The sequence below is a fragment of the Amborella trichopoda genome, chromosome 5, assembly GCF_054954075.1.
Source record: "Amborella trichopoda isolate Santa Cruz 75 chromosome 5, AtrichopodaSantaCruz75HAP2 v2.0, whole genome shotgun sequence".
Lineage (NCBI taxonomy): Eukaryota > Viridiplantae > Streptophyta > Magnoliopsida > Amborellales > Amborellaceae > Amborella > Amborella trichopoda.
This window is the reverse complement of record NC_142340.1, coordinates 5,038,981-5,105,000: the sequence shown is the minus strand read 5'-3', so window position 1 is coordinate 5,105,000 and position 66,020 is coordinate 5,038,981. Positions and strand designations below refer to the sequence as shown.

General features: G+C 34.6%; 3 protein-coding genes across 21 annotated transcripts; all 3 read left to right on the top strand.

The window, feature by feature from the left end:
• The first annotated feature begins 5,646 nt into the window (after nucleotides 1–5,646).
• LOC18443476 (inositol-tetrakisphosphate 1-kinase 3) lies at nucleotides 5,647–21,697 on the top strand. Of its 6 annotated transcripts, none has more exons than XM_088867054.1 (10): nucleotides 5,804–6,369; nucleotides 9,838–9,919; nucleotides 10,154–10,186; nucleotides 11,273–11,355; nucleotides 14,961–15,081; nucleotides 16,484–16,576; nucleotides 17,005–17,124; nucleotides 17,218–17,447; nucleotides 18,424–18,508; nucleotides 21,258–21,697. In XM_088867054.1, exons 4-10 carry the CDS (start codon nucleotides 11,284–11,286, stop codon nucleotides 21,398–21,400), a joined length of 864 nt encoding a protein of 287 aa, XP_088723180.1. In that variant the 5' UTR covers nucleotides 5,804–6,369; nucleotides 9,838–9,919; nucleotides 10,154–10,186; nucleotides 11,273–11,283; the 3' UTR covers nucleotides 21,401–21,697. The 6 variants fall into 6 exon arrangements, 4 of the variants coding, with proteins under 4 accessions (XP_006853727.3, XP_020528789.1, XP_088723180.1 ...); XM_088867055.1 differs by having other exon boundaries at nucleotides 21,241–21,697; XR_016055726.1 differs by lacking the exon at nucleotides 11,273–11,355 and having other exon boundaries at nucleotides 5,647–6,369; nucleotides 17,005–17,132.
• Nucleotides 21,698–24,457: 2,760 nt separating this feature from the next.
• On the top strand, nucleotides 24,458–28,487 carry LOC18443475 (uncharacterized). 2 transcript variants are annotated; one of them, XM_020672989.2, is made up of 3 exons: nucleotides 24,458–24,880; nucleotides 25,086–27,301; nucleotides 28,132–28,487. In XM_020672989.2, exons 1-3 carry the CDS (start codon nucleotides 24,793–24,795, stop codon nucleotides 28,219–28,221), a joined length of 2,394 nt encoding a protein of 797 aa, XP_020528648.2. In that variant the 5' UTR covers nucleotides 24,458–24,792; the 3' UTR covers nucleotides 28,222–28,487. The 2 variants fall into 2 exon arrangements, with proteins under 2 accessions (XP_020528648.2, XP_088723178.1); XM_088867052.1 differs by having other exon boundaries at nucleotides 28,129–28,487.
• A 9,455-nt stretch (nucleotides 28,488–37,942) lies between these two features.
• LOC18443474 (putative glutamate carboxypeptidase LAMP1) lies at nucleotides 37,943–56,532 on the top strand. Of its 13 annotated transcripts, none has more exons than XR_016055723.1 (13): nucleotides 37,943–39,129; nucleotides 42,744–42,811; nucleotides 46,444–46,525; nucleotides 47,471–47,553; nucleotides 47,844–47,996; nucleotides 49,697–49,765; nucleotides 51,151–51,238; nucleotides 51,998–52,081; nucleotides 53,174–53,262; nucleotides 54,424–54,540; nucleotides 54,888–55,002; nucleotides 55,149–55,292; nucleotides 56,238–56,532. XR_016055723.1 is itself a non-coding variant. In XM_006853663.4 (12 exons), the coding sequence occupies exons 1-12, from the start codon at nucleotides 38,185–38,187 to the stop codon at nucleotides 56,418–56,420; spliced, it is 2,115 nt and encodes a 704-aa protein (XP_006853725.1). In that variant the 5' UTR covers nucleotides 37,943–38,184; the 3' UTR covers nucleotides 56,421–56,532. The 13 variants fall into 13 exon arrangements, 4 of the variants coding, with proteins under 4 accessions (XP_006853725.1, XP_020528753.1, XP_088723176.1 ...); XR_966958.3 differs by having other exon boundaries at nucleotides 47,471–47,563; XR_016055724.1 differs by lacking the exon at nucleotides 53,174–53,262.
• The last annotated feature ends 9,488 nt before the right edge of the window (nucleotides 56,533–66,020 follow it).

Below are 66,020 nucleotides of genomic sequence, written 5' to 3'. Positions count from 1 at the left end.
AGAGCCTTCATTGGCTTATGGCACGTAGTAGTTCCAATCACAAAAGTTACAACCTGTATTGACTTGTGACATAAAGGAGCATTTTGGTTCGTTATTTTCATTTTTTACCTAATGCATGATTTGAGAACATAAATAACAAAAAGGCCACCATCAATGTCATGTTCTGTCGGTGGTTTTGTGACTTTTGTGGAGCATAACATAACTGTTCCAAATGACCAACACATTGGCTTCAATTTCAGTATGCAAAAGAGAAATATTCCAACAAATTGTTATTACCCCATGGAAATCCTTTCATACTCTTGCCTAACCAATCTGCATCTCCATCTGCATCTCTTCGAGTAGTTGACGTTAATTAAATACTAAATTATGGAAAATAATAACAAGAAAATATTTCACTAGGGATGGCAACGGGTCGGGTTACCGGACATGGACATGGACATGGACCCGAAAAATGTTATGGGACCCGGACCCGAGTTCACCAGACCCAAACCCACCCAAAAATATAGTGTGGGACCATGACTCAGACCCATGCAAAAATATAGTGTGGGACCCAGACCCAAACCCAAATAGTATTCGGATCCAAAATTTGGACCCAAATCCGACTTGTTGGGTCTAATTTTTAAACCATACTCAGATCTGGATCGGGTCTACTCCTCGGGTCCCGGGTCGGGTCTTGTCCATTGCCGCCCCTATTCTTGCCTAAGCAATTTGCATCGTCATCTCTACACGCAAACGTAAGGAATTTTTGGGGCTTTGATAGCTGCCGAAATTTCTGGAAAACAACCGCTTTACACTATATGCTAAAAGAGAGAAAAATATTACATGCTCATTGTACAATGAATTCATTATTCATTGCGCATTTTCTCTCATATTAATACGACAAGTTCTCTCTTCATTAGTTACACTCATTCTCTCTCTGTCTCTTCCTAATACATAACGGACACGGTTTCTACGAGTCTTTGTAGAAATGAGTTACCTCATAAAAATTTAATTTTTTAGATGGAATTTTTTAGTTAATTTTTAAGGAGAGATTATGAATATGAAAACATAAATTTTTTTTTTTAAATTAAAAATAATAATTTTATTAAAAAAACATTATATTTGAATGGCTAGTTTGAATTATTTTTAGATGAACCACTTATTTACATCTATCATTAAGATGGATGGTCTATACTTCGGGGACAACAAATGTAGAAATGCAGTCCCGGCCGCATGAAACAATTTTCCATACATAAGAGACCCACCATCTTCTTTCTTACTCTACACTCCCACACTTCACTACACACTCTCTTCCTACCTATTTTATTCTCACACCTCACACCACTTGATGCTCATTTCACTTGATCCCTACTCGATCCTACTTCACTTGAAGTCTATGCTCCACAACTTAAAAACTCCTTATTTATAGCCTTCATGCACAACCACATTTGTCCTTCTTCCATATCCCACCATCTAAATGAGATTAGTGAAGGGGTGTTTTACAAGATTAGTGAAGACATGAGGTCAATAATACCCTAAATGGGAAGCACTATCTGAATAAGAAACTCTCAGGTTGTGGAAGATTGATGAATAGCAACCAGTAAAGAGCACTGATTTCATGCAACCGTTGTATAGTCATACGATATAATAACTTTAAAAAACCATCTTATGGCTATCTTTTTTATCCAAAATTTGAAATATACACTCTTTTCATTCTAGTGAACGATCACAAAAAAAGAAAAAATTGAAAACACTACCTAGAAAGTATTTTTTTGGCCCAATTAACATAGGCCGTTCATTTTGGTGAGATGCTTAGATCTAAGCCTTAGAAGGATTTTTTCATTTCCAATTTTTTTGGATGGCTTTATTGTCATTAGATAAACAATATCAACAAAGAAAAAAATGATTTTGAGTTTATAAATACTAAGATATTGAAATTCACAAAATGAATGGTTTAGATTCGTTTTTGGAGGGGACTCATTTGATCATATCTACGGTTCAAATTGAATTTTTTTTTTTTTTTTTTTTGGGATTGATTATTGAGATGCAGAGAGTGAATGTGCAAAATTTGAGGTTATACAAATACTACAAACATGGTTTTCTAGATATATAATAAACAATTTTCCATACATAATAAATATAAATTAAGAAAATATCAGAAGGTTCAACATGAATAAAACAAATCCTATTGATTCCCCACTTGTGATCATTTCAAGCTAAGTACCCAACAAATCCCTTCAAATATGAAGGATAAAAAATAAATGGAGAAAAATTCAGTATGCATTGATCATAAAAAAACATAATACATCCATGTTGTGTATGAGATTGGAAATTATATATGTAGTTTGGTGTAGTTAAGGCATTTGAGTTTCATAGGTGGTAAACTTATGGTAGAAGGATATAGAGATGCAGGCATGATAGGAGATGTCAACTCCAAGAAGTCCACAAGAGGATACTTGTTTACTTTTGCAAGGGAATTTTGTTCATGGCAATCCAATGTCTACTATAGAGGCAAACTATATTTCAGTCACTAAAGATAGTAAGGGGGATGAAAATGTTCCTCTTAAGAATTAGGCTTGAAGCATAATAAGTAAGTTGTCCATTGTGATAATCAAAGCACCATTCACTTGAACAAGAATGCAAGTTTTCAGTCATGGAAAAAACACATTGATGTACAATACCATTTGATTCGGGATGTCCTAGAAAATCGGTAGTTCAACTGAATGCAATCGACAAGAATACATTGGATATAATGACCAATACTTTATCCAAAGACCAAAAAAAGGAGCTTTCTAAAAGCATGATAGGATTGTGAGCCATATGAACACCAAGCTATTTTGGGAGCCCTTCTCATAAGTTGGAGGGGTAGATTGGTGGGTTTCATGTTTCATGAGGTGGAATGCTAATATTGGGGATGTTATGAGCATCTCCAAAAGTACATAAATATTAAGCCCAGAATAAAAGGGTTTTGGGTGGCAAAATGTTGTTCTCCTTTCACTAGAAAAGGGGGTTTTCCTCTTAAAAAGAGAGAATGTTTTTGAAGAAAAGAACATGGATTTTTAAGTATGGCTTTTTAGAGAGACAAAGAGATGAAGAAGGAGATTGTGATTTATAGTATGAACTTGTGTTTGCCACTGGTGATACTGAAATAGTATTAGTATTTGTGCACCCCCTCAAACTTTGACACAACTAGCCTATTTATGCATGGATATGGTTTATACAAGGTCTCGACCTTAAATCATCAAAGTAAGGTGCACCTCCACCCTGATGGATGATGCAATTCTGGTGCTGAAAATCATTGTGATGACCTAAAAATCTATTTCTATCCATATTAAAATTCAAGGCTCCAAAACTGGTGCAGATTGATCAAATTTATAAAACACTTAAAATTTTTGATAATGGACGGTCTAGATAAACCATTACTAGATATACTATTTTAAGGACTTGAACTCTTTTTCTTTTTCATATTCCTACCTCTCGAAATTAAGATGATCAGGGGCTTTTATCGGAAAAACCTTTTGCCATGAGTTTTTATACTTTTTATACATTTTTCTTACTCTTTAGTGCACTTAGAATGACCTATATTTCTCCTGGGGTTAAAGTTATGGAGCATAAGATAAATCTTTTGCAGGTTGGGGACAAGGCAAAAGTATAATAATAATATAAAAAAATAAAAAATTGAAGTTTGACCCTATGATCACATAGCACCTCTTTCTCGTTTGTTTCTCTCCACGAACCTTGAAACTTCAATCCAAGGCGCCAATGATCCAGCACCAAGAATCTTTTTTAAAAAATACTCCATTGATTCCAATAGCACAAATACTCTATTGACTCTTGCCAAAATATGTTATACTCTGGTGGGGAGTAGAATGTTCATTTACTCCTTCATGTAAAACTCCATAATTTTTTTTTTTTTTTAGTAAGTGAAAGAAGAACTAATTTTACAACCTCAAATTTTGGGGTGGTAACCTCTTTAACCCATAGATTAACCTCAATAAAAGAATTTTCTTATTGTAACCTCTATGCACTTGAAAAAATAATGTCCGATATCGAATAGAGACCATCCAATTTTAAAAAACTGAGATCTAAGTATTCGAAAATTCAAAATTCAATTTTTTTTTTAGAATAATCATCTAATAATTATTAAATAGTTCCAAAATATCACAATGAAAAATCCTCCCAAATAAATCCTCTTACCAAGGGATTGAAGTAAACTATGCTCCCAAAAAAACATAGTCTACGTGACCTTGACTCTTTTGCCTTAGATTCAAATTTTAAAATAAAAAAAGAAATTGTGGCCATATAAAATTACCTACAAAGACAATACAAAATCTTTAAGCAATAATAAATGGGTGCGATTTGTATAGAGCCTAGGCTCTAAACAATCAAATTAGAGCCAACCTTCAAATAGTGTCTAGAAATGTAGTTTTATCATTGAAAGTTTGAAACTATTTGTGATAGCCTTAAAATAAATTTTCATATTTATTTATAAAATTTAAAGCTTCAAAAATAGTGTAGATCGGCATATCTGTGAAAATTTGAAAATCTTGAAAATTGACTGTCAAAACATGCGTTACAAAATATACTATTTTCAAAACTTGCAATCATTTTTTTTTTTCAGGTCCATACATCTTGATGTAGAGATGATCGATTTGAAGATATGTGGGCATCAAAACTACCTCTTCAAGTGAAATTTTCGACGTAGGCTCAAATTTGATTGTTTAGAGCCTCGGCTATACGTAAACTTTTCCATAATAAGTGACCTGGGGTTCAGCCCCTTGACTCGGTTGGTGGTTATGGTGTGACCGCCACGAGGTCAACACTAGGCTTCAAAGTCCCAATCCTAGATCACTAACCCCAAAAAATTAGCATAACAAAAGAGACTCAAACAATTAAATATTACTTGAGAAGAACCCTAAAAAATAAACCAAACGACCTCAAAAATAAAAAAATAATGGTGTGGTTTGTATAGAGGCGCACTAAACGATCAAAGTAAAACACACATTCAAATAATGTCGATAAATATGGTTTTAATATTGAAAATTTTTGTGATAGCTTTAAAATATATTTTCATATCTAATTATAAACTTTCAAACTTAAAAAATAGTGTAGATTAAACACATCTATGAAAATTTGAAAATCATGAAAATTGATGATACAAAAATATATTACAAGAGGAACTATTTTCAAAACTTGAAATCTATTTTTTTCTTGTGTCCATGCATATTAATGTCGAGATGATCAATTTGAGGATATATGAACATCAAAACAACCTCTTCTAATGAAATTTTTGAGGTGCGTTCTAATTTGATGGTTAAAGCCTCGACTCTATATAAACCTCTTATTTCAAAAAGAATATTTTAACCCCAAAAAAATAAACAACACCCCAAAATAAAATAAAATTTGAGAAGATTGCAATTTGCAAGCCCCCAAATGTAGCTAATCAAGGTATCAGTTAATGTTTAAATTTTAAAATAATAAAGGATATTATATTAGTTTTTGTTGGGTTGGTAATACTACACAGATAATGTGTATAGATATAAACCATACACAGGGGAGTATCTACCGTCTGTCTTTGTAAATGGATGGTTGAGAAGAACAGTTGGTTCTATGAAGAACAATGTCAGAGTGAGAGCTGACTGACATTTTATATACACCGTAGTGGATGGGCCTCAGTGTATGTGCATCAGATGGAGGGCCGAGTTTGACATTTAACGAAAACTTTAGGGGTCTTATAGTAATTTAAATTAAGTAGGGCCATACACCATATTATTCTTTTGATTGAGGGCATTTTTATAAGTTATCTCAACGACAATAGAAATCTGTAACACGAACTCCCGAGAATGTTTTTTCCATGAAAAAGCCTTAATATTTTTTTTAATTCTTTCGGTTCCCTCTTTCTCTCTCCCCTCTCTCTCTCTCTCTCTCTCTCTCTCTCTCTCTCTAAAGGCTCATCCTCCTGTGAAGGCCTCTCACTCTTCTTTGGTTTTCAGGCCTTTGCGCTTTCTCTCTCTCTCTAAAAAGTTCATCCTCCTGTAAGGTCTCGCACGTTTGTATGGTTTTCAGGCCTTTTTTTTTTCAGGGCATGAGGCTTGAGTCAGAGCCCCTTAAAAACTCACCGAGAGCTCCATTGCCCTCTGGTTGTGTGCAAAATCCTCTGAAACCCCACCAAAACCTTGAACTCGAAAACGAGAGAGAAAAGGAAGGGGAAGAGAAGGACTCAATTCAAGAAGACCCTTTAAGGGAGAGAAATGAGCATTTGGTCACTGAAAACCCAAGTTCCATTAACATGTCTTCTGGTTCACCTGGACATAAAATCGTTGTTGGGTATGCCTTAACTTCGAAGAAGATTAAGAGTTTTCTACAGCCCCATTTCGAAGGCATAGCCAGGTTTTCTTTCTTTCTTTCTGTATTTTACATATGGTTTTTATTGTTTTCTTTCAAGGATTGATTTTTGTGGTTTTTTATTGTTTTCTTACAAGGATTGATGTTTGTGGTTTTTATTGGTTTCTTTCAAGGATTGATGTTTGTGTTTCTGGTTTCTCTTTGAATTCATGTCTTGGGTTGTAGATGGTTGTTGGCTTTGATGGAGAAAGATATTTTGTTGTATAAGAATGTCTTTTCCTCTTTCATTTCGGATTTTTTTATAATAAGGGTGACTTTTGCATTAATCGAAAAAAGAAAATTCATTTCGGATTTGAAATCATGTGTTTGAGTCTCAAATGTATTTTGTTGATTGATGGAGACGTGGTTTTCTCGCATTATTAATGTTTTGTATGGTTCAGGATGTTTCTTGCATGGAGGAGTCTCTCTCTCTCTCTCTCTTTCTCTCTTTCTCGCTCTTTCTTTCTCGCTCTTTCTTTCTTTCTCTCTTTTTCTTTCTTTCTTTCTCTCTCTCTCTCTCTCTCTCTCTCTCTCTCTCTCTATAGTTGAAAGAACGGTAGGGGGGGGGGGTGGGTGTGGAATTAAGAAGCATGTAGCAAATGAATGTGGTTTGGTGAAAGTGAAGGTTTTATTGTGTTGCTAAGTAGAATAGTCATTAGCATTCTTGGATTATGGGTGAAACTTGGAATTACGGATTGTTGCTCTATCTGTTTTGATCTGGTCCAAGATTTAACGGGATCATGGAAAGGAACTTTTTTGAATTAGAGTGCTTCTTAATGTTGTTTTGGCGTTTGATAATTACCATTTGATTTTTATGGAACTGAAATTTGATTCGGATATATGATCTATAATATGCTTGCAACTTGTTCATTTTTTTTCTTTTATTTTCTTTTTATTTTTTATTTTTTTAGTTTTCTATTTTCGATTTTTGGAGTACTCAAATTATGCGGTTTGTCTTAATCCTGATTGTTATTTCCCTTCTGCTATTATTGAAATTTGGGTCTGAAAATTTGATTGGCTCCTCTTCTTTTGCTTGAGATTGATGGAAGATATTGAACCCGTACGGACTTTAGAACATTTGGATTACATATATCTTTCATATCATTCTTCAGACTTTAGGATATGCAAAATTTCATACCCAACAGATAATTGAAATGCCACTTCTGTGTATTCTACGAACGTGTGCCCTCTCTATCACCGTTCTTTTTGCTTTATATCCCTGACCCCTTATTGGACCTGATTGCAACAGTTCCTCATGATGCTTTACGGTAGCTCTCTTCATATGTCAATTGATGTATGATGGATTTAGTGTAGAATTTCTTTGAGAACCAGGGAAGAATCTGCAGGACATTCACCATTCTTTCCATTATGAGAATTATTCTTTCCATGTTCTGAACTAAGGCATTCACCAACAGCATGAGTTATCGCATGATATTCTTTCTCTCTCCTTGTTTTGATGGATAACAATAATGATAGGAAGTATTTTTGGGGTTGTGTTAAGTGTAGACTAACAGAAGAATTACTTCTTTTGGTGGTTCTTTGGTGTGTGGTGAGTTTGCTCAGTAGTTGTTTGTCATGATCGAAAGTCTTCTCATTGTTGAGATCAGACGCCGATATCTGCTACAACTGATATCCAAAAAGACGGGGAATAGTTTAGGAGTGTTAGATAAGCCTGCGAGGACTAGATAAACCACCAAACTCACTTGTATCTCATTTTATGAGCTCCAAGTGGAATAGGTGTTTCTTATAGAAATATGTGATTTTCAAAACCATATGACTTAAAAAAGTCTTCTTAATTCTTAGGGTTTGTGGAACTTGAAATTGGAGGTTCCAAGACCATGTTGATTATTCAATTTATGAATTTGTGAGTTTTCTTTATTTTTATTTTTTTTTAAATTTTATTTGCTATTTGAAATTTATTGTAAAAATTTGATGGTTAGATTTGGAATTGAGATAGATGCAACAATGTCAGTGATTACCTTTTGCGAAATGCACTGTAGTACTGAAATATGCCAACACCCTATCAGTTCCTTCACTTTCGATGGAATTTTTGTCAAGTTGAGCTTTATAGTCCATTCTAGGAAGGGTTTGATTGAGATCAATGCATATTTCTTGGACTTCTATTGCTTCTTTCTTTTCTCCATTCTCATGCTAGATTTATTTCCTTGATCCCACTTCTCAAAAGCAAGGGCCAATAAGACTAAAGCGATCCTTGTTGTGAAACCAAATTGCTTGTATAGAACCCCATGATATATCAATCCTCTTCTTCCAAACACCATGGAAGATGGATAGAGGATTCTTCTTCCAGAATAAAACCGCTTCTTTGGAGGAAATGAAGTGACCATTAACTGATGGAGGTGGCTATCAACCTTGGCATTGCTCAGAGGCCAGAGCATGACTAAAGGGTTGAGAAAAGCTCCATCTCATCCTGTAGAAAGGTCGATGCAAGGATAGATGGTCCACTGTCTCCTCAGGGTTCAAACCTATGTTAACATCCAACATATGTTTGGGATTAGGAGTGGCATTGGAGATGATATTCCTTGAGGACCTTGTTGATTGCTTTTAATAGTCCTAAAGTTAGCACGCTAGGTACTGCTATGGTATCTAATTAGACATGTTAATGATCTCCTACCCAACATTCCCACACTCTCGAGCACTCGAACTTGATTTAGAGAACCTATGAACAATGTCCTATTTTTTAAACAATCTTATTGATACCAGATGAAGGGAAGAACATGGCATCTAAACTTCCCTATATTGGCCCAACTTGATTGTCTCTTCTTCCACATGGATCCCCATGGGAATTTTTATAGTTGTCATTACTTTAACCACGCGGGAATATTGCTCTTAATTAGAACATGGAGCACCATATGACTCAATTATTTGCTGTAGAAGTGGGCCAAGAGTAACGTTATCTTAATATGATTCACACAAATGTTCTACAGAAAAAAATATGATTTACATATATGCATTTTTATTAGTTTTGTGGAACAAAGTGCCTAGAGATATGTCGAGTACAATATGGCACTATGCCTGAGGTAGGAGTATGAAAACCATGATCTTCCTATGGAGCTCTATGCTTGCTAACAAGTAACTTGTGATTTGCCATGTGACAAGTATTTGCAGTGAAGAGTGAGCAAACAATCTGAAGTTTGTGAACACTGTTGTTGTGCTCTTAGGAACCAAGCATTTTTCTCTAAGACATGTTCTGAAGAATTGTCGTATATCAATTGGAGTGGGATGCTTCTTGGGCACTGAATAAAAAAAGTTTTTGTTTCCACCCAGGTGGAGTCAACTATTTAAACTGGGGTGCATGTAGTAACATTTGATAATCAACAGCTAAAATTTAATTGTTGGTTGTATTTTGCATGTTGTAGTTTTGTTGCATTTTAATTTGTACTAGCTAGTAAGTTGGGGTAGTCTGTTCTACTTGTTTTTCCTTCAATAATAGTACACTTCCTTAAATGGTTGCAGGAAGAAAGGGATTTTATTTGTTGCTATCGATCGAAATAGATCTCTAGAGGAGCAAGGGCCTTTTGATGTGGTTTTGCATAAGGTTCGTGTACTCTTTTATAGCATACGTTTTTTTTCTTCCACAGAATATTATGAAATTAATTCTTTTCACTCCTTTGAAATTTTTAGGACTTGATTTATGGTCAGAATATTTTTTTCCATTTTATGTCTTTATTTATGCTCAGGAACAATCAACTCTTTTCTCATCACAATACTGTTTTATGGGGAATGCAGTGCATGAACTTACTGAACAAAGTTTTCCTTTTTTTTTTCCCAGTTGTCCGGAAAGGATTGGCGCCAGATTCTTGAGGTTTGTCTTAGTGTAAAGTTTTTGATATTAGTGCTTTTTTTTTTTTGTTTGAAAGTGTTTTATGAAATTAGTGCTTTTTGTTATTTGATTTGTGGAAGTTTCTTTGTTAAATTAGTGCTTTCACTTAATATGCATATATAGGCTATTGCTTGTGACTTTCTTATTGTTTCTTACTTAGATAGTGTGTTCCTTAATTTCATTTATATATCTTGGTCATTTGATGACCAAACTATAATGACACAAGGGCAATACTCTATACAACATTCCTGTGTGGATAGAAAGGAGAAAAAGGAAACTCCAGTCTTCCATGTTCTGAAAAGAAAAGAAGAAGGGAGACATGCAAAGAAGGCACACAACTCTAGTTTGCCAGACATTTGTGATATGGATATTGCTCTTGATCGTTTTTGGTATTTCATTGTATATGATGTGGTGCACCACAGGGGAATTCACTGCCCATTATATTTGATGCTGTATGGCAGATACTTATTGTAATTTCCAGTGATGGATATTACCCCTGTAAGGTTAATTTCCATATTTAGGCATGCCATTGGAATCAACGGTAGAATCCCTTGTGCTGTACCATATACCATACACCAATGGTCTGTGGTATATTCATATACTTCTCCATGAAGTCATTGTTTCAAATTCATATTTCCTCTTTACTGTGTTGACGCTCAGTCATGTTATCCCTTATGGGAGACCCTCGTCTAAGATGACAACATACTACTTTCTTAAGTCATGTTTTTACTCTTGGTTTGTTGTTATGAGGATTCATTTTGGTTGGACTTGCTTACTACAGTTTCTTTACATTTTTGATAGAACTTCGCATTATTAACATACTACTTTTTTTAAGTTATGTTTTTACTCTTAGTTTGTTGTTATGAGGATTCAGTGTGGTCGGACTTGCTTACTACTTTTTCTTTACGTTGTTGATAGCACTTCATACTATTAAATTGATTCGTTGGCTAGTCTTTAGACTGCATCATTTCTTGCTCGTTCTTCTGAAGAAAATTATGACATAAATAATTGCTTAATCTTTAACTGTTGTTATTGGTGTGCCCCCTGATTGCATTTCTGCCTGTGTAGGGTTGGCTTCAATGTGCACGGTGGTTCGTAAGCATTTCAATGGCTTTTGTGTTCTCATAGATGAAAACCCCTTGCTTCCATTGGTGTGTGGTTACAGATTATTTGGGTGTATATTTAATTTATTTATTGTTTTGGGGAAATTTTCTCACTTCTTTAAATGCATGTCTTTGGACTTTGGATGTATGCATGCATACTCATGCATGTACAAGTGCACCTGCAAATGGAGAATGAATTTGATGGTTAAATATCATTCCAGATTGCAATTAGGATATGAGTGATCCATGTTCGTTGTTAGGGGTGCAATGGACTTGGACCCGATTCGGGTCTGGGCATGGGTCCAAAAAATTGGACCCTGTGGGTCGGGTTTGGGTCTATGCAGTCTTGACCTGAATAGTGTTAATATTTAAATAATATTTAACATATAATATTTTAATAATATTTAAATGGATATAACTATATATTTTTAGTTATAATATTTAAAATAATACATGTATATATTTAACATTATATTTAAATGTATTTGAATATATTTTTTGATTTTTTGGTCAGGTCCGGGTCTAGTCGGGTCCAGGTCTGGGTCCGATAACTTTGGGTCCAGTAAGGTCTGGGTCCCATAAAAGTTTTCTGGTCGGAGACTGGGCCTGACCTGTTGCCACCCCTATTTTCCATTTCTGACTATTTAAAGTAATCATGACATTCCCCCTCAAGCTGATGTTGATACTTTACACATTTCTGTCATGCTATGGGCAAATCATTTTTGTCATGCTCGTGTTTTGTAGAGTATCTAAGGTTTAAAAACATGGTTTGAAGACTCGGATCGCCCCTTCAGAAAACCGATAGGATCGGTGATCCGGCCTAGTGAACTGGTGAATAAAAAATTAGGGAACAAAAATATTGAAAAAAATTTAGAAAAGAGCTGGCAGATATTTAGTAGAACCAGACTGCCCCTGACGATTCCTGATCCGAACCGACTGGTTCTAGATTGGTTTGCCGATTTTAAAAACTTGAGAGTATCTATAACTTTGTGTTCTATAGAAACATATATTATCCGGAAATTTCAAGAGGAGTATAATGCTTAATTTGTTTGGGTTAGTGCATTAGACCAACATTGCCTTCGTCTCTTGTCAATCAGGGACGATGTTAGCTTTTTGATTTGGGATTTTTTTGTCTCCATTAGTTCCCAAAACTTAATTGCCCAGTACACTTGCTCTAGTTGACCCGTGGAAGAATCCTTGTATGTCTACTAAGAAATACCTCAATAGTGCTGGGTTCTCCATAAATATTGATGCTGATGGTCATTCTTGCTCACTAGTTCATTGCTTGTGTATCATTCAAATACACAAGAAGAGGAAGGGCAACCATATTTTAAATTTGAAACACTGGTCTTCTCATCATCATGTGAGCCTGATCCCAACTATTTGGTGTTGGCTACACGAATTCTGTTCTGCCATTTCGCTCAAAAATAAATTTTATGCTTTCCTTTCTGAGTATTCTGCTAAATCACGAACCTTGCACATTACATAGACACATTATCCTAGATTGCTTTGTTAAGACCTATATAAGAAACTGTGTTATAGCCACTTATATACATTCATGGGACTCTTTCGATACGTGTATACATCAAAAAATGCCTAGGGCTCTTTGGATTGTGTATAAGTTCCCAATACAGCGGCTATATATGTGAAGGCTCTATTCTTTGGCATTTGGTGCGAGGCCAATTGCTAAGGCAAATTAGCTCTGCATATACGTAGAATGGGTAACGCATTAAATATTCTTCTTTCCCCCATTCCCAATAGCAGCAGTTAGTGTGGCAACTTATACAGTGCATCCAAACTGGCCCTAAAGTAGCATTTATTTGACATAATAGAAGCTCTGTTATATCCATCTCTTCACAATTCATTGTTCTCTACATAAGCATCCAGCCCCATCTTAGCCAAGTCCTTCCGGAAGCAAGCTGGACCTCCCACCCAACCTGAGCAGACTGAAGGCATTTTAACCATCCTTGGATGTCCTTTTCGACCAAGCATAAATGGTCTTAGTCATCTTATAGAGGAATGTTTAAAGCACTAATAGAATGCCCATTATTATGGCTAGCAGATTCTCCGTTATGGCCATTTTTATGCATTCGATGTACATAGCCAAAAGAAAAGTATTCTAAATGGTAGAGAAATACCAAAAGTTGAATAGTAAAACACGAAATTGGAAAATTTTGTTGTATAATTTTCATTTTTAAATTCTTTTGATCACATAGAGTTAGGACAGCTTGCTTACACATACTTCATGAACTAGATTTTTCTTTTTAGGGTAAATAACCCATGAAGCAGTTCTTGATGTCATTTGCCTGATGTTTACCCATGGAGGTGTTGGAAAACCTATATCAATCAAATTTGAGTGAAGAAGAAGCCTTTTAGGGACTTCTAGTATCTAAAAGCCTCATCTCTATGCATATATATTGAATGATACAGGATACCACTTCATCCTCTTTGAATCATCTTCAAAGATATGGATTCTAGTTGAGTGTTGATGTCAGTCTTAGTGGAAGCTCTCGTGTCCTTTTTGGTTGTTTGCCTCAAGTCTTTGCTCCTTCTGTGAGGATGAATTTTAAAATATATGCCCTTTCTTGATTTTCTGGAGTACATGGAAATCGATGAGCAGTGGATTTCTATAGAGGCATAGATACAAGCAGTGAGGTGGCCGAACAAAATATGGATTCCATGGTTTATGGATCTTATTAAAGAGCTCCCTGGATTAAGGGTGGGTGACCTGATTGTTAGTGGATTGTGGTGAGCTGCTGATACTTGAGCTTAAAGCAAAGTTTGTGCAAAGGCAGTTCCATTGAGAATCCATGTCCGTCAGGTGTAGGTGGCATTTTCGGGGACAGTGATGGCATGGTTTTGAAGTTCTATGCTCTGGTAGAATGTGAAGTGAGATGGTAGAACGACTTGTTTTATTTTGATATGTGACTTGGAGTGCAGAATATTGTCAGTGTCCTCAGAATTGCTTATGATGCTGCCAAATCTCTTAATTGTTTAGTTTATGTATAACAAGACCTTACATGGAGTGTGGTTGTACAGTTTGGAATTATTACTGATTGTGTGATATTTCGGAAGTTGGAGAGAAATAATTGAGGTTAAAGAGGTTCACTGTCAGGGAAAGAATTTATGCAAAGGTGCATTGAGGTGGGCATAGCGACAGTATAGGACCTATTCAGGGAATAATTTTCAAAAGTTGGCAGTGAAGCTCCCTACTAGGGTGTACCGCAGGGCAGATATGGTGTAGTGGTGCCCTCTCATACGGGTTTATCTCGATGTGTGTGTGAATGCGTGCGCGCATGCGTTTGTGTAAGGAATCTTTCCCACCACTGAGGACTTTGTGTCTCGTCTTAATACCACACATACTTCATTTATACTATGATATTGTGTGGTTATCTTCTAAAAAAAAAAAATTGGATATTGTGTGCTTCAATCTAGAACTTGTTCAATTGGGAATTTTATCCTAAAAAGTTTTTGATTTGATTCTATATACATTGTCATGCCCACTTTTGATTTACTTCATCATTTGTACACACATTTCTTTCCCTTCTCTTCAATAGTATGAGACCATAATTATTTTTTTAATGTGTATGGTACCATAGCTTCATTCTCTTAAAAACTCTTTATAAACCCTCTAAATGAAACTTCTGTTTCAGGATTATTGGCAAATGCACCCTGAGGTAACCATCCTTGATCCTCCAGATGCTATTCAGCATTTATACAATCGCCAGTCCATGCTCCAGTATGTTGCCGATTTAAATATGTCTGATGCTGAAGGTAAATTACTTTGAATAGTCGTTAAAAAATAAATATACCAATTACACATTTGCTTGCTGTATTTGCTAGTTAGAGAATGAGGTTACCCCTAAAATTTATTGTGTCTTGATATTGCCTTGGTCTTCGAAAGAATGAATTTATGATTGGTGTTATTGATATGGTGCAAATCTTAACATTTTTGGGTTTTGGATTCGTTTTGGTCCACAGCCAATATATTAAACTATTGCCAAATATAATTTTAGAAACATTACTTTTTCAAATTGAATAAAGGAAAAACCAACGAAATTTAAATGTCAAACCATAGTTACCATAATGTCTCACCGAAGGTCACGATTCCGATTCAAAACTTCGATTTAGTGATTCTGACTAGGAATCTTCCCCGAACCCGTTTCTGTGTAGTCTGGAATCTTGATTCCTTATTTTAGGAATCTCCAATTCTAACACTTAAGAATCTTGTTTCCAATATTTATTAATTCTCGATTCTGTTGTTGGTGAATTTTGATTCTACACTTATTGAAACTGGTTTCCTCATTTACTAGAATTCTACAACTTCCCCCTCTCTTCCCCCTCCCCCCTCCTTTTATTTTTTCTTTTTGCTTTATTTTGAGAAGTGATTTTTAGCAGTTTTCAGGGCATCAAACTACATGAGCTAGACACATAATCTCAAGTTACAAGTTATAACCATCTTTTTTGGCATGGAATGACCAATATAAACCAAAGTGGTGGTCCACGTTCTCTACTTAATTCTTTAAGTATGCATTGTATTGATCCAGTGGAGAGATTGCGACAACAAGATGTTAGAAATAATGTGATACAAGTAATGTAAACGTGCATGTATGACATGTTTGTCAATGAATAGCATTGAGATATGTATTGTTCCTCCCTCAGTTCCCTCTCGATTCCAAAAATTTGAGAATCTCAATTCCATAAATGAAGCTATCTTGATTGGATATTGGTCGATTCCAAGTAGGTTAGAAACTCGATCCCAAAGAGTTAGGAATCTCCATTCCATCTATGTAGGGATATTGATATTTTGGTCGAATCTCGACTCCTAAAAATAGGTATTTTGTCCCCCCACATTTCCTCTTGTTCGGGCGTTGATTCTGAAAACAGGAATCTTCGAGCTAGAGGCGATTCTGCTCATCCGATTCCTAGATCGATTTGATTTCCGAATTGCTTTTGATAACTATGTGTTAAACCCAACTGAATCGAATATGCAATATTTAGAAAAAATGATGTCAAAGATATATTTAAGAATTGTGTTCCTAATTTTGACTGGTATGTGACATAAATCTGGTCCAAATTGTTTCTGATTTTAGGGCCAAAACAGAAAATATTACCCATATCTTGGTTGATGTTCATCATCAATTTAACCTTTGAATGATGCTGGTTGTGGTGACAGGTAAAATTGGTGTGCCCAAGCAGCTAGTTGTTACCAAAGACCCGTCAAGCATTCCTGCTGCTGTTACTGGAACTGGATTGAATCTGCCTTTAGGTAACTACTTGTTATTCTTTCTATTTTTTCCTTAATAAGTTGCCTTTGGATAACTATCTAGGTATTTTCTTGGGGAAAGAGTGCCATAATCCATTGGACTATGGAACATCATACTCCATGGGGTCGTCATTTTCCATTCATATTGACAGTGATGAGAGAGTGGGGTCCACTAGAACAGTGACAGTATCCCAATGTTACATCTCACTTTCTCGATCATTGTTTATCGTTGGTTGGATGGTGATGACCCCCAATGGACAATGGTTGTCCATACTTCATGTGATCCTTATACTATTAATATTTGTCTTTGACTGGGTTCTCACTCCCCATCTCATGCCTCTTTGATGCGTTCCAATTAGAGAATAATTATAGAAAAAGATATCTTACTCACACTTGATTAACTTGTGCAATATTTTCTTCCCAATTATTAGTTGTGAAGCCTCTTGTTGTGGATGGGACTGCCAAGTCGCACGAGCTATCTCTCGCTTATGATGAGTTATCCCTTTCACAACTCGAACCGCCCTTGGTGCTCCAAGAATTTGTTAACCATGGTATACAAGTATGGTGGTCACTCTTTAGCTTATTGTACTGCTGCTCTATTGAGCTTCGGTTAACTTGTCTCTTTTTGTACCTGGATTTCACAGGTGGCGTATTGTTCAAGGTATATATCGTGGGTCCCACTGTTACTGTGGTTCGGCGGTTTTCATTACCGGATGTTGACAAGAGGAACTGTAAAGGGCATGGGGTCATCCCATTTCCTAGGGTTTCGAGTGCCGCAGCTTCAGCTGACAATGCAGATCTTGACCCATGTGTGGCTGAGCTCCCTCCTCAACCTTTGCTAGAGAGGCTTGCCAAAGAACTTCAGCATAGGCTGGTATAGCATTTGTACAACCTTCTATTAATTTTGATGAAGTACACTATAATCCATAAGTGCCACCTGTGTTCTAAAAATGCTGATATGGATCGCAAATCACCGATCCAGATTGGTCAGAATTAGTGGTTCAACACGACAAGCTATATAGTTTATGGCTTTTATGTCATAAAATTGGGTTGATTTAGTTGGCTCGGCCACATGGGTATCTGAATGACGTTCGAAGGTTCAATTCCTCCGAGCTTCCTTTCTCTATGCTTGTAAACTAGCTCCAATTTCCTTTTTCTTTTATTTATGAGTTTAGGTAGTTCCTACTTTTAATGTTAACTTAAAAATAAGTACGTCTAGAGGGAGGAATTGAACCTCCTCTTGGTTAGGAAAGGACCCAACATTTAGCCGTGCGGCATTGCTATAATAGCTGTATGAGTAATATTTATTTCATATTGTAATCCCTTTTTTTTTTTGCTGGATCACTGATCCAACCGATTCAGATCGGGATTGGTGGGTGAACGATCCAACCCACTTGTCCATTTCTTAAAACATTGGGTGCCACCATCATGTAATCAAATGATGAACAATGAGGTTGAGAGAGTAAAATCTACTCAACCAGAGCCGGGATATGATCCCAAATTCCCAATTGGCAGTTACTGGGTTTTGCTCTATGTCCACTACTGTCCATTTCACCAGATGCTGGGTAATCCCAATGACCTATGGTTTTGTGTGTGCCATTGGATTAATGTACACTTCTTTTTAAGTACATAACATCCTAGGCTCCATTCCCACTGTTAACACTTAAAAAAAAAATGTACACTTCTTTTTAATTGTTATCGGATTAATATATATCTCCCTTTGATGAGATATATGAAGATTCTTTTCCCAGGTAAATTAAAGGGTAAGGAAACTTAAGTTTGTTTTGGTCATATTGAAGTAGGAATATTATATTGTAATTGTTTTTCCTTTTTCTTTTGTGGGCATGCAGGGTTTAAGATTGTTCAATATTGACATCATCCGACAACAAGGGATTCGCGATCGCTACTATGTCATTGACATCAACTACTTCCCTGGTATGATCCTAGCATCTGACTCGTGTATTTCTTGATAGTTGGCCTTTGACAAGATAAATACTCCAGTAATATGCTGAAGGGGGGATGACCCCAAAATAAATGCACATGTAATATACCAAATGCGAATTTTTGAAAGGATTGCGAAGGCCAGCTTTGGCATTTAAAGAGATAGAGTGGCACTCTTTTAAAGAGAGAGAGTGGCACAGCTTTGGAGATGATAGCCAAACTACCCTAATGCCATGTAGAAGACTGAAGTACCCCTATTTCTTTGTGCATGTGTGAGTGTCTTTGTGCATGCATGTCTCTGTGTATGTGTGTATGCATGTGCAAGTGGCGATATTGCATCTCTTTTTTTGGGTATGTCAACATAGGAATTGATCCTGGGATGTAGTGTTGCAAACTTAACAACTTAACCAATCAAGCCAGTGCCCAAATCACTGTATGTTTGCTAGTTTGGTAAAAGGATAAGGTCTTGATGGATTCCTACTTGGTGAAGCAGGGCATAGGAGACTGGCAAACCTCATCCATCATTTCATGTAACGAAGTGTGGCATAAGTTCACGTGGAGTGAGATATGTGCAAAAAAATGTAAATACTATTTAATTTTCTGTTTGTGGGGGCATATGAATAATCGAATATGTATAGTTATACATATTCAATTTAGTCATATGCACCCAAAAACATAAAATTACAACCTTCGTTATAAACGTATAGTATTTAAATATGGTTATTCTGACTAAAGCACACTAATGATGAATTTAGAATTTCCTACTCTGAAATTTTTGACAATGGAATGCCCCTACCAATATAAAAAGTTCATTAATAATAGCTTGTTTGAAAATTTTGAAAAGGGCATAATTATAATTTTAAATGGCTTTTAAAATTCAATCATCATGCAAACAGGTCTTTTTAATTTTTAAATTGAGTTTTGGAGGGTTTTTGAAAAGACAAAAATGCCCTTCTTAAAATACATGGATTCTTTAAGTCATATTTGGACTTGTAAAGGAATTTTGCAGGCAAAGGTTTTTGAGTAGTTAATTCTAAGTTTACTATTAGTGTGGTGTGTTCTAGAATAACCCTTTAAATATGTATAACATCGATTATAAAATTGCATGTGACCTTTGTTTTATTTACTATATACGACATTGGCAATATAAATACTGTCAGTCAATAAGTATGATGGTTTACTTTTGCGTGAAATAGATCAGTGTTATTAGGAGTAAGATCATATCAGCTGGTTGGAACAGTTTGGATTGGAATTGTGGATCTTCCAACCTCAGTTGAGAGACTCGGAGAATGGGCTGAACCCCAAGAACCAGTCAAACCAGTTCGATTGTCCTCACCTTTTTTTAATATTTCTGAAGGCTTTCTTATTCTTTGATTTGTACTCTCCCGGGTAAGCTACATGTTTCATGGAATGAGAGATCGGTCCTTCTAACCCTACGGAGTCTGTTAGAAAGTGATAGGGAACCATTTTCTTTCCTTTTTTTTTTTGGGTTGGGGGTGGGCAGTTGGTTTGAGTGTCTAAAAGTAGTTTATGAATTAGGAGAATACTGATATCTAGAAGGACAAGTGAAAAATGGTGTTGAGTTGTTGGGTTGATGTATTGACCATACTTCTAAAACTTCAAAATATGACAATGTACTCTTCTAGGTTGACATGGTTTAACCAAGTAAAATAAGTTTATCAGGTTTTCTACGAAACTTGACTTTGTCATTGACTTGATCAAGTGAAGGACAAGCGACTTGATTTTTCTACAGAATTGCAAATCTAGAAGAAATGTTACAGAAGGGAAAAGTTTGTATGAGGTGTCAACCTTATTATGTAGAAATATGTCGTATCTCAAAAGTCCACCCTAAAAGGTTGTTTTGATATTGAAAAAAACCCTACAATTGATCATCTTGACTTTGAAATATATGGATGTGAAAAGAAAAGGATTTCAAGTCTTAAAAATAGTACATTTTGTAACACATTGTCCAGACCATCCATTTTCAAAACATTGAAGTGCTTACATATCTACTCAATCTACATTTTTCAAGCATTAAATTTTATTATTTGGTCTAGAAATGGATTTTCTGGCCATTGTTAGGGTTTCCAATAATCCATCACCAAAATTGCATCTTTTACCAAGATTTAGAGGTGCACCTTACTTTGATTGTTTAAGGTTGACATCTTATACAAAACTACACCCTTCATAGAAACCTATTTTGTGTTGCCTTTTAAGGCCACTTAAATTTTACAATCTCTGGAAAAGAAATTTACCACTTTTTAAATTGAAATTTAACAAGATTTTGCAAACAAAAATTGGACTGAACGTTAAGCATGGAGGGAAATTCTATTTTTCTTTATTTTCATTGATATATCACATGAGTGGCTATTTATGATTTTTTCTTTCAATAATATGTGATTGTCTAATTATCAAGACGAACGTAACACATGCACACACAGAAACAAATGCATATGTCATATCTTTTATTATGTGTAATTTTGTCTATTCAATTGCTTTTTGGAATTTGCCATATTTTTATTTTATGAACATTTGTGAATTCATACTCTACATATGTTGTTCATTCTCCATGTCTCCATGCTTGCATATCAAACTCTTAAAACTCTTTGTATGTTGGTCTTGAGTTTTCAATGGCATTTCTGGTTCTGTAAATTTGCATTTCAATTTTGCAATTTGCTGATGCTATAGAATTACATCATCGCATTATGTTTGATTTGTTTTGATAGATCTTGTTTTCGGGCAGGGTATGGAAAAATGCCTGGATATGAGCAGGTATTTACGGATTTCTTGTTGAGCCTGAGGCGTACAACCACCAAGGATCACACAAGAAGCAAACATAGTCGAGACAGTGGAATACAAGACAAAGCTTATCAGATCTCATCATAAATGAGTGAAGGGTCTATCTCTGCCCCGTCTCTCTAAGGCAGGCACAGCAGAATGCCAAGAAATGTTATATTGATTTTCTCCGACTAGCTGCTCACTCAAGCATGTCACAAGCAAAACACTCTTGTGGGGGGAGCTTAGTCTCTCTCTCTCTCTACAAGTGGATGCCACAGTCTCTCTGCAAATGGGTTTTTTCATATGCGGATACTCCCTGATCTTTTTGACTGTAAATAAGTTCATGTGCTTTCCTTGAAGCTTCAAATAAAGCTAGCCTACAATAACTTAGAGAATGAGCTCAAATCTGGAAAAAAATGGCTCTCCCACATTAATCCTATCTTAAAAATCTGTGTCCTTGGCTATGAAAAATTGTTGAATTTCTTCCTGCCTTTTCTTGATATAAAAAGTTTAAAATCCAAATGGAGTTCAGCTCTAATCAATTGCTAGCTTCTTACGTATAAAGTTCAGCTCTAATCAATTGACTAAAAGAAGTTGTCTAGATGTCCAAAAACCCTCAAATCAATCATCTCGACATATATAGGATATATGGGTATAAGAAAAAATAGAGTTTTTAAGTTTTGGAAATAGTGCATCTTGTAATGCATTTTTGGACCGTTGATTTTCAAGATTTATAAGTGTTCATAGATATGTTCGATCTATAATATTTTTGAAACTTCAAATTTTATAATTAGATATGAAAAAATTTTAAGCCATCACAAAGATTTTCGGTATTAAAACATCTTTCAACACTATTTAAAAGTGTGCCATATTTTGATCGTTTAGGGCTTCAGCTTTATACAAATTACATCCATTTATTTTTGGTGCAAGAGGTCATAATCACTTTTAGGCATTGGATGTAAAATGCTACAAATTAAAGTGTACCGTAATATTTGAAAATATTATTTTGGACATTGTGCATAGTTAATGACATATCTTTAACCATCTAATTTTACATCTAACGGTCAATAATAATTGTGACCTTGTACTAAAACAAAATGATCTCATTTTATACATTTTCATTAAAAAATTCAGAATCAAAATTCCCAATCATCGAAATAAGATAAATGATTGTAAAACAACAATTTTTGCAATCATCCAAACCTTTGAACGTTTTTAAAAGTTGCAAAAAGTTTTTTTTAGTTTCAAATGATTTACAATATATTTACTAGCTTTAAACATATTCAAATATCTATTTTTTAACTGAAAAAAAGGAAGTAAATTAGTGATTTAAAAACAAATTTCGGTTTCAATATTTTTTGCTTTTTTTTTTTATTATTATTTTTTTACTTTTTGTATTTTTTGTTTTTGTTTTTTCTGGGGGATTGCCCTGTATGATCTGGATAAAAATAGCCAATTTGATAGTCTAGTAAGCGTTCAATTTAGATCCCACTTCTGAGTTTTAAGACCATCATTTTCTCTTGGGAAATTCATAGAAAAATCTTGTTTTATTTTTAGAACGAAAAAATAGTCTTATATGTTTCATATTTTTACATTCAACTACTCAAGTAGAAGCATAAAATGTATCTGATTAGGAAAATTGTTTCATGCGATTGCGGACCGTATTTTTATATTTGTGGTCTCTGAGGTATAAAGCATTCATTTTAAAAATCGATGCAAATAGATGGTCCATCTAAAAACAATTGAAACTAACAACCCAAATGTTTTCTTAATAAAATTATTATTTTTAATTTTTAAAATTTATTTATTTATTCATATACGTGATCTCCACGTTAGAGATTACATGTCCTTAAAAATTAGGTAAAAAAGTCCATATAAAAATAGATTTTTAAAAGTGGTGACTCATTTTTATATGGGACTCATAGAAACCGTTTCCATCCAATTAAGCTCTAATTTGGTAGGTACATACTAATCACCATCACAAACTTATAAAAAATAATTTAAAATAAATGAAATCACCAAAAAACACCATGAGTATTGTAGGGATATTTTTGGTTATTTATTATTTTTAATTTTTTTTATAGGTTCTTGATAGTGAGAAGTATTGACATAGCAAATTTGAGCATAATCTGATATATAGAGAAAGATATAAAATTAGCATTTTTATGTTATCAAAAAATCCCTTGAGTAGAGAGAAAAATATAAGGCACAACCCGAAAATAAACCAGAGCTCTATTTAAAATTTCCTTTTATCTTAGTCTAAGATTAAACTTTTAAAACGAAAAGAAATTAACTCGAGAAGTGTCCCAAAATCATCATAATTCAAACACACGATAAACATTATAGTTTTGGTGGTCACACATATCTCCTAGCTAGGTGTAATAGCCGCATGACCAAATGCACATTCTGGTACCTGGGAACCACCTTGTAAGTCGCCTCATCTTTGAACTTTGAAGAGGTTGTTTAAAGCCGGGGAAAATCGCTCAAATTTAGCTGCCAAACGCATGTTTAAAGCCGGGGAAAATCGCTCAAATTTAGCTGCCAAACGCATAAAACAATGCCTATTTGGTGAGCCGTTACACAATTTAAAAACCTCTCTCTCTACACAATTCCAAATCTCTTCTCTCTCTATACACAATTCTAAAATATCTTCTCTCTCCTTAAAGGGAAAGCCCTTCATTTTTTATCAAGAGAGCCACTCATCGTGTGATCTTAGATCTGATATCTAAAAATATTTTATTTTTAATTTTTTTAATACAATTATTTTAAATATGAAATTTGGTACTGCCATCTTTTTATTGGGGTTGGGGTGCATCTATAAAAAATATTAATAATAATTTTTTGATAAAATATAATGATTAAAATATCCTTTGGAATTTTCACAATTATTTTGGTCATTTTATTTTATTAAAAATATTTTTTTTTTATATTTTTCGTTAGTGGAGTTTAATATAGGAATGGACGTTCAAAATTTGGTGTCAAAAGAGTTTATAGAAAGAAAATAAAAAATAAAACACTTAATATTGTGATTGGAGCAATCTTAACCCTCCAATAAAAAATAGATGGTTGGATAAGACTACCATAAAACTTGTATGTTGTATGTTGTAGGGGGCATAGAAAACTTTCCCTTCTCTAAACAATTCCAAATCTCTTCTCTCTCTCTATAAACAATTCCAAATTCTCTTCTCTCTCTCTAAACAATTCCAAATCTATTTTTTCTCTCTCCAGCGGCGATGTTATCCGATGGCCCAATCAGGCGGTTAAGCAACTGACGCCTCAACGGTCGATTTTTTTGAATACGTTCACAACGGTCACCACTCACCACTAAGCATTCCCATCTGTCGATCCAAAACCGCTCTCTCTCTCTCTCCTGTTGAGCTAAAAGAAAACTGCTCTCTCTCTCATTTACAGTGTTTTTTTTTTTTGACGTTTAGTGTTTCTCATTTTATCTGGCTATTCACAACTCATAAAGCCATTACAGAATCGTTGTGGACCCTTCCATGGAAAAGCCTTCAGCAAATGCTGCTTCCAATTCCCCTGACAGCTCTAAAAGCTTTGCTCCTCTTCACTCAGCTAATGCCCCTGCAGGTCTCTCTTTCTCCAGTGTATATAATTTCATGTTCATTTTTATGTAATTGATTTTCTGATTGTACTCTCTCTCTCTCTCTCTCTCTCTCTCTCTCTCTCTCCATTTTTGACTATTGTGGTTTCTTCTCTATTCTTGCCTTCAATGTGTTCTCTTTCCAAGTTCTTGCACTGGATTTCAACCATCACCTCATTTCTTGGACCACAGATTTTTCGCAAAGGTCTTCGACCTCTAAAGAAGCAACTCCAGATGAGATCGATGAAAATAATCTCCATATACCCATCCCTAATGTGAATGCAGTGAAGGGAAAACACCTCCCTGCTAAAAAAGGAGAAAAGAATTTCATGGCACCCACCTTTTCTGCAACATCCAAGGCCAACGTTTCAAGAAAGAAGATTTTAGGAGAAAGAAACACCTCCACCACCATTAATGGGAAACCAGGTACCAATTTCACCGAATCTGCAAAACCCACTGAAATTTTGGGCTCAAAGACTCATCGAAAAGTATTGGAAGAAGAGGCGGCTGGTTCAAATGGAGCGAGCCCAAAGAGTTTTGACTCTGAAGGGGCAGTTTCAGAAACAGGTGGGAACTTCAGAGTCAGACCTTGCACAAATGCTTCTCTCTCTTCGCCTACTTTTCGTTCTTCTACCCCGAAGATGAATTCTGATAAGAATGTCGGCAACACCCCTGATTCTTCTTCTCTCCCTTATGATCCTCTCACGAATTATTTGTCTCCGAGGCCTCAGTTTCTTCGTTACAAGCCTAACAGGAGGCTTGAGGTTTTCTTGCGCCGGGAAAAAGCTCAAAGAAAAAGTCAAGAATTTGACCCATGTTTTTCTTCTGGTTCAGAGACTGAAGAGAGAGGAGAAAGAGAGACAAAATCTTTTGAGGAAGAGAATTTTGATGGGGTTTCGGGAGAAGAGTTAACCCAAGAAGAGGAAAAGAGAGATGAAGAAGCAGAGCTAGAAGAAGAAGAAGAAGAAGAAAAAGAAGAAGAAAAGGAGGAAGAAAAAAAAGAAGAAATGGATGAAGAAGAAGAGGGCTTTCGGAATTCTTGTTGCGGTCATCGTTATTTGCCGATATTTGTTGCTTTAATCATAGTTTCTTTCTCTCTATACTGTCCTTCTCTGTTTCCATCACTCAACAAGCATGGATCTCCAGTGATGAATGCTTTCCAAAGCATGGGAATTCAGTCCTTGAACTCTGATGTGAATGATTTTACAGTAAGTGGTCAGTATAATCTAAAACTCAGAGAATCTCTCTCTAGAATTGATCGTATTACCCCTGAATGGTTTAGTGAGAAGTTTCTTTCTAATTCTGAAAAGAAAGATTCTCTCATTGAGGAAACAGGGTCCCCTGTTCCAAATTTCCAGCACCAAATTGAGAATACGAACGGTGATATGATTTTTTCAAACCTTACGAAGGGGTCTGAGACTACAGAAACGAAAAATGAAGAGAGAGAAACGCATGAGGATGTTGAACGAATAATGGAAGATGGAGAAGGAGCTGCTATGTCAAATGATAACCATGGAACTCTAGAATTTGAGGCAGAAGAAGAAACCAATGGAGCCAGTGCTTTCCATGCAAGTTCTGAGGATGGAAATTTTGTGGTGAGTGAAATGCGAAATTCTCTCGAAGAATCGGTGGAAGAAGAAAGGGCTGAACATGAAATTTGGGATAATGAATCAGAAGAAACTTATGAAATGGATAATTCTAGCTTAGAGGATTCTCATTCAGAGATACCAAATTCTCCAAAAACTGAAGAAAATTTAGCTTTAGAAAACGAATCAGAATCTCTTGTCACTGAAAATTCACTGGTTTCTGAAACCAAATTTGAATCAAATGAAATAAGCTCAAATTTGGAAAGAGAAGAAATTCTTTTGGAGAATGCCACGGGGATACGAAGATGGGTGAGAGAGAAAATGTCTCAGGTGAAAACAAGAGCTGGATTATTCGTTATATCAATTCTTTTAGCTTCCATTTTGGCTCCTCTTTGCTTCTTTAAGCAAGCAAAGCAACCTACAAAGGAGCTTCCACTGAAACTTTCTATGGAAGATGCGGAAAACCGAAACGAGGAGATTAGGAAGTCGAATTCTTTGGTGGCTAATGGAGTCAGGATTTCTGAGAAGAACTCTTCTCTTTCTCAATTCCATGAGAGCTCACATTATCAGGCTCAAGAGACAGAGGTAGGGTTCCTTGGAGAACATGTATCAAGAGAAATGAGTGAATCAGGAAAGAGTTTGAGCCTTCTTTCGAAAACAAAGGGAGCAGAGAGGGAGAGTGAGGAGAAAATTTCAGGAAGAGGTTTGAGAAGAAAGAGTGTTTCCTCTGCAATGACGAAAATTGAATACTCGGAGCATTCGTCAGCTGGTTCTTCGTCTTATGGGAGCTTTACCACTCAAGAGAAGATTTTGAGGCGAAAGGTAAGGTTGAATTCCTCCATGATTTTCAGTGAATTTTGCTTTTTCGTTGTGAGTTTTAGAATTCAAGGGCAATTGAGCTCTCTCGCTCTGTCTCTCCCACTCTCTCATATTTTCTCAATTCTATGGAAATAGAAAAGCAACATGTTATTCATTTTAGGAATGAAGTCCAAAACGGTTTTCGGTTTTCATTTTTAAACCCAATTTACAGAAACTCACATCAACCAGGGACTTTTGCCACTCTGGCCAAGGTGAGTTACTTGGCTCAGGACTTGGAATACAAAAATTAAAAAAAGTTGAAAAAAAAGTATTAAAGGTAAATTCAAACCTAAAATCGAGTCCCAATACACTGTTTAAGGGCTTGGTAATGTGTGACAACTCAGGGTATTAAAAATAAAAAAATGAAAAAAAATGTAAAAATAAAAATAAAAAGCTGTCCCACTCATGGGCTTTCCACGGTTTAATGCTTGAAATGGAGGAGGAAATTGGCTTTTCACTGAGTTTTCTGCCCCACTCATTGAAGAGGGGGGGAGGTCTAAATGTTTACATCCACTGCCTTTTTCTGTTTCTTTTTTCTTTCAAAACATTAAAATGTGGAACTTTGGATCCCTTCACAAAGCTATGCAGCCTCTACTATTTCCTTTTTTAGCTTGTTCAATATGAGAAACCAAAAAATGAAAAGAGAATTTGGAGTTTTCTGCTTCTTTTACCTTCAAATAGGGAATCTGAGTTTCAAAGAGAAATTGGGTTTTCTTCATGAATGCTCTCTCTCTCTCTCAAGTTTTCAAAGGAAATAAAATTTGTTTTGTTCTCTTGCTTGGCTTTTGCAGCAGAAGAATGGAGATGAAGAGAAGGTGAATGAGGTTGTGACTACACCTGTGAGACGGTCTAACAGATTACACAAGAAGTTCACATCTCCATGAAAACCAGTCCTCTATTGCAGTTGCAAGCTATCGTTGCCATGATCCTCACTGACCTTTGTTTTCATTTATTCTTTACTCTTTCAAATTTTTTTATTGCCTGCTACAAGGAACCACTTCTGTTTCCTGGCTGAATGTTTTGATTCAGGATCATCATATGCTATGCTGTGATGTTTATTTTGGATAGATGAGAAGCTTCATCAATCTGAATTCGCCTTTTCTTGTCAATGAAGGTCCATGGCAGCATGCAAAATCAGAATTAAACCAAAGTATTGTTGGAAATGGTGAGTGGGTGGGTGAAATGGGAAACTAGAAAATAATTCCATAACATACTTTGTAACTAGTTGGGAGGACAAAAGATCTTTTTTCTTTGAGGAGGAAGTTGTTGCTTTCTCAAGAACACCCCCATATAACAAATAGTGTGCATTTAAATGTTCTCCAAGAAAATTTGTCCCCGGGGATAAAGACTAGTGTGAATCTAAGTTCTCTAAGAAATTTGTCCTTGATAAGATCAAACAGTTATTTGCCATTACAAATGCACAAGTATTAGGAGTCCAAGATGAGATGGACAAAAGATGTTTTGCATGACAACAGTACAGCCAAGATCCATTCTCATTGGCACCCGACATCTGAATGAATTTGGATAGCTTGGATCATGTAATAAACTTGAATTTTAATTTTTGGAAAAATATGGGAAATTACTCAAAATGTACCTAACTTATCAATTTGTTCAATATTGCTCAAATTTTTTCCCTTTTCTACTATTATTCCAACACTTGATAATGTGTATTTTGATGAATCCTTTTAAATTAAATAAAAAATTAATAATATATTAAATAGTTCAGCTCTTAATAAATTAGAAACGGTTAGCATGCGGCCAAGCCCTCACATGTAGAAATGCATGCTTGAAAATAACTATAGAGAAAATATCTCTTTATCCTTTATTTTTAGGTTTCATTTTTCAATAGACTTAAGATTTAAAGGGACATAAAAATATGGGAAAATATCTACATATCCTCCATTTTTAAGTTTTATATCTCTATAGAACTAATGTTTCAAAATATATCTTGGGTCATAAAAATTCTAAGTTATATATCTTTTAACCACCAAACTAACTTTATCCCCTTTAAACCTATTTTCTGCCTCCAAACAAATATAAGAAAGACATATATCCTTTCTAAACACCATCATTTCTCTTTCTTCACGTGATATTCCCCTAAATCTCTCTCTCTACCTATTTTTCCACTCTCTCGCCCCCCGTGTTTCTCACTCACTCTCTCCCCCATTAGAGAGACAAATAGGGTGAATGTTAGAAAAAGAGAGAAATTTGAGGGGAATATATCACGTAAAGAAATGAAGGGTTTAGATTGAATATGTATTTTTTATATTTATTAGGGCTAAAAAAATAGTTAAAAGTGAGTAAAGTTAATCAAGGGGTTAGGACATATTTTTTGAATATTTGGGTCTATTGAGATATAAAAACCAAAAATAAAGGTACGAGGATATATCCCCTAAAAATATTAAGTTTTATATCTTCTAATCCCATAGAATAATTTTTGTCCATTTTAAACCTATTTTTTTGGCCTAAACAAATTTAAAAAAGACATGTCCTTTCTAAATCCCAACCTTTCTCACTCTTCCTCAAACTTCTCTCTCTTTTCCGAACTTTTCTCTCTTCATCTTTTTCCTGTGAGTCTCCCTACATATATCATTCTTTCTCTCTCTTCCCCAAACTTCTCTCTTTTTCTCTCTCTTGTGATTGCCTCCGCCGAGCACTGGCCATGGCCGGTTCCGATGGTGTGCAACACTCATTTCCCCCAAGGAGGGCAAGACTCTAGCACAGAGTTTGAGGAATTGAAAATGTTTATAGATATGTCTCTCTCTTCCCCAAACTTCTCTCTTTTTCTCTCTCTTGTGATTGCCTCCGCCGAGCACTGGCCATGGCCGGTTCCGGTGGTGTGCAACACTCATTTCCCCCAAGGAGGGCAAGACTCTAGCACAAAGTTTGAGGAATTGAAAATGTTTATAGATTTGGGTTTCATATTTGTGGAGAGTGAATTGAGTCCTAGATTGAAATCCATCATCCCCGGCCTCCAAAGGACGGTAAAGACGAAGGAGAAAGAGAATGAGAAACAAGAAGAAGAGAATAAAAATATTTCCCGACCATACTTATTAGAGGCATGGTCAATGAGAAAACCAGATAGCAAGGTGATTCAATGAAAAATGACTGAATTGAGTCAAGGCATGGATATGAAGGAGCATCTCAAATTTTGGGCCCATAATGTTGCCGCTACAGTGAGATAATGAGAGAGAAAGCAAGATTTATAACCATTTTTCTGCCCAAAAGAAGTTGAACTTATGCAAATTACAAGAGCATGTAATGGCTTGCTTTTTGAGCTTCCTCAAGAGAAGAAGAGAAGATTTTATTGTTGCTATTTTTTGGGGATTAAATGTACGGTGTCCCCTTGATCAGCAGAGTGGGCCAGCTTCATCCCTTGTTTTTGTGTTAATGGGAAACATAGGGGGAGGGGAGAGAGGTTAGGGAAATAATGGGAGAAAAAGATGGGTTTGGCGAAACACGGAGGGAGAGAGAGTGTGGGAGACAGGGGAAGAGAGACAATTGGAGAAAATAGAGAGAGCAAACGGGTTTGAGGAATATACATAAAGAGAGAAAGGATGGGATTCCGAAAGTGTCTTTCCAATATTTGTTTGGATTAAAAGATAGGTTTAAAGTGAGTAAAGTTAGTATGGGTCAAAAGATGTATTTTAAAATCTCAGATGTATAGAGTATCGATCAAGTCAGAGAATTAGAAATTTCAATAATTTTGAAAGCTCTCCTCTTCATCTCTTATTTGTGAAGTTTGATCAACCAACAATAGATCTCTGCAACTTTAGAAGCTTCATCTTTGATGCATTCTTTCTAAAATTTTCACTATTAGAGAATCAAAGACCTAGCAAATGCATATGTACTCTTTCTTCTTCACTTTTCATTGCCAGAGAACTAGAGATTTCTATCACCAAAAACAGAAAAGGGTTCACCATTTCTAATGCATTTTTTTGCAATTTCCATAACCCACAAGTACTAGAGAATGGGTGGGGCTAGCAGAGGCAGAGAAGAAGAAGGGGTGGCGTCGCAGAGAGAAAGAGAGAGGGGTTGAGCGACAGGTGATAAACCTTGTTCTTTTTGGGAAGAGGAGGATGTCAAAATTTTAGATCAGTAAAGAATCGAAAAACATATAAATTCGGGTTTTTAATATTCGACTTTTTTTTTTTCAAAAACTGAAAATTTTAAATATTTCTGTTTTTTAAAAACAGAAAATGGGCAGTTTAATTTTTTTTTAAAAAAAATGTTATGAAGTTCAAAAAACGAATATAGTTGTAATATCGGAAACTAAAAGGTAATTTTGTAATAACGAGAAATATAAAGGACATATATGTATTTTTCCAATATATTTAGTAAATATAGTTTGACCTAATGTTTAGAGAATTTATAATCGGAGATCATGAATATAAAAAATAAAAAAATTTTAAAAACTAGAAATAATAATTATATTAAAAAATCATTTGGTACAATTGTTTTTAGATGGATTACCTATTTGCGTCCATCTTAAAAATGGATGCGTATATTGTAGAAATACGGTCTAGCCAGGATGAAAAAAATGATAGAAACGTAACTTTGAATTTGTTCACGGGTTCAAAAATTCATTTTCCCAAAGGGAAAATCTACATGGATGGGAATTCTCACCAGCTCAGAGGAAGAGACTATTGGCTCTCCACATGCACGTCCCTCAAAGGAGAAAAGTGATACTTAGGCTTGGGAATGGGTCGGGTTTAGGTATGGGTCTGGCCGGACCTGGACCCAGGCCGGGACCCGAAAAACATTATGGGATCCTGACCTGATCGGGTCCGGGTCCATTGCCACCCTTGATGTCAAAGGTCTCTATTAGTTGATGAGAAAGAGTTTTTAGACCCATATCCGGAACCAGGTCGGGTCCAAATCCATTGCCACCCCTGGTACTCGCACCAATATTCAATAAAAAGAAAAAAGGAAAAAAAAAAGAAAAAAGAAAACATAAAGAGATGATACTCTCTCAGGATGGATATTTTTGCTCTTGTTGATATTGGTTCCTCACTATGCTCGAATTGAGTGCCTTTCGAAAAAGGTGAGAAAAAGAGAACTATGAAGAATCAAGAATGCATGAATCTTAACAAAAGCAAGAGACAAAAACCCTCCTTCAGTCCTTGGAATCAGCATGGAAGACCCGCTACAAAACCAACGCCTGTGTATTAGAAAAATATTTCAATAGAGTTACTTAAAGACAAAATCACCTACAATAATAATGATGAATAACAATAATAGAATAAAACAGTAGGATTAGTATGGGAAATTTGAATCATGACAAACCCCAAGCATGTGATTTTGTAATTTATGTGCCAGAAACATAGTCAGGTCGTAGAATTGCGTGAGCACAGGAAGCAAAGAACTAAACAAACAAAGGACAAATTATAGGAGAGAGAAAGCGGTGGGGGAGAGAGAGTGTGTGTGGATGGAGTAGTATAATACCAACTCCTTGAAGATAGTGCAATATCAAAACTTATGCAATATGTGGTGGATTTATGGAGGATGGTAACGGTTGAAGTTGCAATAAAAGAAATAGAGAAATTTGTTAAAAACAAAGAAAAAAAAGAAATAGAAAAGAGAAGAGAAATAGATCAGCACGGCATATACGTAGTTCGGTAGTGGTAATTACGTTCATGGATGGTAAATCAGTATTTCATTCATAGGAATTACTTTGATTTACCATATATTTATAGAGCGACAATTTTTGTCTTTTAAGAGAAAATTCTCGTTATAAATGCAATCCTACAAAATAGAAAACTCACTATCGTATAACCCACGAGATAGAAAATTTAATATATGATCACAATAGCCATCAACACTCCCCCTCAAATTGGTGTGTTGACATCTGCGGAGCCCAACTTGGACAATATCTAATGAAACTTTGTCTTTGCAATAGCTTTGGTAAATATGTCTGGAAGTTGATCTTCACTTCGAATATAAGGAGTACTAATAATTTTTTACTGAACATTTTCTTTTACAAAGTGACAATCAATTTCTATATGTTTGGTTCTTTCATGTTTTACTGAACATTTTCTTTTACAAAGTGACGATCAATTTCTATATGTTTGGTTCTTTCATGAAAGACTGGATTGGAGGCTATATGCGCCAACTGCTTGATTATCACAGAACATCTCAAATGGATAGGCCGTTTGAAACCCTATATCTTGAAGTAGTGATTTCAACCATATCAACTCACTTGTAGTTGCACCCATAGCTTTATATTTAGCCTCTGCGCTGGATCGAGCAACTACATTTTGTTTTTTACTTTTTTAAATAACCAAGTTTCCTTCGACTAATGTACAAATAGCCAGTAGTGCGTTTCCTAACAACTGGACTACTTGCCTAATCAGCATCAAAAAAACAAAATAATATTAGTGTGACCATTCTGTTTTATCCAAATACCTCTGTTGGGTGAGGACTTAAGATATTTGAGAATCCGATTGACATTCTCGATATGGTATGATCTAGGAGCATGCATAAATTGGCTCACAAGGCTAACCGCTTATATTATGTATGGTCGTGTCACAGTCAAATAAATCAATCTATTCACGAGCCTCTGAAAACGAGTCACATCTTCAAAAGGTTTACCATTTGTTGAATTAAGCTTACAAATTAAGATCAACATATGTGGCAACATGTTTGACTCCCATTTCCTGGTTTCATTCAACAAATTCAAGGCATATTTCTTTTGAGAAATAAAAAGTCTTTTTATGGAATGTGCTACTTCAATACCAAAAAAATACTTTTGTTGACCAAGATCCTCGATGTCTAATTTTTTATGAAGATAGTTTTTAAGCTTCAAAATTCTTTTTTATCATCACCTGTAACGATGATATTATCAACAAACATGAGTACAATTGTTGCACCTGAAGTTCCCATTTTTCTGAACATCGATGAATCAACTGAACTTTTAATAAACCTGGCACTCATTAAAGCTGAGCTAAGTTTGACATACCATGCGCAGTTCAAAATTCTATTTCCTATGAAATTGAATACCTAAAAAAGGCGATAGATTGAGGAAATCTATATATATTTGAAAAGTTTGAAATTGGACAGACTACATACTGTGTTAAAAAAATGCATTATAAAAATGCCTTAAAAATCTTTTTTTCTCCACGTTCATATATTTTCAGGTCAAGGTCCATTTGATGGTTTTCGTTAGAACAACATTTTCCAATAGGATTTTCTCGAGGGCTTTCATTAAAACAACATTTTCCAATAGGGTTTTGAGTTACATCTTACTTTTAAACTTTTTCCTTTAAAAGACTAGGAATATATTACTTGAATAAGATCATTAAGTATAAGGTTGTGACTTAAATCTTGTTTCCACTTGACCCCCTTGTGCAGGTTTTCTTGTTCTCTCAACCTTTTTTTAGGCTTCAAGATTTTTATACTTGTCATGCAATCTATCGCCTTTTTTAGGTATTCAATTTCATAATTAGAAGTGAATATAGAAGTTTAAGCCTTTTTGGTATTGGAATTGAATGTTGCAGAAAAATCGAAGGTACCAGAATTATATTTAAAGATTTTTGGTATATCCCAAAAAACCAAACAAAACTGACCTGAGCTTTTTCCTTTACCCCAGGAAAAAAAAACAAAAAAACAAAAAAAATAACTCCCTTCAATATTAACATTGACCACCTTTGATTATTTTAGGTCCTAGATATTGTCCAAGGAAAAGAGTGGTCCTCCATTTCTTATAATTCTCATTTGCCCACTAGCAACATAGCAATTGTTATCGCTTGTGCTCTTAAACAAATGAATACAAAGAAGATATGTTAATAAGAGAAAAAGGGATTGTGCTCCAATGAGAGTGAGTGTTGAAGTTGAGATGAGAGTGAGTGTCGAAGTTGACAAGAGAGAAGGTAATTGTTTCAAGGAAAAAGTTTACACAAGTGCAAGGCTCTAAACAATCAAATTGAGACGCACATAAAATTTTTTACTAGAAGAGGTTTTGATGCTGAAATATCCTCAAATTAATCATCTCGACCTCAATATGTATGGAGATGAGAAAAAAAAATGAATTTCAAGTTTTGAAAATACTTCATCTTGTAATGTATTTTTAGACTGTCAATTTTTAAAATTTTCATAGATGCTCTCGATCTATACTATTTTTGAATCTTTAAATTTTATAATTACATATGAAAATATATTTTAAGGCTATGCCAAATAATTCCAGTATTGAAACCACATTTGTCGATACTATTTGAAAGTGCTCTTTACTTTAATTATTTAGAGCCTCGGCCTTATACTTGTTTTGAAGTTGATGGGAGAAGTTATTATCAATGCTATTAGGATTTGATAGGGTCGGTGAGAGATCTGTTTATATTAAATCAGTCTGGCGATTTGTCGAATTGATTTGATTAGAATTTTAAAATAGTAGCAGACAACTCATCTAACCTATTTTTGACTAATTTTTTTATTGAATATAATTTTTATTTTGGGTCAGACTGATTAAGATACTGGTTGTCAAGTTCGACTGATCGGACCACCGATCTGGTCCATGATAACGATGGTTATTATTATTGTACAGGCATATATGTTCGTTTATGCCTTCATAGCTATCAAAACAAGAGTTACTATAAATAAAAAATAAAAAAATACCAAAAAAAAAAAAAGCCATTGAGGAAGAAGCCAAACTTATGGTAGGCAGTCAAATCATCCTTAAACAAAAGAGGAAAAAGTAAAAAAAAAACAAAAGCAAAAAAGAAAGAGTAGAAAAAAGCACACAAGACAAAGGGAACCGGCGGGTAGAGGTCCATTTAGGACTTCATTTGTGTAAAAGGGGAATATTAGGTAGAATGGATGATCAAGATGTTTTTCATTAGCACATGTATGCAATCCCAGTCATTCATTTGGCTTGGATTTTAAATTTAAAGGAGAAAATGACCCTCACAAAAGCTGGTGCACAAGTAAAGTATATCACACGAAAATGAAATTTTTGGCGTAATGTGAACAAGATACTTGCCTAAGTATTAACTCTTTTGTTAATGATACGATAATAATGGACCAAAGAGTATACGACCCTCCTGCAGGAGCATACTATACATCTACTCCCCAAATTGGAAGACCAATTTAGATATATTTTTCAATCCAGAATTCCGATTCGCATGCAACGAAGCCTGCACATGTAAACTTTTTCCATAGAATAATTATAAAGATAAGAAGAGAAATTAATGTGGATAATAAATATACGAAATAGTATAATATAAAGGAAAAAGTACTTATGAAGATAGGAAAGAGAGAATCTTGGCTATAAAAGATCTTTGCTATTTCATGAGTTGTTTATTACGAATTCATAATGTAACTAAAAATATCACACCTTCTTAATTTGGAGATAGACGAATAGAAAATAGGTAGAGCTTGGACTTAGTGAAATAATGGATGCCAAAAGATTTCATGCTCCTTTGGGAGTATATTGGCCATTTGCTCCCTCAGGTAAAACCCATTCTAGAAGTAATTTTAGGATCCTAAATTTTGGGGACGTGACAATTTCAATCCATAGATTAATCTCAACAAACAAGAAAAAAAAAATCCAAACTACACTCTTTATGTATTTGAAAAAATAATATATCCATAATAACATAGATCCTCCAATGTTTTGAGGGTGAGATCGAAGTATTAGAAAACTTAAAATTCATTTTTTTTTCTAGAAAGAATCATCTAATGATTCTTAGGTGATTCTCAAAATTATAAATTGAAAAATCGTCCCAAATAGGTCTTCTGACTAAAAGAATAGGTATACAATATATGCTCTCACAGGAGCACAATAAAAGTACTCACCTATATACATTGGGGTTGCCGAGAGGGGAAAGGTTTCTATACTTCTCCTATAGCATAGAATATCTATGCTTCCCCCACCATCCAGCCGTCCAATTTTGATCAAGAGAGTCACTCACCATTTGATCTTAGATCCGACGTCTCAAAATATTTTATTTTTTAATTTTTTTTATACAAATATATGAATATGAAATTTAGTACGTGCCATCTTCTCATTGGGGCGCACCTATAAAAATATTAAAAGTAAATTTTTGATAAAATATAATGACCAAAATACCTCTCGAAATTTTCAAGGGGTATTTTGGTCATTTTATTTTATTGAAAATATTTTTTTTAATATTTTTCACTAGTGCGAGTTTAATAGAGGATTGGACATCTAGAATTTGATATCAAAATAGTTTATAAAAAAATAATTTAAAATAAAATAGTGTAGAGATGTGACATTGTGATTGGGGCAATCTTAGCCCTCCATTCAGAATGGACGGTTAGATAAGTGGAAGTATATAAGTTTTATGCTGCATGGGAAGCATAGAAAAACTTGCCCTGCAGAGCGACGTAAAGAGACGAAGACAAAAAGAGGAAGAACATAAAATAATAATAATAATAATAAAAACAAACAATATTAGGGTTTCAATGACCTTTAGATCGGTTTGGGGTTGTATCCTTGGATCCGATGGGCACTACCCCTAAAGCTTGGGACACTTATAGTCTTTGGTTGGCATCCTCATATCAAAAGACAAGCCAATTTTGAAAAAAATAAAAAAAAATGGAGGTTGACCGACCTTCATTATAATTTCTATCTACAATCGAATTCAGTATTTTAGGTAAATTTTTGGAGACTCAAATAGATTAGCAAATTATAAAAGGTGATGAGCATTTGAAGGAACAGAGTGGCTCCACACTATACTATAAATGCCCACTAAAGCGCAGTTGCATGAGTTCCCAACAAGCATCACCTCCCTTCCTCCCCCTCTCTAATTGCATGAGTTCCTAACAAGCATCATCTCTCCTTCTCTCTCTCTCTATATATATATATACATATAGTTTCAGAGGCGTCTCTAAAAATGCACCTAGCACCATGCCTCACAAGTGTGCTTCTCATCCTAGCCTCCCTCCTCTATACCACCACCTATTTCCGGCTTCTCACTCCATTTTCCAACGACAATCCCTACCACTTCCTCTTCCTCTCCTCCGGCGACAACGCCACCGCTGCCCGACACCTCCTCTCTCTCACCTCCCGCCCCCACACTGCCGGCACCCCCGCCAACTACATCACCGCCCTCTATGTCCTCAACACTTTCTCTCTCCTAAACTTCCAAGCACATGTAACCTCTTACAAGGTTTCTCTCACTTATCCGATATTCCGATCGGTCGATGCCAAATTTCCGGCCACAAACACGACGTCGAGACTCAGCCTCAAACAGGAACCCTGTAAGGGAGACCCTTACTCTGAGACCCTTGAGGCCTTGCCAACCTTCCATGCCTATGCCAAAACAGGCCAAGCCATAGGAGAGGCCATCTATGTTAACTATGGTAGAGAGAGAGACTTTGCACTTTTGAAGGGCATGGGCATTAGTGTTGAAGGCAAGGTTGTCTTAGCAAGATATGGAGAAATATTCAGAGGGGACATAGTGAACAATGCCATGGAAGAAGGGGCAATTGGTGCTGTGATCTACACTGACCCTAAGGACTATGGAGGGAACCATGGATCTCACCCTGAGGCTCGGTGGATGCCACCGAGTGGCGTGCAAGTGGGCTCAGTGCGTAGAGGTATAGGGGACCCCTCGACGCCAGGGTGGGCTAGCATAGAGGGTTGTGAGAGGTTAGAGAGAGAAAGAATGGAGAAGGGGCTGCCATCGATTCCCTCTCTCCCTATATCGGCCAAGGATGCAAAGGTGATTGTGGCCGGGCTCGAGGGTCCACTGGTTGATGAGGACTGGCAAGGTGCGCTCGATGTCGGTGCCTATAGGGTCGGGCCGGGTCCGGTCACCCTCAACCTCACTTATATTGTAAGTAGTTTCTTTTGTGCATGTGGATGCCTCTCTCTCTCTCTCTCTCTCTCTCTCTCAAACACACAAAATGATGTGAATGCTTATAGGGTTGGGCCGGGTCTAATGACCCTCAAACTCATTGCGAAGTAGCTTTCTGTGTGTTGGGGAATACCTGGATATATCTCTCTCTCTCTAGCTTTCTATGTGGGGTACCTGAATCTCTCTCTAACACTTGTGGGTTTGCTTGTGCCTGAACAAATCTCACTATTAATCAGGGAAAATTATAGATACCCTTAATTTCAATTTTTTTTATGTATCTTACTTCTCATAGAAATCTTGCTCATACTTTCAATCCCAATATTATTTTTTGTTGTATTTATCCTAATCAAATAATCAAACCAAAACCTCAATATTATTTTTTCTTGTATTTACCCCAATCAAATTAATCAAACCATTTTGTAGTTAAAATGCCTTTTTTTCTCTCTTCATTTTTTTAGCATACTTTTTTGTATTTATCTATGTGAAACCCTCACTCGCCTGTCCTCTCTCTCTCTCTTTCCACCCATTTCTCTCTCTATCTTTCTTTCAGTCTCTACCCTCCCTTACTTTCTCTCTCTGTCTCTCTTTCTCTCTTTACCCTCTCTCATTCTTTCTCTCTCTACCACTCACATGCCCATAATGTGGTCTGACACGATTTTGTACTGGATTGAAAATTTTTTTTTGCAATTTGACACAATTTATATGCCGGACTGCAAAAAGTAACATAGGGTCATATGTCTAAAAAGATAGAAAAAAGAGAAAAGAAAAAAAAATAATATTTTGGTTTCAAAATGCTTTGATTATTTGATTGGGAGTAAATACAAAGAAAAGTAGATTTCGAGTTTAGAGTATAACAAAAACAAAAATTTTTTTTTATTATGGATAGGATATGTAACCCTAAAGATTACATCACACTTTTTTGGTGCGATGGCTTAGGAGTTTGGATATGATGCTTGGTCGACAGGTACATAGGTGCCTTTAGTGAGAAGGACCCTGCTCTCCTATGATGCAGTGAAATAGTGAAATGGAGTTTATATCTCAAATCACATAAATTTGTAGTGGTTTATATGAATAAATAACAATAACATTCCAATTGGAAAAAACCAAATAGGCTAAGTATTGATGGATCTAAAAAGTAGTGTTCTGTAAACTGAAAATGGCTACAAGCCTTAGTTTCATATAGTCATTCGAATAGTGGCCAATTTAGATCCGAGTAATTTAGGTATGTATACAAAAAAAAAAAAAAAACTAAATGGGCCGATATTGGGCGAAAATTACACGGAAGGTCGGTCAATATATGTTTTTTTAATTTTCAAAATTGCCTCTCGGTTTGAGGATGTCATTCTTAGACTACTTTTTATTTTTTATTTAATTTTTTCATTAGTAGAGCTCAATTTTATAGCGGTCTGAAGATGAGGACCTCAGACACTGCTCTTTGGATTGAGCTACGTGAGCCCTACTAACAAAAAATTAAAAAATAATAATTAAAACGTAGTCTTATGATGGTATCCTCGGACTTAAGGGTAATTTTGAAAAAAAATAAAAAAATACACGTTGACTGATATTCCATGTAATTTTTGCCCAAAATTGACCTTTTTTGTATTTTTGTAGTTTTTTTTGTATCCATACGTAGATTACTCTTTAGATTATATGGCATTTGTAATCTCTTAATTTTTTTGAAAAGAGTCATAAAAAGTTGTAAAAAATTTCCAGTCCTCAGTAGGATTGGGTCCTTAGACTCTAACCCATGGTGAGCGCAAGTCTAACTTTTTGAACAATATTTGAAAACCCTATTAACTAGTGGTGGCAATGGGCTACGAGACCAAGCTTGGCCTGGCAACCCCGGTCCTAAAAAAACAAGGGCATGGGCCACAAGATGTTGCCCAAGGGCCAAGCTAGGTTCGGGCCATCACAACACGACGGTAGAGCTGGGCCAAACTTGGGCCAATGCCAAGATTGGGTTGGGCCGGTGCTAGGCTAGGGCCAAGGCTAACCCACTCTAAGCTTTGCTAGCCCTACCTAGAACCAAAAGGTTGAACTCCTTTTTCATTTGCATAATAAACAAAGATAAAGGAAGCCAAGCTTTTAGTTTTTTGGTATTAATCTTACAATATAAGGGAAATTAGGGTTTCAAACCTTACATTGTCGATCATAGGAAGTTGGATAACAAGTAAAATGGATTATTATGTCATTCTTGAGACGTTTGTACGTTTGAGAAATGGCGTAGGCAAGTAATTAATTCCGAGTGTTGAGGCATGAAGTTGTTGTCTTTTCCTAAGTCGGCAAGGGCACTCTCATTCGTTTTTTCGAGAATTATAAATACCTCCAACATCAACTTTCTACTTCTCTTATCTCCTAATAGTTTTTTTTGAGAAAAGTTTCAATACTTCCCTTTCAGCATCGAAGATTTATGCTTCTTTTACCATTCAGCCGTCCAATTTTGATCAAGAGAGCCGCTCATCGTTCAATTTTAAATCCAACGTCTCAAAGTATTTTATTTTTAATTTTTTTATGCAAATTGTATGAATATGAAATTTGGCACGTGCCATCTTTTCATTGGGACGCACCTATAAAGATATTTAAAAATAAATTTTGGATAAAATATAATAATCAAAATACCTCTTGAAACTTTCAAGAGTATTTTGGTCATTTTATTTTATTAGAAATAATTTTTTTATATTTTTCACTAGTACGAGTTTAATAGAGGATTAGATGTTCAAAATTTGGTCTCAAAATAGTTTATAGGAAAAAAAATTTAAAAATAAAATAGTATAGAGACATGACATTGTGATTGGGGCAATCTTAACCTTCTATTCAAAATGGATGGTTGGACAAGGGGACGTATATAAGTTTTCGTTTTAGGAGAAGCATGTACAGCTTGCCCTACTTTTTGTATCGTATCTTTAATCCTCAACACTATTTTTCATTATATTTATCCCAATAACAAAGTCGATAAGTTTTGGGACAAAAGTGTATTTTTTTCATTTTTTCATATTTTCTTTTTATCTCTCTCTTTCTTTCCTCCCCTTGTTTTTCCGTCTCTCTTTCACTCTCTAACCTCCCTTACTCTCTCTCTCTCTCCCCATTTTTTTTATGCAGTATGACACACTTTTTGCGAGACCGAATTTTTTTTTGTAGCCTGGCACAAAAACGTGTTGAACAACATTATAGGCATGGAAGACGTTATTGGAATTTGTGTGGTTCGGCACACTCCTTGCTGGGGCAGAAATTTTTTTGAGAAATAGTGAAGGAGGTTAGAAAGAGAAATAACAAGGGAGAGAGAAAAAGAGTGAGGACGGGTGGATAGAGGTTGAGAGATAAAAACGGAATAAAGAGAAAAATGACAATTTTGTTTCAAAACTCATTGATTTTTTTTTTATTGAAAATAAATATAAAAAAAAATAGTGAGGATACTATATAAAAAACATTGAGGGTACGCATGAGTAGGAAGTTGATTTGGAAGGCGGGGGGCTATCTATACTTTTGTGTTTATTTATTTTTCTTGAACACTTCGTACCAAAATTGTATTGTAGTGAGAGAAAGTGGCATATACTGTTCTAGTGAGAGAGTGGCTTTTTTGGGGTGATTTTCAGGGGGAGCTAAAGGAGATGAAGATTCATAATGTTTTTGCTGTGATCAAGGGAGCCGTTGAGCCCGATCGGTAAGAAAAATTTATGGCTAGGATTGGGTTCGGTCTGGATCGATAAGTTGGACTCAGACTTAACCCAGACTCGGGTTAATATTATTAATACGTATTTGTATGAATAAATAACCGGTTGGGTTGAACCAAGACAAGATCTGAGCTGGACCTGAACCCAGACCCAACGTAGGTTGGGTAAATATCAAATGGACCTAGAGCTGACCCGCCTAGTCCAAAATCTAGGTCCAAACCAGGAACCGGTAGGATCAACCTCTTGGATCACAGGTTGAACCCACCCAATTCTCACTCCTAATTTTAATCCTCTTCCTTTCTCCTTTTTTTTAAGAGCTCTCTGTCTTGGGTCAACATTAAACAGACCCAGGTCTAACATGTTTGGTCTAAAATCTTGGTCTAGACCGGGACCCGAATGGATCAACCTGTCGGGTCAAGTTGAATGAACCCAATTCTCACTCCTAATTTTAACCCTCTCGCCCCTCTTCCTTTCTCCTTTTCTAAGGCCTCTCTCTCTCTCTCCCCTCTCCAAAATATGATAGAAAACTCTGAGCTCACGCCCACACCCACACATGCACGTATACCTTTACAAGAGAAAACATACAATAAGATCGTTACTTTTCATGCGAGGAGGCCGTAAAATATTTTCAACCATTAGATACAAAATCGAGTAGCTTTTGATTGGACTCAAAGTTTCACTTTTTATTTTTTAAAATTTGATAAATTTTAAACTATCAAATTTCATATTTGACAACTAAAAGTCATTATGACTTTCTTAAATCAAATATAAATTATGATAGTGATTATCACCTTCCTATATTAAATATAAATAATTTTATAATTTACACAATTCCCGTCTCAGTGTATATTTATACGTGGATGTATGCCTTCGATTACATGAGAAGCATGTCTATGTTACAGACTTATATGCAAACCAAATGGGAAGGGCCCACGGGCTTGCCTTATAGTAAGCTTTATAGTGGTAGCTTTTGGAAAAAGAAAAAAAATTACCCAGATTTTCATTATAAAAGAGCCCACCCCTTTTTATTATAAGGCTCACTCATAGGAAGTTCTATAGTGGCTGGTTGTATTTATTATTGGGTGTGGTTTGGCCACAAAATTTATTTTCGTCCCTAATTATAAAATTTAAAATTTCAAAAATAGTATAAATCAAGCAGATCTATAAACACTTAAATATTTTGAAAATAGTATAGGACTATTTTTATGACTTAGAATTTTTTACTTTTCATATTCTTTAGAAAATTTTCTTTTTCATATTCTATAAACCTCGAGGTCTAAGATAATCAATTGTATGTGGTTGTTGGGATGCATCCTAACTCTACAATATAAGATTGACCCTTCTATAAACTTTTTCCTGTATTTATTTATTTTTTAAAGTTGTAACTTGTATTTTCATTACCTTCCAAAAAACTATTTTAGTGTAACAAGGAAGATTGCATATTATAAGACTATTTACATTCAATATAAGTAAGTCACAATCATTGTTATTATCTTGATATGATATTGCACGGATAAGTCTGTGTAAGAAACTTTTTTCTTGTTTTTTGTCAAAAAAAATAAATTCGAGAAAAATTATGGACTCTAAGCCCTAGTCAACTACCCAATTCCTATTACCTGATTTTGTTTCTGATCTCTAAAAATACTTCTCCATTTGTGACCTTTATAAAAAGAATAGTATATCCAGCTTATAAGTTTGTGTATTCATCACCTTATCCTTGTATTAGTGGCATTTTAGTCAATTTACATGCATTAACCAATTAACCATTTTTAATTTGGGTACAGTTGTATAAAACCGAGGCTCTAAACAATCAAAGTAAAATAGTATCGAGAAATGTGGTTTCAAAACTGGAATTCTTTGTGATAGCTTTAAAATTTATTTTTATCTCTAAATATAAAAGTTAAAGCTTAAAAAACTGTAGATTGAGCAGATCTATGAAAACTTGGAAAATCTTGAAAAGAAAATTTAGGTAAGTAAATTTTCTTTTTTTTAAAATCTTGAAAATTGACAGTCCAAAAATACATTACAAGATGCACTATTTCCAAAACATGAAATCCATTTTTTTCTATGTCCATGCATTTTGAAGTCCAGATGATCAATTTGAGGATATTTGGACATCAAAACAACCTCTTCTAGTGAAATTTTTAAGGTGTGCCCTAATTTGATTGTTTAGAGCTTGTACCTATATAAACTTTTTTTCAAAGGAGGGTATTTGGCTCATATGATCTAAAAACGGGTATAACATAACAGAACGAGGCTCGTCCATTTCCATTGCATCGGGAAAATCGGTGTTTAAGTAGAAACTTGGACAAAAATGGGGTAAAAAAGATAAAAAAAAAAAAAAAAAAGAAAGAGGAAAAAGTGAAAATAATGACAAAAGGAAAATATTAAAAAAAGAAGAAAATCACAGACAAAAGTTTATTTTCAAATAGAGAAGTTTCTCTCAAATTAATGGTTGTCATTACAATATCATGATAATAGTTACTATTTCTCCTATTTCTGTTTCACGGATTATTTTTATGAATTAAGTCCTAATCTCACCGAAATGAAGCTATTATCTAACCCCCGTTTTATGCAAAAATTTAGCAGCCCCATTTACCAGCACACCATTACATCCACCACCTCAGATATAGGGCTAAGAAATTTTCCGGTTTGGATCCGAAATCTGAATTTAAATCCTATATAGATTTGTATATGGATCCAACGGGTCGGATCTAGATCCAAGTAGTGATTAGGATTGGATCTAGACACAGGTGGAACCGATCCGGATTTGACCATATATATATATATATAAGAAATGATCCTATAGGACTCTTCCCCAGCCATATGTGTAGGACCCAAAGGATCACCATTAAATTTGGCACTGATTTATAGAAAACTCAAATCCCACACCCATGTGATAACTTTTCTAGAGATCCGTACCGACTTTAATGATGATCCTTTGAGGTCCTACATGGTGAGAGAGAGTCCTATAAGATCATTACTATATATATATATATATATATATATATATATATATATATATATATATATATATATATATATATATATATATATATATATAGTATTTTTTGTTATGTATTACTTTATATTGTCTTTCAGATACAGAATAATGTATCAAATAAATCTCTTTTGGATCAGGATCCAGATCCAAATAATCTGGATCAAATCAGATCTGGATCCCATCTATACTTTTTGGATCCAAAATCCAGATCCAATCCAACTCATTCTTCCGCTCTACTCAGATATTAACGCATGTGGTAATATGATTAGAGTAGTTGGAGTTTCTTCGAGATGTAACAACCATTTTTTGGGCTGAACAATGTTAAAATCATGATCAAATTGAGAGGCAATTCTAGGCTGAAAGACCCCGGAATGCTTACTCTCCCTTTTTTTATCATAATTTATTAAATAATTCTTAATGCAAATTTTTGGTCTTACTTGGACATGCCAAGTCAGATTGAGGGACTAGGACTCAGAATGCTAGCGATTCAGAGCCCGAGTTTGACTTTTTGAGCACTTGACTCGAACTTGATTTGGCTCAGTTTTCTCGAGCTATTATGGATATATTTGTTATTCTCAGCCCTTAGTTGTTAAAATGGATCGTTTATGGTGTCCACAGGTATGTATTGATGGGGAATCATCGCGATGCATGGACCTTTGGAGCCGTCGATCCTAGTAGTGGAACGGCTGCATTGCTAGAGGTTTGTATTACAAGAGATGGAGCTCAATTTGTCCATGAATTTGATTTCTGCAATCCTAAGAAATAGTAATAAATGTAGAAAAATACAATATGATCCATATGAATGTGATAGCTGCATTGACACCCGTCCACTCAATGGGATGAGTGGTTGTGAAGGAAGAGTAGGGATGTATAATTAAGGGGAATTTGTCAAATTACCTATAAAAGATCAACTACTTAACAATTTATCGGATTGCAACTATTTTAGCTCAAGGCCATGTGTTTGTTTATGGCATTCTTAAATTAAATCAAAAGATATGGGTATAGTGTCCAATTGTTCATCTCTCGTGGATAATGTGATGCATTTCTGTTAATGCAGTAAATTACTCAAATGGTGGAACCCCTTGTCTCCATCACCATCCAATCAATCGATGAGATAGCGATAACCTTATGCTCACGGTTATATGATGACTATGTTGATCATATTGTGCCAGCTTATAAAATATATTGTACGAAGTTTCCCATTGTGGTCCAACTGAATCCCAAATTTGAATCTCACTCGGTAGAAATTTAGCCAAGTCATGGAAGGACTCTGGCATAAAGCTCCTTAGGCTTCACCTTGATGGTAGATCTATTGCTTTGCGTGAGGGACGTCAAAACTTCCGTCTATCACTTTGCGTGAGGGACGTCAAAAGTTCCGATCTTTGAAGTTTCCGAGCAAACCCAAACAAGCTAACCTAGCCTCTTTTTTTTCTTATGCTTTGTGAGGAGAAAGAAGACTCCAACTTAAACTTAGGAGTCTCCAAGTAAAACTACTACAATGCAGTTAAATCCTATGAAACATTCATGTTTGGTAGAACTTGCAACAAATTTCAGCCAATCATAGCACAAAGTAGAGCCAAAACCTAGGAGTCGCCTACTCCCGGCGCCTTTTTTTTGTTTAATTTTTTATTTTATATTTTTGCAGATAGCCCAGAGGTTGGCCAAGTTGCAAAAGTGGGGTTGGAGGCCTAGAAGAAGCATCATTTTGTGCAGTTGGGATGCAGAAGAGTATGGTTTGGTACATTGCTTAGCTTTCTTCTTTGTTGGACTAAATGTACATATTTTAATCTCCTAGTCTTTTAGATGGAATCATATTTACTAGAACACTTAAGGAATAAAAAGGCTCTTGAAATCTTTTTAATGAGGATAAATAGGTGAAAGTTTAATTTGTATGGCTAAAATTTGGAAGGATATTTAAAAGTTAGGAATTGGGGTGGGGAGAGGGAAAAATATTTGTTTCTTTGAAGGTTTTATTTGTTATTTATGTGTAATTGGCTGGAATTGAGTTCATGTTGCAGATTGGATCCACAGAGTGGGTAGAAGAGAATAGAGAGATGTTGGGCTCAAAGGTTGTTGCATATCTAAATGTGGACTCTGCAGTCTCAGAAGCACGATTTCATGCCTCGGCCACCCCTCAACTTGATCACCTACTCAAAGAAGCCGCTCAAAAGGTAGAATTGCTCCTTTTATATTTCACAATCATTCTTTGTTAAAATCAATTCTTTCATACCTAGGTTACATAGATGATATAAATAATATGTCTACGTTAAATACAAATACGAGTATCAGAAAAATCAATTTCAAAATTACTTTTACGACATGTCAAGTTCGTACTCCATCTAATGAATGGATAGGTGAACTTTTAAATAAGATCAAGTACTCTTGTAGCAAGATTTCAAATAGAAAAGTTAACATGGGTATCAACATGGGTATCATGTCCTCAGTGTCTTTGGTGTTTCAACACGAGCAAACAGTTATACAAACATATATCCATGTTAGATAACTTCACATATACACCCACACAAGCAGCACAAACTCACTAACCTTTGATTTTGTGTATGAGCTTACACCTGCATTTTAAAATTCTTTATTGCATATCATTTCATTTTTTTAAAAAAATTATCATAAATTTATATTTTGAAAAGAGTGGATTTATTGCTTTCTATAATGTAGGTTTTCTAATATTCTATTATTTTAGGATTTCGTCCAATGTACATGTTTGCATATATTTTAACACTACCATAACTCCAACTCAAAAAAAAAGAAATTTTGATAGTGGATTACATAACTCAAATCTGGTCAAACTTTACACACATAGTTGTGGTAAGAAATAAGAAAAGAAAATGAATGCAACGAGATCATTTACTTTTAATATAAAGATGTTATATTGACCATTAGATTTGAAATCAGGTAGTTGAGGATGTGTCATTGTTTAGGCACGTCAAAATTTCTCAAATGTTGCGACACACTGTCATTTATTGGATTCCAAATCCAATGGCTAAAAGTAATTGTGGCCTCCTACTAAAAATAAACAGTCTCATAGTATACAATCCCATTAAAAAAAAAAAACTTTATATGTAACGCTATTAAAATTCGTTCTTAACTATTTGATTAAGGAAAGGGGGAAAGCTAGACAAGTCCTAGAGTGTACTTTCCTCAAAAGTGAAGTCATTTCCAAAAAGTTGTATAGATTAACTTAGTCAGCAAACTATGCCTCCAATCTCAGAATTAAAAGGTTCAACAGAGGTAATTCTTTGCCTTGTTGTAATTTGGAGATGGAGGGATTAATCAAGGCCCAATGCATTTGGAGGGAATTACTTTTAAATCATTTTTGCATGTCAATAGAAACATATTCATTCTTCAATTCTTTGATCCATGGACAAATTCTTCAAAACTTTGATCTACTTGTGTTTTAGAAAAGCAAAATTATTATAACTGGATCAACATCCAAAGCAAAATTATTATAACCGGATCAACATCCAAATCAATGAGGGGTTTGGTACAGTAAAAATACAGCTTGAACGAATTAGATTTAACTTTTAAAAAAATAAAAAGATAGACAATAGTTAAAAAATGTGTAATACATCTACAAACAAATTTCCTATCTTTGTTTGATTGGTGAAAACCGCCTGATATGACTAGCCAAAAGTTGTTAAAACATAGATTTTGACTCATTTTTAAATCAAATGTGATGTTTTGTCTTGACTAGACTGGCCAAGGCGCCTATTGACTCTCATACTACTAGATATGGTGTTTAGAAGTAGCTACCTGTTTGTGAAACTTTCTTTACTAGTATATATATATATATATATATATCTCCACTAACCTATTTAACTTCATACTCTCAACACTAACTTATTTTACTTCACAGGTTAAAGATCCAGACGACTCCACAAAAACGGTCTACGATTCCTGGATTGAGTCTGGTGACCCTCCCTTGGTATGCAACTCTGGTCTTTAACATGTCAGGAAAACCTCTATAGCTATTTTATCATGGGGCAAGCTTTCTATATTTCCCTTACAACATAAAACTTATATATTTCGCCTTATCCAACCGTCCATTCTTAATGGAGGGCTAAGATTGTCCCAATCACAATGTCATGTCTCTACACTATTTTATTTTTTAAGTTTTTTCTATAAACTCTTTTGGCACTAAAGTTTGGACGTCCAATCTTCTATTAAATTCGCACTAAAAAAAATATAAAAAATATATTTCCAATAAAATAAAATAACCAAAATACCCCTAACAATTTTAAGGGCAATTTTGGTCATTATATTTTATTGAAAAATTATTTTTAATATTTTTTATATGTGCGCCCCAATGAGAATGGGCACATACCAAATTTCATATTCATACAATTTGTATAAAAAAACTAAAAATAAAATACTTTAAAATTGGACGGTTGGATGGTAGGAGAAGCATAGACCTTCTATGTTGTAGGGGAAATATAGAAACCTTTCCATTTTATTATGTACTGCTACAATAAAAATCAACAATAATGAACAAAACATTTTATAATGGGAGAAGTTTTATATAGAGCCGAAGCTCTAAATAATCACATCGAGTCTACCATAAAAATTTCACTAGACGAGATTGTTTGTTGTCCAAAAATCCTCAAATTGATCATCTTGATATCAAGATGCATGGACATGAGAAAAAAATTGTATTCAAGTTTTGGAAATAGTGTATTTTGTAATGCATTTTTTGACCGTCAATTTTCAAGATTTCATAAATCTGTCGATCTACACCATTTTTGAAGCTTTAAAATTTATAAATAAAGAAGAAAATATATTTTGAGGCTATCACAAAGATTCCAGTGTTGAAACCACATTTCTCGACACTATTTAAAAGTGGGCTCTAATTTGATTCGTTTAGAGCCTAGGCTCTATACAAACCGCACCCTTTTGTAAATTATAAAAGAAAAGTATGAGGTCCACATCATGTGGATGTTTGTTGGGTACACATAGGGTACACATAGGGGTGGCAACAAGTCGCATATGGTTGGACCTGGACCCACCTCATCGGTTCTAAAAGTTGGACCTATACTCATACCTGTCCGATCCCGAGTCTATCTTTCCATTGCCTCTCACTATGAGCTTTTTTTTTTACCATTATATACCCTTATTATTGACAACAATGTCATAATCACTCAACATTTGATTTCAACTTGTCACATACATTGTTTAATAGTTAAAGATGACTAAGCGTCCACATCCACCATCATACCATCTCAAAAAATCCTCTACACAGTTGCTAAATTCCCCTTATTTGTAGTCATTTTAGAAAAAATTAGGCTAACTTTCTTATCTTTGTTGTGCTGTTAGATAGGGAGATTAGGAGGCAAAGGGAAAGATTATGCAGCATTCCTTCAACACATTGGAATCCCAGCCGTTGATATGAGCTTTAGAGGAGGTATAGATAAAATGACGAGGATAGCATTGAACTACCCTTGGTACACATGGATTTTTTTATTCATCGATGTTGGGCTCTATTTTTGGTTTGGTTCAGTAAAAATATAAAATAATATAGAAAATCCCTTAAGATTCCTTCGAGTTCATGCAAAATCTCTCTAGGGGAGAGATTTATGTTCACCAAACTTTTTTCCTAGATTTGTTTTATGGGATAAAGAGTTTGATGAGACCATTTACTTTTATTATAAGGAGGTAAAATACACCCAGCTTTCTGATTTCAAATCGGATACCGTAGGGCCTGTCATAAAATTTGAGAATTTTTTTTTGAATTTTGAACCTAATCAATAACATGCTCACAACCACCTGATTCGAAATTCAACAAACAAGAGCGACTCTGACTTCTTTATACTAAAGGTAAATGATCTAACTGTATAGTTTTCTACATAATATAACCACGTTTCTTGGAAAAATGGTTTTACAATTGCAGGGTATGAATCTGATTTATGAAAAAACCTTTTTTTCAAGAGAGATTTCCTGTGAACCAGACATGCCTTTAACGAGATTTGTGCTTGAATTATTACACTTGATTATAAACAAATTTTATCAATAGGAAAAGAACACGAGAGTGTTGTTTGTCGTCAAGAGAAGTAATATTCATAGCAGAACATGAATTGTGTGGCTGATCCTGGAGGATATGACTCAAATGATGATGATGAGAAGTGACACTCAATGTGTATTTTACCTTTGCTTTTCAATGCAGCTTTCCCAGTTTATCATTCTTTGTACGACGACTTCGTGTGGATGAAAAAATTTGGTGATCCCTCATTTCAAAGGCACGTAGCAGGTACTTAGATAAAAAACATCATCTCTCTCGTCTATCCCTTTAGCCGTTTTATGAAATGATTAGGTTTTTGAAGGTATTAATGAGAATGAAAACAAATGATTAGGTTTTTGAAGGTATTAATGAGAATGAAAACCACAATGTGCAACTGAGGTAGACGAGGTGCTATCACCAAAACCTTAGCCCCTTTCCCATGTGAACATGTATTCCTTTATAGTTTTTCCCACCTTTATCCTTAGGAGTAATTTCATTGGTTGCAACAATAATGATGTGCAAGTATGTTTATTCATGCCTTGCAAAATTGGCTCTATTTACTACTGTAAAATCAAAATTTATAACACCAATCAGGGTTTGGGTTTTTGAATTTTGGATTAAAAATGTCTATGTTGGTTGGACATTTTTCAAAACACCAATTTCTTTGTAGTGTTAACAAATTCAGCTAAGTCTACTTGGCAGAGTCCCTTGCAGAGCCAATTACCTAGAAACAACTCGGGTTGAATTTCTTTTTTTTTTTTAAAAAAAAAGTCATAAAATTAATATTAAGTGGTGAATCAATGTACATTTGTATGTATTTTTTTATGTTTTTAACAATGATTTGTGATTTTTTTCTAGTCCTATGCCTAGTTTTATACTTTCCTCTTATTTTGGGTTATCTAAAATGTCTTCAACTCTAAATTATTTTCTATAAATCCATGGTTAATATTTTTTTACAGCTTATTTGGACTTTTTCTGTTGTTTTTGGTTTAATTTGATTAGCTTTTAGCAAATTCTTTTATTTTCTGTATTTTTAGGGCTTTTTTGCCCTATTTATTGTTTATTTTATATTAAAATTTTAATTAAGAAACTTCAAGTTTATTAAAATTGAGGAAATTTATCGAAATAATCAATGCACTCATATATTTTGGTTTAATTTTAAAATTTTGTCAGCCGATACATGATCATGACTTGAAATTGTTACAAATAGATAGAATACAAAATTTTGACTTACGATGTTTATGTTTGTGAGAATTTGCATCAATAAATTTCATGTCCAATGAATTTGGATCGAGAAATTTGTCAAAAATTGGATTAACCCTTATCAAATTTGTGTGACAGTGGGAAGCATATGGGGATTGGTTGCACTTAGGCTGGCAGATGAGGAGTTCTTGCCATTTAATTATTCAGCATATGCTTCTGAGCTCCACGTAAATATCACGTACCATTATTTTGATTTTTACTTCTTTCCAAACTGACACGTATGCATGCATATACAATTAGTTTTTTTCTTTCTTTTTTCTTTTTTTGTGAGTTACCAATGGGAATCAGCAAGGTCTAAAAAAAAAGATGAGTGATTCGGATCGGCCATTCCAAAACCGTGTCGGATCGGTGGATCAGCACTCCGGATTGGAGAATCTACCAGTTTTGGCCAAAAGAAATTTCAAAAAAATACTATAATTTCTCAAAAATCTAGTTTTTTAGGTTTTTAAACAAAATAATGAAAATTGCATTAAAGTTTTTCATTATTTTGTTAAAAATATGTAAATATTGAAAATTTATCTCAGGTTGAGTGTTTGTTGTCTATTAAATTCATTTTATAATAAAAAAAAGGTTTAAATGCAACACGACAATAAAATGAATCTCTTTAACTCAATTTATTAATTTTATTATTGTATTAACGTAAGAGTTTTGATTTTTGAAAGAAGCTTCAATTTAAGATCTTATATGGATCGTATATAAAGTGCTCATAAGGCAGCCCCACTTCACCCGATGTTCGGTATGAGAACGATGACCCGATGTTCAGTATGAGGCCGATGATTAAAGGACAATGGCAACACCATTTATCGGTGGAGGCAAGACTACGGTAACTGTCGTGCCTCCATCACCAGTAGCCCATTTGGTGCCATGACTTATTCCCTGCTTCCAAACATGCCCAAGCTTATGCATAAAATTCAAAGTTAAGTGATATTCTCTTGTTGAATACAAAAAATTAAAAGTTTTGTATTTTTACAAAAACTCTAGGTTTGTTTGAGATTATAGTTATATGCAACTTCCTTCATATGACATTTTGCCATAAAAGTGGTATTTTTCAATATTGTGGAATTCAGTGTTACATGGATACCGACACTTGTTATGACCTGACCTGACAACAAGTTGCTTGCACCAGTTATAAATACATTGAACATGAGTGTCAAAAAATGATGTGTAATTTAATGTTTTATTCAAGAGCGATGCTATAGGTTCTAATGCATTAAGATAAGGTTCAAATGATGATGATAATGACAATAGTAATATATTTATATGCTTTTTTTTTTCTCAAGTGTGCTTTTGTTGAACAAGTTTGTGATTTGAAAGAGAATTTTTTGCAGTCAAATACCAAGGCACTAGAAACACCAGGACTGGATAAATCCCTAAGCTTCTCTCCACTCTATAACTCCATCAAGGAGCTTGAGAAGGCCGCAAGCAAAATAATGAAGGAAAGGAAGGTATATTTTTAAGCTTTTTACAACAATTTCAGGTTTCATCATGGACAAAAATGGCTGGGAAATTTGTCAAAATACATCTGATATATTAATTATTTAATATTTTAACGTTATGTTTTTTAATTAATTGCAAAATGCCCATAAGATTACACATGATTTTGAGTTGAAATAGTAGAAAAAATGTAAATTGTTCAAAACTAAGTTGTATTTTGATAGGTTTCCCTATTTTAATTGGAAAAAATAATTTCAAGTTCTCGAAAATTTAATTGTATAGTGGGATCTTATATTAACACATGTTTGTGCCAATTATTCCCAAAATTATTAATACTTAATGTAATCGCAAATGGCAGTTTTCCTTGGAGTTGTGGGCCTACATTGAAGCGCTTTTTGGTTCACTAGCAACCCAAATTCAAAACCAACCATTATTGACTTCAATCAATAAGCCAGGATCGATCTCTCTCTCTGGTGTGTGTGTTGATGTGTGAAAATGGTTGTTTGTGTTAGAGGGATCTGTCACTTTCTTTCGGGTCGTGACACGTGGGTGCGCATGAACACGCATGTGTGAGAGAGAGTATGTGAGTGATGATGTATCATGCTAATGGTGAACCCAGGCACTAGAGGAAGATGGATGGGCATCCAGATTCAGGAAAGAGAATGCATTGCTGGTTCGGGATCTTAACGATCGATTAATGATGGCAGAACGTGCTTTCGCAGATCCGGATGGTCTCTTCGGAAGACCATGGCACAAGCACTTGGTAAGCTCCAAAATATCAAATGAATTAGACTCCGAAGCCATATAAATTACACATTCCTTCTTGTTCATCCTGGTGATATGTATCATTTGACGGCAATCCACTCACACTTACAAAAGGAGAATTTTTCTACATGGCTCTATGCCACCACCCACATATAAAACATATGATCATCGGACTATACACGTATAAAAATATGTGATGGTTGTTCTCAATCGTCAGAGCTAAATAGACCTAGGGGATACTTTCAGTCCTAATGTAACAAGTTAGGCTGTATCAAAGAACATAAATTTTTTATTTTTTTTTATAAATCATTTTAGCATGAAATTTGAGTTGTACCTCTTTTTCACATGGGAGTACCTAATAAAAATAAGACAAAAAGTATTTATTATAAATACAAATGACTAAACTACTTATGTAACTTGCGAGGGTATTTTGGTTATTTGTTTTACCTAAAATATTCTTTAATTTAATAGGTTCTCCTATATAAGGATTGGGCACACCTTAATTTTCATGTCAAAATGTTTTTTTTAAAAAAAAATTAAATTAAAATAGTGTTAAGGCATTACATTATTTACAAAGGTATCTAAAAAAATTAAAAATAAAATAGTGTTATGCATTACATTATCACCAAATTATCTTTATTTTTTTTAACGCATTACTGAAGCTATCTCAGTCATCTATTTAGATCAGATAGCCAAGAACAGTAGTAAGATATATTTATATTTGTGGGCTATCTCAGCCATCTATTTATATCAAAAGCCAGGAACATCAATTACATGTTCTTATATATGTTGGCGTTGCACAAAGAAATGTTGCATTTATCCAAAAATCATAAATCCACTAGATTTTAATATCCCAAAGGAATTTTTTTGGAGTGAGAAACCAATCAAAATGAACAAAAGCATTTCTTTATCTCAGTTGCAGATGTGGTTTACTTGATTATAGGTTTATGGGCCTTCAAACCACGACCAATATGGGTCTAGGTCATTCCCGGGAGTAGAGGACGCCATTGTGGAGGCAAGAAGATCAAACACCACAGAGTCATGGGCTTTTGTTCAACACCAAATTTGGAGGGTCTCTAGAGTTGTGTCTCAGGCATCACTGGTTCTCAGAGGTGATTTCACATAAGATAACAAGCAATCTTCAGCTTGTTAGAGATGATTGAAGGTTTAATGGTTGTTTTCTCAGATGACATTAACTCATTAACTGAGAATATATATGTATATATATAGCATACAAAGGGCATGTCACTTCCAATTAAGGGCAAGGCATCACATACTTGGGATGATAATCAGGTGACCCTAGAGAGACAATTAAAAGAGAAATTAGGGCTGGCAAGGGGCTGGAACTAGAGAAAAAAGAGAAATTAAGGTTGGAAAGGGGCCAGGCCTAAAGATAACTAAAAGAGATATTAAGACTGGCAATGGACTGGGCATAATAGGTTACATTTAATTTTAAAAAGTAAACGAGAAAGCCGGGCCAAACCGAGCCAGGAAGGCCCTTGGCCACAATTCATAGAAGCCCTAATTTTTCAGGTTCACGCCAGCTGGCCTCCCTTAAAGATTAATAAATAAAGAACGCAAACTTCCTCCAATACTGTAGCCAAACCAAACAATATGCGAAAATGGTGAAAGTCCAATTCAACATGCATATTTTGAGAAGCAATATTGCATTAACGCTTGATGATTTGTAAAGCTACGTCCTAGGCTCAATTCTTATTAAGGTTGGAGCCCTCCCCCCACGACTCACCCAAAAAAAAACATTGCACTAATTCAATAAGTATATGAATTAATATAAGTGCAAGCTTTCTATGATTCTCCTACAACATAAAGAATATATATTTCCCTTTATCCAACCCTCCATTCTAAATGGAAGGCTAAGATTGCCCTAATCACAATGTCATACATCTACACTATTTTATTTTTAATTTTTTTTGTAAACTATTTTGACACCAAATTTTGGACGTCCAAACCTCTATTAAACTCGCGCGTGTAAAAAATATAAAACAAATATTCTCAATAAAATAAAATGACCAAAATACCCCTAAAAGATACAGAGAAAATTTCTGTCATTATATTTTATTGAAAAATTATTAGTATTGTTTTTTGTTGGTGCGTCCCAATAAGAAGATGGTACGTACCAAATTTCATAATCATTCAATTTGTATAAAAATTATAAATAAAATGTTCTGAGGCACCGGATCTAAGATCAAACGATAAGTGACTCACTTGATAAAAATTGAATTGCTGGATGGTAGGAGAAATATAGATCTTCTATGCTATAGGAGAAGTATAGAAACATTTCCCTTAATACAATTCTCTCTCTCTACTACAACAAATATTTAAAGCAGACCATGCCTCCCATCCAAAGTCAATAAATTTGTGAAGTCATCAAGTAAAGTATAGAACAAACCAAAAAAAAAAATGTAATTTTCCTCTGGCCAGGGATAAATAGCAAAGGAAAAACGCCCCAAAATCGCACATTCTTGTCGGACAAAATGATATACACCCAAAAAATCAATGATCAAAACAATGGATTTGAACCAAATGAATAAGCCCATCACTTTCTTGCTTCTTCTCACTAAAGATCTACAAAACTATTGCTTTCTCTTTCCACATCTTCTTCCTTGACATATACTGGAGGATTAAACTCGATGCAAGCATTAAACTCCTAATCTCGCTTGCTCAAGGACTGATCCTTCCTCTTTCCTTTCGCCCTAATTTGATGATGGGACACCCAAAATTTCATCCAAAAATATTTTGTAGAAAAAAATGAAAAATAAAACAGTGTTTGGCTTGAAATTGAGGTATAAACAATCGCAGCCATTCGATCTGAATCGAATGGCTAAAAAGTGGGGTCACATATAAATTATATGTTGTTAGGGCCGCATAGAAATGTTTTATAAGGATATAAAATAAAATACATTTAAAACAGGATAGAAACTTTGAATTTTTTTAGGGGTTCAAAAACTCATTTTCCCAAATGGAAAATCTATAGGGATGGGAATTCTCAGCCTCTCATAGGAAGAGAGTATTGGCTCTCCACATCAAAGGAGAAAATTGATACTCCCTCACCAGCGTTCTAAAAAAAAAGAAAAGAGAGACACTTCTCACCGTGAATACTTTTGCTCTTGTTAATATTGGTTCCCCATAGTGCTCGAATTGAGTGCATTTTGATAAAGGTCAAAAAAAGAGAAATATGAAGAATCAACAATGCATGAATCTTAACAAAAGCAAGAGACAAAAACCTCCCTCAGGCTTTGGAATCAGCATGGAAAACCCACTAAAAAACCAACGCCTGTGTATTAGAAAACTATTTCGATATACTTTCTTCATGACATCATCATCAATAATAATAATAATAATAATAATAATAATAATAATAATAATAATAATAATAATAATAGCAATAGCAATAGCAATAGCAATAGTAATAATCAAAATTAAGAATCATATTAAAAATACCTAAAAAAAATTTGTTTTGATATAAAAAAAACCTCAAAAAAAATTTCATCAAATAAACCTTACAAGTTTTTTACAACGTTCATCTTAAAGATGGACGTTGGTGAATCTGGGCTCTTGCACCTGTTGGCTCATGAAAGATTTTTTTTAATAATAATAATAATAATGATGATGAAGAATAAAAATAATAATAATAATAAAATAATAATAATAGAATAAAACAATAGGAGTTGTATGGGAAATTTGAAATACGACAGACACAAGCATGTGATTTGTAATTTATATGCCAGGAACAAAGTCAGTTCATAGGATTGCGTGAGCACAGGAAGCATGGCACAATCCAAACAAGGGACAAATTACATGAGAGAGAGAGAGTGGAGAGGGAGTAGAATACCAACTCCTTGAAAATAGTGCAATATAAAATATTATGCAAGATGTTGTAGAATTGTGGAGGATAGTAATATTAAAACAAAAAAGAAAAAAAAAAAAAAATGGAAGATTGTACCTCAAAACTCATGGAAAATGTGGTTTTTTTAGCCTCCAAGTCAAAGAAAAATTTAGTAAAAAATATCACTTTATCTTTTATCTCTTTATCTTGTAAGATAGAGAGATAAGTGACTTTCTGTATCTAAAGCCCAATCTTTTTCTCTCGCTTCCCTTTCTGTACAAACCCTTCTTTTTGTTGAAAAATAACTTGTTTTCGCTAAAAAACATGGCCTTCTCCTTTTTTACCGGCAGTTTGCCCTAGAAAACGTTGGACTTCGGAAAATTAGTGTTTGGCCATTTTTTGTAGTGAGTTTTCCTTTTGTGAGTGGGGCAGCTTTAATTTGGGGGTAGAGAGAGAAAGAGAGAGGCAGATAGAGAGAGAGGGCTGGTAGAGAGAGAAAGTTGTTCCTTTTCTACCAACAGTTTGCCTTGGAAAACGTTGGATTTTGCCGAAAAATTCGTGTTTGGGCATTTTTGGCGGCGAAGTTTTTTTTTTTCAAAGGGCCGGCTTTAATTTTGGGGGTAGAGAGAGAAAGAGATTGAGGCAGATAGAGAGAAAAAGTGAGAAAGGGCTGGTAGAGAGAAATAGTGTTACCATAATAACACGAGAGGGCTAGCTAGATAATTTTGAGAGAGAGAGAGAAAACGTAAATAGGGGAATTTCTCTACAACTTTGGTATTAGAGAGAGAAAATTAGAGTTGAGAGAGAGGGAGACAATGATATGAGAGAGAGAGTTGGTGTTTTGAGAGATTGACGTTAATGGAAAAAAAAAGAGTTTTTAGAATGTCATTTTAATATTTTTTTGGATAAAAAATTCATGATCAAAGGAGTTTAGGAATGAATTTGAAAGTTATTTAAACGTCTTAAAAAAACTTCACCCTCATTTTTTCAACTTGAAATCTATATGGAGGTCGAGATGATGAATTTCAGGGTTATTTGAGCACCTAAACCAGATTCGAGCCACACCCCTTGTATTAGCCCTTTCCATTGGTTAAGTTATTGATCTTATCCGAGGAATGCATTCATAGTCTTTTAAAGGAAAAAGTTTTAAGAGCAAGATGCAACTCAAACCCCTATTGGAAAATCATCCGACCATCTGGACTGAAAAATATTTGAACATGGAAAAAAAAACCGAATTTCAAGGCTAAAAAATAATGTATTTTTTTAACACATTATTTGAACTATTCAATTTCAAGATTTTTAAATAATTATAGGTTTCCTCAATCTGCAGTTTTTTTGCGGCTTTAAATTTCATAATTAGAAGTGAATATAGGAATTTAAGCCATTTTGGTGTTGGAACTAAATGTCGTAACAAAATCTGAAAGGGATTGTATACTATAAGTCAATTTACCTTTGGTACAAGGATGTCACAATTAGTTATAACAATATGATATGAAATCTAACAGCTTAGATGTGTCGCAAAGTTAAAAAAAAATTTGTTTTGAACTTTGAGATTGGTCAATGGAATAAATGCAGTCATCTAATTGTAAATCTAATGATCAACATTAATTGTGACCACCTTGTATCAAAGGTAAATGGTATCATTATATAGTTTTCCAATCTAAAGGGACCACAATTATTTTTGAAGATTTTCGTCAATAAACCAAACAAAACTTACCTAACCTCTTTCCTTTACCCCAAAAGAAAAACTCTCCCCTTGAATATTAACATTGACCACCATTGATTATTTTAGGCCCTAGATATTGTCGAAGGAAAAGAGTGGTCCGCCATTTCTTATAAATATTCCCATTTACAAAAACTAACAACATAGCAATCGTTATCACTCGTGCTCTTAAACAAATTAATACAAAGGAGATAAGTGACTAAGAGAAAGAGGGTTTGTGTTCCTATGAGAGTGGGATATATATAAGTCCGTTTTGAAGTTGACATGAGAGGGAGTTTTGAGGTTGATAAGAAAGAGAGAATGATTTAAAGCTGATGGCCTGCTATTAGGATATGGTAGGGTCCGTGAGAGATATCATGTTCAGTCTGACGATATGTCGAATTGTTTAACTAGATTTTTAAAATATTACTAGAAATATGAATAATAATTTAAATTTTACAAGAATAAAAGAGATATACATTATTGTGTAAACCATCGGGGGATCAAGCTTATAAGCCATATTATGAAGCTCTAAAAAAGAGTTATTGAGAAATGATTAATGCATGAAAAAAGTGTATCTAAAAATTAATTTGATTTTATATCAGCAAGGTCAACAACTGATGCTATTTTTCTAATTAGACAACTAATTGAGAAGTTTAAGACAGAGAAATGCCTCAACATGATCTTTATTGATCTAGAGAAAACTTATGATATAGTACCTCAAAATTTGATTAGGCAAGTATTAAAAAAGAAAAAGAATTCTCTAGACACTACATCTACTTAGTGAGATACATGTACAATGGAATGTTAATCAGTGTACGAACAACTAGTGGATAAACAGGTGATTTTTTAATGACAATAGGTCTACATCAAGGGTCAGCATTGAACCCGTACCTCTTTTTCTTAGTTATGGGTGTGAAGGGTCTCAAGTTTCTCTGAAGAGATTTAGTGTCTATTAATTGATATGAATATACAGACTTGTCATTTATAGACAAATTACATATGACACTAATAGAAACTAAAACATATACACCTAAACTATACTAAGACTTGCCATAAAATACAGGACACAATATCCTACCCTTTTCATAGTTACTGATTACAATATACACCTTCTATATTGACCAGGTACACAATATACAATCTCTTTTCACACTCCCCCTCAAACTCAAGATGCTATAAAAGAGAGCAACTGGAGTTTGAACACCAAGTCACAAAAACAGGCAATTAGATCTTCAGGTGCATACTCAGATTGCTTGATCAACAAGCAGATAAAGCAGCGACGAATCAACAAGCCTCGAGAACATATGGCTTCATGAACTCTTGGAAAAGATCAAACAGATCAGATAGTCGAAATACGACTTTGTAGAGAGTCGAAACACGACTTGACAAAAGTTGCACCGACTGGATGAACAACAAACTCATCTTGAAAATTGACGACAATGCTTCAGGGACGAGGAATGGATATAGTTAAGATGAATTTGGCTCTGATACTAGGTGAAGAGTCTCAGGTTTCTCTGAAGAGACTTAGTGTCTATTAATTGATGTGAATATACAGACTTGTCTTTTATTAACAAATTACATATAACACTAATACAAACTAAATTATAGACATCTAAACTATACACATACTTAGCCTAAAATACAGGACACAATATCTTACCCTTCTTAGATTTACTGATTGCAATATATACTTTCTATATTAATTGGATATACGATATATACTTTCCTTTCACAATGGATTCCATAACTAGGCTCCTACATGATGAGGTACTATGGTGCATGGTCATAGATGACATAGTTTTTTATCTATGTGACCCGAAATTGATGTCAATACAAAGTTAGAACTTTGAAGGGATGTTCTAGAATCCAAAGGTCTTAATATTAGCCAGAATAAGACTGAGTATATAGAATACAAGTTTAGTAACAATAAGAGTAGAGATGAGGAAGTAGGTAAGATTAACCGCCAAGAAGTACAGAAAAGACCACACTTTCGATATCTTGGGTCGATAATCCAAGAAAATTGAGACATTGAGAAAGATATCGCACTCAAACTTAGAGCTGGGTGGGCAAAGTGGAGATGTGCAACTGGAATTTTATGTGATCGTCGTATATCAATGAACTTGAAGGGCAATTGTGAGCCTGCTCTATAAGGCGGAATGTTGGATAGACAACAAAAACTATATTTATATAATCAATGTAGCAGAGATGAGGATGTTGAGATGGATGAATGACAAGGCAAAAAGGGATAGAATTCGAAATGAATCCATTCGGGAAAATTTAGTGTGACACCAATAAGCAATAAGATAAGATATGGTAGACATAGGTGGGTTGGCCATCTGTGGCGCCGACCAAGTACAACACCTGTTAGAAGGTGCAATTTAGTTCAAGTAAAAAGACTGAAAGGGTAAGGGGTAGGCCCAAAAAGATGTTGAAAATAGTCCGCAAAGATATGGGGCATTATGGTCTCATTGAGGATATGGTCTTTAATAAAGCAGCATGATGAACTTTGATTCACGTAGTCGATCCCAATTAATTGGAAAAAAGCTATGATAATGATGAGTAATAGTTTTAATATATATATAATATATGAGAGAAATGGTTGTTTGGATAGCCTGTCTAACCAACCAAAATCATTCAAATATGAGTTTTGTCCAGGTTTTTTACTAAATATGGTTTTTAATTTAGATTAGACTACCTAAGACACTGATTGTCGGGGTTCACTAATTGGACTGCCGATCTAGTCCAGTCTTAATAACCATGGTTATGATTGTCCAACCATATATGTTAGTTTATGCCCTCGTGGTTATGTTAGTTTATGCCAAACAAAGGGTCCTAAAAAAAAACATAAAAATTAGCCCAAATAAATAAAAAAGACATTGAGGAAGAAGCCAAATTTCTGGTAGCATTCAAATCATCCTTAAACAAAAGAGGAAAAAGTGGAAAAAGCAAAAAAAAAAACAAAAAAAGAGTAGAAAAGCACACAAGACAAAGGGAACCGGCGGGTAGAGGTCCATTTAGGACTTCATTTATAAGTAGAAGGAAATACTAGGTAGAATGGATGGTCAAGATGTTTTTCATTAGCACGTGTATGCAATCTCAGTCATTCATTTGGCTCATGAATCTACAATAAAAGTAAAAAATGACCCTCTCAAAAGCTGGTGCACAAGTGTATCACTCGAAAATGAAAGTTTTGACCAAATGTGAATGAGATACCTGCATAACCCTAACTCTTTTGTTAATTATAAGATAATATTGCAGGAGAACTACGCTCCCGCAGGAGCATACTGTACTTCTACTCCGTTGGTCGAAAGTCTTATTTAGTATATTTTTCAATCTTAAATTTTGAGAACCACCAAATAATCACTAGATTATTAATTTCAAAAAAACAAATTTGAATTTGAATTTCCAATACTTAGATATGACCGTCTAAAAATTGGGCGGTCCATTGTTTGATACGGAGACTGTTTTTTCAAGTGCATAGAGGTTGCAATCTGTAAATTTTTTAATGGAAAATTTATAAAAATGCACCTCAGCTTTCAACTACTAAATATTTTACTAATTTTTTACTTTTCCAACTCAAAATGATATGTATTATGATGGGTTGAAATTAAATAAAAATATAGGAAAAATGTTAAATGGAAGTGTATTTTGTTAAATTTCCCCCTTTTTTTTATTGATGTTAGTCAATGGGGGTGAAGAGTTTGGATCCCCAAAATTTGGGTCTTAAATTTGCCCGGATTCATCTAAGGAGTAAATGGATAGTATACTCTCGTAGTATAATGAAATCTTTTGAAATAACAAAACGATTACAATTTAGGGTTGATTATGATTTATGTAACCGTAGGAAATCTACGGTCTTAATGGTCAATGCAATTTATTGACAGAGTGAATGGAGAGAGAGTGAGACCCATTATAACATGGTGTGACCCTATTGGTTGGCATCCCTTCAATCCACGCCGCCCATCCATTCATTTGATGGGTGAGAACGCTTGTAACATTAGATCTTTCATGGTCATATCGATCATTGTAGCAGTCTCACTGTCTCACATGAGAGAGATACAGATCACCTAAGAGAGAGAGAGAGAGAGAGAGAGAGAGAGAGGAGTATTTCAAGAACAAAGGCTCGGACGATTTACACTTCGATATATAGTGGTAAATAGCCCTCAATTGCATGAGAGAGAAATAAACCAATTTAAGATTGGAGACAAGAGTAACACGGCTCGAGTTTGATTGGTTAGTTCTTGATTATTTCAATGCAATGTCTTGTCATAAGGGCAATGGGCTCAAAAATTTTAAAAAAATTATATTTAAAAATTATATTAAAATATAGGTATATACTATTTAAATATTATAATTAAAAATATATAATTATATTTATTTAAATATAAATTAACTATTATTAAATTATTATATATTAAATATTATTTAAATAATAACACTATTAAGGGTGGGTCAAGTCGGATCCACATGGCCCGGACCGAGACCTAAATAGTGTTTAGGTCAATATTTGGACCAGAACTCGACCCGCCATGTCTAATTTTTAGATCCATATCCGGACCACGGTCGAGTCCAGTCGTTAGGTCCAAGGTTGGGTCCGGGTCCATTGCGACCTCCGACGCATAGAAAAAGAAAAAATAATGGAGTTATAGTATAATTATAAAGAGAAACTAATGTAGATAATAAATATACAAAATAATATAATATAAAGGAAAAAGTTTATAAAGATAGGAAAGAATATAAAAGACCTTTGCTATTTCACGAGTGGTTTATTACGAATTCAAAATGTAACTAAAAATATCACACCTTCTTAATTTGGACATAGACGAATAGAAAGAGGTTGAACTTGGACTTGGTGAATTAATGGATGCCAAAAAATTTCATGCTCCTGTAACAATATATTGCCCATTTGCTCCCTCGGGTAAAACCCATTCTAGATGTAATTTTAGGATCCTAAATTTTTGAGACGTAACTTCTTCAATCCATAGGTTAATCTCAACAAACATGAAAAAAAAATCCCAACTGCACTCTCTATGTATTTAAAAAAAAAATATATCTCAATAATGTCAGAGACCCCTAAATTTTTTTGACAGTGAAATCTAAGTATTAGAAAATTAAAAATTTATTTTTTAAAAAATAATCATCTAATAATTCTTAGGTGGTTTTCAAAATTATAA

What these genes read in the sequence shown, in the direction of transcription:
- LOC18443474 (XM_006853663.4), top strand. Translation starts at nt 38,185, where the DNA reads ATGCACCTAGCACCATGCCTCACAAGTGTGCTTCTCATCCTAGCCTCC. An exon ending in GGAGCCGTTGAGCCCGATCG is followed by an intron (nt 42,812 to 46,443) that starts GTAAGAAAAATT and finishes TGGTGTCCACAG; the next exon opens with GTATGTATTGATGGGGAATC. An exon ending in ATGCAGAAGAGTATGGTTTG is followed by an intron (nt 47,564 to 47,843) that starts GTACATTGCTTA and finishes TTCATGTTGCAG; the next exon opens with ATTGGATCCACAGAGTGGGT.
- LOC18443476 (XM_006853665.4), top strand. Translation starts at nt 6,035, where the DNA reads ATGGTTTTCAGGCCTTTTTTTTTTCAGGGCATGAGGCTTGAGTCAGAG. An exon ending in AAATATGTCTGATGCTGAAG is followed by an intron (nt 15,082 to 16,483) that starts GTAAATTACTTT and finishes TTGTGGTGACAG; the next exon opens with GTAAAATTGGTGTGCCCAAG. An exon ending in AAGAACTTCAGCATAGGCTG is followed by an intron (nt 17,448 to 18,423) that starts GTATAGCATTTG and finishes GTGGGCATGCAG; the next exon opens with GGTTTAAGATTGTTCAATAT.
- LOC18443475 (XM_088867052.1), top strand. Translation starts at nt 24,793, where the DNA reads ATGGAAAAGCCTTCAGCAAATGCTGCTTCCAATTCCCCTGACAGCTCT. An exon ending in CTCAGCTAATGCCCCTGCAG is followed by an intron (nt 24,881 to 25,085) that starts GTCTCTCTTTCT and finishes CTTGGACCACAG; the next exon opens with ATTTTTCGCAAAGGTCTTCG. An exon ending in AGAAGATTTTGAGGCGAAAG is followed by an intron (nt 27,302 to 28,128) that starts GTAAGGTTGAAT and finishes TGGCTTTTGCAG; the next exon opens with CAGAAGAATGGAGATGAAGA.